This window comes from Anopheles gambiae, chromosome 2, assembly GCF_943734735.2.
Source record: "Anopheles gambiae chromosome 2, idAnoGambNW_F1_1, whole genome shotgun sequence".
Taxonomy (NCBI): domain Eukaryota; kingdom Metazoa; phylum Arthropoda; class Insecta; order Diptera; family Culicidae; genus Anopheles; species Anopheles gambiae.
Window position 1 is genome coordinate 69,368,394 of NC_064601.1, and position 72,089 is coordinate 69,440,482.

Sequence of the window (72,089 nt, forward strand, 5' to 3'; positions counted from 1 at the left end):
TACCCCCCATCTTTTTGCACTTTTGCTTTTGTATGTTGCATATGTGCTTTATCTCTTTCACACAAGTAGGCACACATAGGCCCCATCGTGACGTCATATTCACCCCATCAAGCATGACCTGTCTATATGTGCCGACTGTTAATTCTGCATTGTTCTATTCTACCGCATTTGAATTCTGTGAATAGAGGAAATTTTGTTAAGGTATTTTTTTATCAATACATCAATACAGCATACTTACGAAAACTCCACTCCGTACCGGCTTTGTGACTGTCCAGAAGCTTATACGCTCAGGTAAGTTGATGAGATGCTTTCAATCATGTTAGAATCTAATATTAATCAAACGCCAACGTAACAATTATCTTTTTAGGAAAATGGAAAACATTTATCATGATCATCGATATGCAACATTCGCATCACAGCCGATTCTCGAAATGATGGAAATTAGCACCTCCAATCCATCGGATTTATCTGCTCCACCGTCTGTTCCATCGGTCGTCCCCGCTGTTATTCTTGATTCGACATACTTGGCAGTCTCATCGTCACCACCACCCATCTGTGATGTTTCCGGTAAGTTTCTTTTCGATGGATCTATGCCCGGTTCGTCAGCCATACCAGGACAGAAATCCTCTTCCGGACCGTCATTGTTGACCATCCCATCGTCACCGCCACCCATCACTGATGTTCTCGGTACATTTCTTTTCAAAGGATCTATGCCCACTTCGTCAGCCATGCCGGGACAGCGATCCTCTTCCGGACCGTCATCCTCGCCCAGTCTGACGTCTTTAGCTGGTTCATCTTCATCATCCGGCGCGCATAATAATTCACTTGATAAAAAAGTAGACATTCTTATTAAACTATCAAAGCAGACGGCGGCTGAGGTCAAAATTATGTTTAATGCAATGAATCCGAGAGCTGGGACAACCTCACGCAATACAGCCATCACTGCCATTGAAACAAAAGAAGAGTTAGAAGCCTTTAATGCTAACTTAGAGGTTAATACGTATATGGCTGAGATGCTATGCTCGCTTTTGTATGCAATTGATCATATAAAATATGTTAAAGAAAGACTTGACAAAATAATAGATCTATTGTTTACTAGGGAATTTCTTTCAAAATGTAGTTGGTCAGGGATTGGTCGTCCCAATCAAAAAGTCGCATTTTCTGCGTTTGAAAATGTATTCGTATTAATCAAATTTGCAGGAGGAAACAAATTTCTTCAATTGAATGACGACTACGTGAAGAAGATTTTAGTGAGTAAAATGGATCATGGGAAGGGAAGAAATGAAACAAAAACGTTGCGGGAAATAGTTTCACTTTAGAAGCTTAGAATATTATAAGTAAATTTGTAAAGATTCACAGAAATATAAAAAATGTAAACAATTATTAATCAATGAAATCAAGTAATACATTTATTTATGAACCAAATTTAGTAACATATAAAAAGTTCCTCCATCCCTATCAGTTTATAATTGTGAAGCAATACATCTGCATTCTTCAATTATAATCCAGCTAGCACCACGAGGAGGTTGGGATAGGAGTTAAAGATACGCATGAAGTATCTTAGCATTTGCTAGCCAGCTGAAAAAGAAAAATAATACAAACAAAATTTTAAATATTGAAAAAAGCTCCTCTTTGCCTATTTCTATTGCACTATCTAACTAGCTCGATACTCTTGAAACGTGTGCGTTAAAGGACTAAAATGAAAAGATACTCCTCCATCTAACGATATCGCTACAAACTTACATTTAACATCCCTAACATTTATCCTAACTATTTCAGATGATAAATCATCTACGCTAGCTATGTAATTAAATATTACTTCTGAACTACATGGATACGTGAAAGCTGCCCTTTTCCTTAAAATCTGGTGCCCCTCAATAACGAACGTTCCTGATAATTCGGTTGCCCTGATGTATCGAACTATTTCATTATTTCTTGTTAAAAACCATGCGTTTCTATTTCCCTGTCTTAAAACAAAATCTGACCTCACGTGTAAAATTGCCTCTTCCTGTCTTAATTTTATATATGGATAAGTTAATTTTGTTTTCTGTGTACTTATTTCAATTCTACTAAGTTCGCCTATCCTACCTACGACTTGGCTCAAGCAATTATTCCCTGTCCTGACAAATCTTTTAATTTGCTGATATTTGTTTTCGGCTGGGAACGTTGAAATTGTTGGAAGGGGTCCGATATTTTCTACATCTTCTTGTACATGCAATAGAGTATGAACATTATAAGTCATAAACTTACGGTCGTAAATTGAACTAAATTCTGAAACAAATTGATCTAATAATGACCCTGCGTACTTCCAATAGTCTTGATAAATTTTAGAGGAAAACATTGTAATACCTACAACCAACAGTTTAAAATGGTGATATGCCCTGTCACTTATTCTGCCTTTTAGAAGAGGAACGCTGATGTGATGTAGGAACGTTCGGTATTCGGACGCCTTCCAAAATTTTAAACATTTAAGGGACCTTACTGCTCTCTGAAATTCTGCTGGTAATTTAATTTGAACTAGAAGCCCTGAAATTTCATCCTGCTCATCTAAATTCCATTTCTCGTTTATAAAACATCCTGTCGTAAAACCTATCACTAATTTCCTCAACACTCCATAATATACTAAATGTAAATCGTCCGAAGTAGGTAGTCTTAATACTATGTTTAAGTGTTTAATATCTAACAACGGCGATGGGCGTATCTGATGTCCTATGGAGTAATCTCCATTTCTAAATTCTTCGTTCGTTCGTGCTTCTGCTGTTCCCTCGAAGATCATCCTTCCCATGTATCTTCTACCCAAAATTTTGCATTTATGGCATCCTTGTATGCCATTGTGGTTTTTGACACCTAAAATCGATGGAATACAATGTTAATGTGTTAGATATCTTTCCTTTTCATGAAATCGTACAATCGTGAATACTTACATTTGATGAACGCTCTAGCAGGGGCGTCTGCAAGTATCGCTCTTAGTGAGATGGAAATACGTTTTCCATTTATAACTACTCCGTTGTCCTGGATATCATTTATTTCTGTTACCAGACGGCGCAGATAATCCTCTGCATTATCCGGTTTAGAAGTTCCACAAAATATTCCAATAGTCATTATTGGAACATCGGGAATACCATGCAGCTGCATCAAAATGGGCCAGAACTGGGTAGTTCCGCTATTATGCAGAGGAATACCATCCATAGAAATATTCAATTCAAATGAATCTACAGGAAGCGTAGTAGTGCTGAAATAAACAAAACCATTAATGGCTAGTAAAATAAGGTAACAGTTGAATTGATGTTACTACCGAAACTGTTCTTGCAGAGATTTATCTATTCCTTTGCACCACATTTGTCCACCAGCCAAATTTTCAATTTCTTTTCCCACGCCTACAGGAGTCTTCAGAAATGTCCTGGAATCTTTAGGAACATAAAAATCAGTTGTTTTTAGTATTGCTTCTAAGAAATCATTAATAGCGGCATGCGTGATTTGATGTTTCAGAGCTCACAATCGCATCGTTTCAACAAATACTTGATTCTTGTGGGCTCTATCAAATTCACTATACTCATCTTGATCTTCAATGTCGCTTTCGTCCGACATTTGGTGGCAGCTGTGACCGTCCTCTTCTTCTTCCAACCATTCAACAAATTGTTCCTCATCATGGGAGTCATTCAACACATCAGGTTGAGATATGCAAAGGCGGTAGATACGGACGTCCTCATCATCTTCCAACCATTCAATTGATGGATCTTCATCAAAGCATACGCTTGATATATCCAGTTGACCTATGTAAAGTAAACGCAATAAAATAAATATAATAAAATTTGATATATTAATTGGGTCAAGATTTTAAAAAATATCCGAAAATTCACCCTTATATTAAGAAATTCTACTTGAATGGCTCTAATCAGACCTTCTAATTATCTGGCGAATTTTAAATTTCAGTCATGTAGCAACTAAGTAGGAGAAAAGCAGGGAGGATGCTCATTTTGGTTACTTGTTTGTGCCTCTTTTATGTCAGCGGTGGGGGAAGGGTCTGAGAGGCTAAATTAATTCAAGAGGATATCATCACGCATAGGGTGCCTCTTTGATGACGGCAGCAGCTTACACTAAAATAAATTAACATACTTTCTCCGAGGTCTCCTTATTCTATTTGGCGAAACGTCCTACGCGGACCTACCGGGCTTTTCAGGTTCTCGAGACTTATTCACTACCAAGCAATCGGATTGTGAGTCCGTGGGATGGGGGGTCAAATGAGGCTTAAAATCACGACGGGCATGTTGTTAAGTTGTGCAGGCTGACGATCGTCCCCGTGACCCCTAAATTCCCCTTGGAAAGCATTGAGCATCGTTCTAAAAAAGTAGTTTTCTCTATTGGTTGGTGGATTGCACCGTCCCACACACTACACATTTGTGCAATTAACTATCGTATGATAGCTTGCACAATTCACTACTTTCACTGCACTATATTAAAAACTATAGCACCAAATGTACTCACCATGAACTTCCTGGCTTGAAGTCGATATAGAAGCTGTTGCTAAATTGGTTTCTGCTTCCCATTCCTGTTCCAAACGCGTCCATATTGCTTTGCCGGTTGTATATTTTTTCCGAATGGTATGTACTTGTTGGGCCTTATCCATGATGATAATAACCTAAAAATAAACAAATAAAACAAAATTGTGCCGCAAAATCACGAATTGTGCTTGCAACGCAAAGAAAATTGGTTTGTATTTCTTTATTGGTCAAATAAAGAGGGGTTTTCAATGCGTTTTTGGCAGTAATGCGTGCTGATGCGTTAAGAGTGATTATAAAAATCGGTTTGTTTTGGCGCTTTTCTATTTTGTTTACTTTTTCTCACGTCACATACGAATTTGGCAACCATTTTTCCACCACGCATCCAGGCGCTTCATACGTCTCGGCCTGTTGTCTGCCAAAATGACATTCGAAGCAGGCTCATGTGCTATCTCTTTCCCTCATTTCCTTCAGAAGTCGCTCAGCTCTGCGGCTCGGGATACCCGGGTATGTTGGTTGCCAACTTACGTGGTAAAGTTAAAAAAAATCAAAATAAAATACTTACCGACTTACAGGTTTAAAATTACAATTTATGCACCAAAAAATCAGAAATTAAAAGTTGGGAGGCTACTAGTGATGCGCGTTGCGTTCCGAACCTGCCAGGTGCCATCCGTTCCAGCATGCAAGCATCCGGACCGCGATCCTTATTTTTAACCCAAGCAGGTTCAAACTGAACCTGTTGCTCCCACCGTTCTTTGCGATCCGACCTGAACCGACTGTTATCAACGATCTTATCGATCCGATCTGAACCGGCTGCTCTTAGCGTTCTCGGCGATCTGTGCTGGGCCGGTTGCTCTCTGTGCTCTTTGCGATCCGGCCTAGAACGCATGACATTCTACTCTCTTTGTATTGATGAGCCGGTTTTCCGGTTCAATTTAAACCTGTTTCTCTCAGCGTTCTTTTCGATCCAGTCTGGAACGCACGATCATCTGCTCTCTTTCATACGATGGGCCGATTTGGTTGTACGTACAATAGAAGCAGGTAAAATCTGAACCTGTTTCTCTCAGCGTTCTTTTCATTCCGGTAAAGAACGGCGTTCTCTTCTCTTTTGCTTCTTTCTAGTATGGACACACACACACACACACAAATTCTGTTTATGTGAGTGATCACAGCGCAAGCCATACTCTCTCAGTCAAAGAGATAACGGTACAACACCTGAGCCGTGAAGCCAGAGAAGGATAGAGATTTGTGGGTGGGAAGCTAATCGCCAAAATTTAAAGAGACAATCCTGCACTAGCGGTAAGCGCAATGAATGAAATGTTTCTTTTCTGCCATATGGATGTTGTCAGTATAGTTGCGTTATTTGGACTGCATTGTGGTAGTCAATGAATTGCTATGTTTCTAGTGCTAAGCTGCTTCGTTGCGCATGCATCTCCAGCAAACTCGTTTGAATTTTTACCTGAAATCTTCTTTGTGCAACTCAATATTGAGGGTGCATGACACGTTTAGCCTTCCGCAATAATTTCTTTAACGCTGTTTATCGCCCCGTGAAACAGCGCTATTCTTATGGACAATTAAAGTGCACTACCGGACACTTTCATACGGGTAGTTCACCGTACAGTATAATGTCAACCCTACAGAAACAACTTAACAGTCTATGTATTTTATATAAACCAATGTTATTCGATGCTATCTGCTTCTATTAAGAAATATTAATTCAATCAGTGTAGTGTAATTTAGACCATACGAAATTTAAAAAGCCGATTAAACTTGTAAGCTTTTTGATTTTGCATCAAAATTTCATATGCGTTGCAACAAATTTCTGATTTACTTCTTTATTTTGAAGTATAAAAAAAGAATAATGATTAATTTAAGTAAAAACAAAAACAACAAAATGCCCTAACCTTTTAATGAAAAAGGAATTGCATAGCGGGCTGCTTAAGTTAAGCGTTTATATTTTAGTAGAAGAATAGTTTTACACATTCAGTAAACTATTATTTAACTTTGTTTTAATTGTAACTGAGTGATTACTGCACAAAAAATATAATACACAATATTCAATGAATACTTTCAAGTTAATGATGTATAAAGTGAGCAACTGAAAAAAGCGTAACCATGGCAGATCATCCTGCGTTCCCTTGAACCTGCGTTCCGCGTTCCGTTCTTTTTCTCCAGATTGGCAGGTTCGTTCCGTTCCTCAATTTTCGGAACTATTCTCATCACTAGAGGCTACGTATAATTTCAGGTCAAAAAAAGCAATGAATCAAAAGTTATTGCAGTTCGAAGTTGAAAAAAATACCCGGGTATCCGGTTGCCAACTTGAAGGTTAATAATATTTATTCTTGGCACATTAAATCGTCACCAGACCTCGGATGGTTCCATACACGAACCGCGATTATCTCGCCTATCTGTCAGATTTCATAACTGATTTTATATACATAACCGCAGGACTCCACACAGCATAACACGGAGCGCAACATAACAACTGATCCGCACGACAAAATCGAGCAGTTTTGTAGTTCGGATTTTCGATCGCTTTCCGCTGCGCAAAGCGATCGTAAACTTCTCAAACTCTAACTCCAAACATATTTCACAGCCCATGGCTGTGAAATATTTCGCATTCAAATTTGTTGCATATAAATGAAATATTTCGAAATTTTCAGCGCTGAAATTTTTGGATTGAAATATTTCTTCGATCGGAATCCAAGCGTTTTCTCTGACATTTCTGCTCGCTTTCTCGATCGCTTTTGGCGGAAAGCGATCGAAAATCCGAGCTACAAAACTGCTCGATTTTGTCGTGCGGGTTTCCGCCAAAAGCGATCGAAAAAGCGAGCAGAAATGTCAGGGAAAACGCTTGGATTCTGATCTAAGAAATATTTCAATCCAAAAATTTCACAGCTGAAAATGTCGAAATATTTCATTTAAAAATTTGCAACAATTTTGAATGCGAAATATTTCACAGTCATAAGCTGTGAAATATGTTTGCAGTTTGAGTTTGAGAAGTTTTCGATCGCTTTGCGCAGCGGGATGTTGCGCTCCGTGTTATGATGTGTGGAGTCCTGCGGTAACGGATGTTATAACAACATTTAAAAATTTTAAAATTTCTAAAATTTAAAAGCCCGCGATCGCCAAAACACACAATTAAAACAAAATAGAAACAAACGTGTTGCACACAGTTCGCAGTTGAAACAATAAATTTGATCATGTTGATACAACAGTGCATCGTCGTGTACCAATAGGTATGTATTTCACAACAAAGTGGATATGTGAATTACTCATGTAAACGATTTTAGGTGCGTCAACAATATTTTTCTTCCGGACGGGATTTGATAGCAATTAGTAGCAGCGGTCTGTTTTAGGTAGTTCTAGTTCAACTCTATCTTTGTCCCAATTTTAAATCAAGCAAACATATGTAATGAACGTAATTGTTTATATTATTTCAGCAAACATGGATGTATCAGTTGAAAAATAATTCAAATCACTTATAAAGACTACTTAGAATCGAAAAGAAAAGGAACATTTCAATCCTCAATTACTTCACCTCGCAAACAACGGGCCAAGTAAGCCCCCATATTCCTATTTACCCTTCACAATCTTGGGAAGTGACAAGGTTGGCATAATTTGTGATAGCTTTCATTAACTCCGGCTCATTCTGAGCGTTGGCTCTTTTCACTAAATTTTTCCTCTCACTAATAAGATTTTCTATCAGGTTCTGAAAAGGCGAGTAGAGAGACACATAAACTGCTTTATCTTCGTCTTAGCCTATTGCTTCCTTCACCTCGCTACTCTTACGGAAAGCCACGTTATCCATGACCATAAATGTTCGATGAATTTCGCGCATCCTCAATTTTTCTTTGAGCTCGTAAATAAACTGTGTAAACAGTTCGCGATGTATAGTTCTGTTGTGCGACAGGTAATGAACAATATCACTCTTATTCATTGCGCAAACAATAGAAATATTTCTTGAGCGCAATTGAGGCACGACAATCGTTGGAGTTGTTCCCTTTAGCGATCTATCCTTTGACGTGCGCATACTCACTTTAAATCCTACCCCATCCAAGAATACTATAACTGTATGGGGATTTTCCATCGATATTTCGTAAAAATTCAAAGCATACGACCTACATTCTTCGATGGTGGAATCCGTGTTACGCCGTTCAGGTAGATTATGAATTCTTTTAAACGAATAATTAAACCCTTTGATTTCGCGGCCTATTGTCGTCGTAATCACACGCACGTTAAATCTTTAGTGTACCTTTTCTACCAACGCCTTCAACGTGACAATGCAGTCTTGGTCTATCCAAGAACGAATGCTTAGAGCAGCCGCTTCCGATAATAGTTTTGCACGATTGCCACCCCGTTTAGCAGCCGCAACTTCCCAAGTGTTATGGAACTTTTTTATAATACTATAAACAGTTCCTCGATTCATGTCCAGCATTGTGGCGATATATTTTCCAGATTTTCCGTTTTCATACGCTGCTATCACTCGGTTCCTGCCTTCATAAGAAGTAGTCTTGTTTCGGCATCGAAGTGCGGCAACTGATGCATCCATGTTTGCTGAAACAATATAAACAATTACGTTCATTACATGTGTTTGCTTGATTTAACATTGGGAATAAGCATGGGCAAAACGACTCTTTTCATCGATCGCGAGCGTACTAGTTCGCTCAGTAAAAAGAACCGAACGCGAACGGCGATTCTATCGTTCATTTTTTATTCAATATGACCCAGCCATATCCTTAGCATAATTTTTTATTAACCAATTATTTATTCGTTATTTAGCCTACATTAATAATTTGGGTTAACCAATAATTGCTGCATAGTAAAGTTGCAGAAGTGTATTCAACAGCGCGGTTGAACCAAAAGCAAACAAGCAGTTTAACAAACAAACGCGTTGTCTTATTTCCAATTTTACAATATATTTACATACTAGTTGATATCATAGAGTGTGCCTGGCAAAATTTATCATTCATTTAGTTGTGTTTGAAAGTATTTCATAGTTCATTATGTTCAACAATTATTAACTCTTAACAAAAATTTTATTTAAAAGAAGCTCAACTATACCTTGACTGTTTTACAAAGAGAAGAAATAGAGAGAATATATTATGAATTGTGTTGTAACAAAACTAATTCGTGTAGTTTTTTAGGTAGTAACCTTGTTCGTTTTTTCTGAAACTGGGGGCCTTTCCGTTTCTAGCTCGTAGGCTGAAATTTCAGCCTGTCAGCTGATTGCATTGTATAGCAGTTTTCGAGCAGCTAAGTGGCATTTGTTGTTATATTAGACCAAAAATACATGTACCGGAATTTTGTGGCCGCGGAATTCCACCTGCTGTCAAATCCATATACAAATTGTCAACGGCAACTTTCCCGAACTGTCATATCCATACATTTTTCAGCAACCGGAATTCTGCGATCGCAAAATTCTGGTCCGTGTAATTTTGGCCTCAGGTGTTCATAAGGCCCGTGTCTGTGCTCCATGCGATGCGATTTTATCGGAAGGCCTGTCAAAATTTTATACGAGATTTGACAGATAACGTCGGACGTGCGATTTCGTTGTACGACGAAATCAAAAAAATTTGATTTCGTCGGACGCTGCATCCGATTTTATCTGTCAAACTAAATGTGTGGTGTTTTGTAGGAACAATCTCAACTTAATTTTTCATAATCGTTATATTATTAAAATCATCCAAATAATCGCAATATTATACGAAAAAGCGTTTGACAGCACGTGCGATAAAATCGCATGCGATGGAACACAGACACGGGCCTAACGCATTGCAGCGAAAAAATTAAGACAAGTTTGATAACACAGGATAAATACCCAAGAATTTAAGTCGTAGCCCAAGTTGACAGACATATTGAAAAACAGTTTTGACATAAGGAAATGAGGTTTTACAGTGTCCTGTGCATCATCACAACATTTAGCATCTGATGGCAGCTAGAAAAAGACCAAAGTGGGTATAAAGAAGGTGTCGTCATATAAAACAAAATTGTGATTTTCTTATGTTAAATTGAAGAAATTGTTTGATGGTTTCATCATAAATTGTTTGTTATGTTATGTGCTAGTGCAACTCGTTGTAGTATATACTTTATAAGCTGTATTTAGATCGTAAATTGAAGATAAAGTTTAATAAAATTTCAGCGTCGATCCTAACAAAGTGTGCTATGGTAGTAGTGAACGAAATTATCGGATGGTATGTTGTTTTTTGTTCAGTAGTGTGTGTAATATAGATGTACAGTGGCTCTATACCGTTGAAGCAGCGTAAACCAAATATTACTGGTGACAATGGAATGTGGAATATGTGCCAAATGCTCAAAAGACGTTTTGCCGGGTGATAGTCCCGTATTTTGCAAGGGTGAATGCAACTGTATATTTCATCGACGTTGCACTACCCTGAAAGTTTCAACTTTCAAGGTGCTGAGTGATAACCCTAATTTGTTTTTTAGATGTGATGCGTGTAACACCATCGACATGAGCAACACAGGCATAATAGTTAATAGGAACAGTATTGATGATAATATTAGTAACTTGATTAGAAAGTGTATGCAAGAATTGGAAGCTAATGTTAGTGAGAGGCTAAATAAAGGATTGGACGAAATTAGGGCACATTTACACAATGCAGACAAGTCGCTTGTATGCAATTGCCATACAAGTTCGCGTGAGATAGAACACATTGACGAGCCTTACGGGGGTCCTGAAAATGACGTGCCTGATTTAATGCATAACAACCATTCTTGCAATCTGGTTGAGGACAAGAAGAATGTAACCGAAGATGAAATGACTTGGTCTAAAGTGGTCAGAAAAAATAAGACAATGATGCCAAAACATAATGATCATGCCTTAGAAAATAAAATTGACTCAGGTGAACACCGTGAACACAATGCACTCAACAATATATGTGATATCGATACTGTAGAATTAAATAAAAGAATAAAAAACCAATTTGTAATCATTCCTCATAAAATTCAATCATGCAATGTAACCAGAGCATATTTGCGAGCCAAATTGGACCCTGTTAAGTACAACCTCTCAGATTTCCGAAATGGTACTGGGGGTCAAATTATGGTACAATGTCCACTAAATACTAACAAAGAAAAATTACGTAAAGACATTGAAGCAGATCTCGGAGCGGAATATTCAACATCAAATCATTGATTAGAATGAAAGTAATGGGCATGACTGAAAATTACTCTGATGAAGAAATTATCAACTTTTAAAAAAAGCAGAATTCTATTATACCATGGTTACAAATAAAAATTGCTGGCAGGTACGAAAATAAAAATTTGAAGAATGAAAAGTTTAATGTTTTTATTGATGTAGATGAAAAATCATTCACTATGCTAAATACCCTAAAAACTATACGTATTGGGTTTGCTGATTGTCGTCTGGTCCGTTCTATAAGAATATTACGGTGCTTCAAATGCTCACAATATACACACCAAAACATTTTGCAAAAATGAAGAAACATGTTCAAAATGTGGTGAAAACCACCTAACCGCAACGTGCAAATCATTATGCTTCAGGTGTATAAATTGTGAAAATGAAAATCTAAAAAATAATGCCATGCTAGATACAAACCATGCAGCCAACAGTAAATGGTGTCCAATATATAAAAAAGAATTAGAAAAATGTCCAAACTTGTACAATAGCAATCAAAGAATAGCAACCCAAAAAATGGGGAAATAATTTACTTAAACGTCGCAGGTCTTTCTACACATTATATTCTGCTAAGAAAAACTGTGGAAACTATTAAACCCTTATTAGTTTTCATTTCTGAAACTCACATCACAGAAAGTGAAGCATTTGAACAATATTATATTCCTGGATATAGATGTTCCTTTTGTTTATCTCATTCAAGACATACAGGAGGTGTGGCGCTGTATATCAGAGATTCTATTCTTTTTAAACAAATTCTAAGCGAATCAATTGATGGAAATTGGTTTTTGGGTGTCAGTATTTTGCGAGGCATGTCTCCAGCTTTATATGGTGTTATATATCATTCGCCAAGTTCTAATGAAAGTAAATTTATTGAGCAAATAGAAATATGGATGGATAGCTTCATTGATTGGACTAAACAACGTATAATTGTAGGAGATTTTAACATAAATTGGTTGGATCAAGAAAAATCCAGAAATTTAAAAAATTTAATTCAGTTAAATTTAGTTCAGTAAATATGCATCAAAAAGTAAAAGAGCCAACTCGAATCACCAATCGCTCGAGAACTTTAATTGATCACGTTTATAGTAACATTGATTCAATTGTCGTACAAACTGAACCATCTTTAAACATCTCCGATCATGAAACAATTAGCATAAAAATAAATGAAAAAAATAAAAATATGTACAAAAAGTCAATTATTAGCTGGAAGAACTATTCACCGCAAAGGATTTGTTATTTAGTTTCAGCAGCACTGGAACAATCGAATTTTGTAGGGATTGAAGAAAGTGCTTGTGGATTACAAAACATAATGGAATTAGCGATTGATAAACTAACCCAAGAAACAATGAATAAGTCTACGAAAACAAATAGATGGTATTCGCGTGAACTTAAATCACTAAAACAAAAACGAGATAGGTTGTACAAAAAATTCATTACTACTAATTGTGAAATGGTGGCATCGTTATGCATGTATAAGAAATGAATATGTCAAAAAACTAAATACAACTCGTCAGAATTATAATTATGCGGAAATCAACAAAAACAAGGCAAATAGTAAACAGTTGTGGAAATTCTTAAAATCTTTGATAGAGCCTGAGAAAAAATCCACATCAGTAGTAAAGTTTGACGGTATAATTGAAATAAATGAGTCTGCTATAGCAACAAAATTTAACGAATATTTCATTACCAGCATAAAAACAATTAATGAAAACATACAAATGGTTCCTAAGCCAAATCAACTAATACAGACCGAAGATCCGAGACATTTGTTCAACTTCAAAACAATATCTCTGAAAGATTTAAAAAAAATTTGTTTCAATCTAAAAAATACAGCGGCTATAGGGAAAATAAATTCAAGAGTGATTAAAGATAGTTTTGATATCATTGGAGGACAGCTTTTATGAATAATTAACGAATCTTTGGTAACTGGTATATTTCCAAAAGTGTGGAAGATGTCCAAAATAATTCCTATCCCAAAAATTCCTGGTACTATTAAGGCAGAAGAATTTCGGCCGATTAATATCTTGCATATATTTGAAAAAATATTAGAATTGGTAGTAAAAGAGCAGCTAATGAATCATCTTACCACTCATGGCTTATTGATATCAGAACAATCTGGATACAGAGAAAGACATTCCTGTGAAACTGCACTTAATCTTGTGTTGTCTAAATGGAAAGGTTTTATAGAACAAAAATATGAGGTGCTTGCAGTGTTTTTGGATCTCAAACGTGCGTTTGAAACTATAGCGAGACCTTTATTATTGGACACCCTGCAATCTTTTGGTATTCAAGGAGTTCCTCTAAAATGGTTTACAGATTATCTCGAAGGAAGAGCGCAAATTACCTCTTTTTTAAATAGTTCTTCAGATCCACTAGAAAACACCCTGGGAGTTCCGCAAGGAAGTGTTTTAGGGCCAATATTGTTTATAATGTATATTAACGACATAAAGAAAATACTGCATTTTTGTGAGGTAAACCTGTTTGCCGATGATACAGTATTATTCATCGCAAAGCCTAATTTAAAACAAGCAGAGACTCTATTAAATCTAGAACTAAATGTTTTAGATGGCTGGCTAAAATATAAAAAACTGGCTCTAAACATTAATAAAACAAAATACATGATCATATCAAACAAAAATAATCAAGAACAGCTGTGTATTTCAATAAATCAAGAACAAATAGACAATACTTCTGAACTAAAATATTAAGGGATTATAATTGACAATAAACTCACGTTTGGGCCCCACATAGATAATGTCATAGCGAAAGTAGCAAAAAAAAGTGGGGTCATTAGCAGGCTTAGTAAAGATTTAAACTTTTTTGGTAAACTGCAACTTTACAAGTCGCTTATTTCACCACATTTAGATTTTTGTGCTTCTATTCTTTTTCTTGGCAATAAAACACAGATACAAAGATTACAACGTATCCAAAACAAAATTATGAGAGTGATTTTGGGTCTTGGTTCAAGAACTTCTTCTAAAGTTATGCTATTAAAAGTTATGCTTCTAAAGTTATGCTGCAATGGATGTCAGTAAAACAAAGAATAATATATCAAACAATGATTTTCATACACAAAATATTGAATGGAATGTTACCAAGATATCTCGGGGAACAAATAGTTCTAGGGACGGATGTTCATCGTTGCCCTACTCGTAGATCAAATGAACCGAGAACACCAAGCTACCTTTCATTAAGAGCTCAGAACTCCTTATACTATAAGGGAATTCGAATGTATAATTCGATGCCAAGAGAAGTTGTTAACGCCACAAGCCTGGGTAATTTCAAAAAGGAATGTGCACTGTATGTGAAGCAGGTTATTTAGTAATGTGGTCGTGAAGTGTTTTAGTATAGTAGTATAGTGTAATGTAGAATGTATACTTCTAGAAGTGCTTGCTAGTTTGTATTATGTAAAAGTATTTAACCGCATTTATCTACTTGATGATGATGGTGTATTTTTTAATTTGGTTTTGTTTAACAGCTTTTATGAAAAAAAAATAAGATAATTTAAAATAAAATTTAAAAAATAATGAGAGTCTTCAAAGATTCGAGACACGCGCGCGTATAGTGGACTTTGGGGTTTAGACCCACTGATTGTAAGATGATAGGACTTAGCGGCACCTTATCGGATTCATTAGTGGATCGAAAACACTCAATCATCCACTCGAGTGTTATGTAGAAATTTTATTTTCATTTTTTATACCTAAATATCTTTAAGATAATTTCGTCCTTCTCGAACCTTTGAAGGGGAAAGTGGAGGGACCATCATCATCATAACATTTAGCCATCAACCCATATACAAACTGTCAACGGAATTCCACGGCCGCGAAATTCCGGTCTGTGTATTTTTGACCTTAGAAAAAGCACAAATCCATGATCGACGGCAGTTGTCAAATACGACGAGTGTTATTGGTATAGGTATTTAATAATCGAATTGTTTACATTTGATTAAAATTCGTTTAGCACTAACAATTTTGATTTTGCAACCACACTTTATAAATTGGCATTTTCCTCGAAAAAGTATGGCTGGTGCCTGTAGGCAAACATCGATAGCTATTTAAATTAAATCAAATTTAATCTCAAAATAGCAACCTGTCAAAAGCTAAGAAGACACCTCCTTTAAACACCACCTTCAACAAGAAAGCAAACATAAAAAATATGGAATTTGACAGCTTGAATTTGAGAGATATCGAGCCCGTGGCATCTTTTCTTCGCATGCGATTTTATTGGACAGGCCGTTAAATTTGTATATGGGATTTGACAGATAACGTCTGACGACGAATCCTACGTCCGACGGGATCTGTCAAATCCCAAAGAAAATTCGTTCCATAAAATCGCATTGAATCAGTGCAAGCTGTATGTATTTAGACGGTTGATATTTACCACCCTATCAAAACTTTTCGGACGATTTTATCGGACGAAATCGCACGGCCGACATTTTCTGTCAAATCCCATATAAATCTCATCCGATTAAATCGCATCCGATCAGGGTTGCCACTACCCTTAGCCGTCACCAATTTTAAGTCATGTTGTGAAGTGACAATTTGCAATGAACGATATAACCTCCTCTTTTTGTATGCCTTGAATCAATGCCTGAAAAGTATAACCTCCTCATTTTCATATGCCATGGATCAATGCCAGTATCTGTCAAAAGTGCAATATATTTACACATTCTGTTCCAAAGGCTATGTGATAGACTTCGATTGTTACGGTGCAAATAAAATCAAAGATATATTATGTAAGTATAAGCACCGACAAACCGACATGACACTTCGAACAAAATGAGCTTCAAAAGTTGTCTCCTTATTTCAAAAGAAAATACGTTAAACACTAGCGCCATCTCTAGAATGATTCGCTTACTATTCTGCATTGACACATACGAGAAACAGTCATACGTTTTGAAATCACAGTCAACTGTTTGAATCTTCTCGCTGATTGTATACAAAAATTTCGTGCATCTCTTAACAACTGTAGCACCGACAATCGTTATTGATATTATTGTTATTAATATTACTAATTGTTTTTTCGAGATTGATAACATAAAACAACCAACATAAAACAGATAAATCATTCGTAATCGGTGTTTGCGATAGAAGTCAAAAATAGTAAAAAAATCAATCGAAAATGTTCATAGATATTGTCAAACACTCAGAGGATTTTATGATGTTTTAACTTTATATTTTTTATAAATTAATTTTTGTTGGTATATGGAAATTTCCGGCATGTATTCTTAAAATAAAAAAAAACTAATAACAACATAACAAAACACATTAATAACATTTATAGCGGTAAACACATTCGCCCCGCCTTTCGATTTCTCTTGAAGGTTTTAATGCTTATTTTGGAAACTTGTTGAGCTTTAGTTTTTTTTAGAAATCCCTGTATGAACGTATTGAATATTTTATCAATCAATAACATGAAACATGACTGACATAATCCATCGTCAAAAAGATCATAATTGATGAAGCGCTTGAGCCTTGTTTTAACACCCTCTTTGTTTTTGCTCAAATATTTGGAAAAATTTTGATTGAAAGCTACAAAGCAAAGCACTCCAATATCGAACAGTTTCTTGTTGGGTAAATTCAAGAAATTTGAGGTCGCTAGTTGCTGCAGCTTGATAAATTGGTATGCATCATCCTTTCTGGTTTCGATGTTTCTTTCTTGCACTAAATTGTGGACACATTTCTTATGAGGCAACCTACGGGCTGCTGCTCCAACTACATATAACAGTCCGTTGAGTTATCTAGTCGTTATTTCCAGTGGCTTCGATGTATTCAATGGAGGAAGAATTATTTTGAGGTATGTGGAGTATTTTTTTTTTTCAGAAACGTTTGTTTGTTTGTAGTCCTGGTAAGTAACCAAATTAAATGTGTTGTCTGGTTCACAATTTACGCCGTGACATGATTTAAAGCTAGCTTCAATAGCTGCGTATTTGAAAGCGGTGCCGAATTGCAGTGCGTCAGGGGAATCATTGCTTCCACATTTTCGTCGAATATCGGAAAACAAATTTTCCAAAAAATCTTGACATAACGGGTTGGTACATAAATACTCTGCATGAAAAACATCTTGTAGATGATCCCAGAGGAGCTTGAGGCAGTTTATATCACTCAAAAATCCTCGAATATAATTTGGCTTTCGTTGTACGGCGGTTAGATGTTTTGATTCTTCTTTTGCCTGTAAAAGACTTAGTGCGTTAGAACATGGTTTTGAATAAATTTATGTACAATACCTTTGTACGATCAAAGCAGGATTTTTTTGTGTAAAACAACTTGTTCAATATTGATTTGGCATCGTTCAGAAAAGCCCAGTGTTGAGAGCCTTCTAACAAAGCTCCTTTCAATGGTTATGGAAATATTTGATAAGAGTTAATTTTTTAATTATGTAGCTGTTACATAATTACTATACCTTAGCTGAACAAATCTTGCTTTTACTATTAAATACATCAAATAGTTTGTCATGCATTTCAATAAACTTGACACTTTGCAAAGCTCGGGTTGGAAGTTCACTTGTGCGGACATAATATCGAATTCCTGTAGCTACGGATTGAGTGTTGTGTGTTCTAGTAGCTAGGGAGACATTCATGGGTGAAAATGGAGGAACTTTTATGTGTTTTTCGGTCAATTTCGGTACGAGTCTTGGATTGGAAAAGGAATCAATTTCGTAGAGTTTCTCAATATCCGAAAAACTAGCTATATTGTTGTTGAACACTGCATTGTGTTTTTTAATCATGTTTCGTGTGCTTTTAGTTAAATGGGGAGGATCCCACCAAATAAATATTGGAATGCCATCAACTAAGAAAAAAGGCTTCTCAATGGTAGCTCCTGCTTCTTTGGCCATTTTGATATTTGTTGCATATTGATCCATTGTCAAAACCAAAGGATTTAATCCAGCTTCCCTAATTGCACGAACGGTATTCTTAATTATCTTCAATTGATTGCAGCTTCCTAACGTATTATGGGTGATGAAATATCCTAAGCCCTATGAACAAAAAACAATTTAGGATATTTTAAAATCTGATGTTAGAATATGGTAAAATTTTATTATTTTCAAGACGTAACCGATGGCAATACCAGTCTGGGGTTTCTCAAAAACCCGAGAATCATTCTTTAAACTAAGAGGGATTCTTAAAAAAACAAACTCATACCTGCTTAAACGGTTTAAACATGCCACGCACCATGACGGTTATGGCTTCTGTTGCCAATATCGAAGACCTATTGTGCTCGTTTCGTTTCTTCAAGCCATCATCCGGAAAGCCATGAAATTTGTCCGCTTTTGCACAGTAGCTCAAGGCAGCTTTAATTTTCATACCGTCTATGGCAAGTACAACATTTCTTTCAATCTCACTTAAATTACAACACTTCTGTTTCATTGCCTTCAGGATTGTAGTGTTTAAACCAGGTTCGAAGCTTACTTCACTGGTCCATCGTTTGATGGTTCTTTTGGTTGGTAAGCACAACACTTTTGATCTTTGGACCATTTGATACGTACGAGGGCCACTTAAATACAGCGATACTGCAAACCTTTTCAGTTGCTTGCTAAACCGCCGCGCTCTCTTTATTTTAATTGAGTTTTGCAAGCTGTCATGCATTACTACATTTTGCTTCAGCCGCTGTAGTAGGTAATCATCAAGTCTTATTCGTTTTCGGCATCGTTTAAGGTCTTGGTTCAATATTCTAATTTTGCGTTTACTTTTCTCCATAGAACATAACCGTCTCTTGTTGCTTCTTTCTAAGGTTCGTAGCTTATTTTTCAGTGTCTTAATGGTGATCAGGAGTTGTTGAATTCTATTTTCGTCAGTTTGACTGCAATTATCCATCATATGTTTTATTTCTCCATCTTTTCTATTGTACGTTTCGATGACTACACTAAGTTCCTGTTCAACGTTTGCGATACTTGCACAGTCATAATCAGAACTCACGACGCGTTCTACGGTAGATTCAGCCCTCACCAGATGGTCTCCTCTAGCATGTCCTGTTTCAAATGCCATCATCATGTCATTTCCCTTATCGATTGTAGTGACAATTTCGGTTGTGCTCGAAGGTCTATAGATTATGCTTTCAGAGGGCATCGATTCACATTCTCCAAATATTTCCATTTCCTTGTACTGGAGATCTCTTAGCACGAATTCGACAGATGGGATTGCAACCATGTTCAGCCTATTAAAATTTAGTCTGGTTAACGTGTAGAGTTATTTATTATATTTACCCTTTATCAGTTCTTTTTGCATCTACCAGCGCATCGTACGTGAAATGATCAGAACATAATCTTTTATTTTGCAATGCTTGATATCCTCCTTTTATATATATCTCCTCCAATTCTCCAGACTGGCAATATTTTATCCATTTCTCACATCTTTCCTTTTGGTTTGGAAACGCATAGAAAGATTTACCCGTTTTTTTGCATAATTATTCGAACAAAAACTTGCTTCACACTTCCTTCCCATTTTGTACGTTAAAAAGCTGTTTACATCTAAGCAGTGGTTGCTAAGATCGCGGGGAATCCCAAATGACAATCCAGCCTGCTCTCACTATGGCGAGCTCAATGACAGCAGCTTCATTCCATACTGAGAGGCTATCATCGTTTCTTCCTGCGTACTGAGCATGCTTGTTTTTTTCCCCTCGCTGAGGCGAGATGATTTTGTTTGAATGGTGAGCAGATCTATCGCCGATGATTGCTCTAATGAGATGATCAAGCAACAGCCGCTCACATGATGAAATCATGATGAGGTCGGATTTTGGAGTGAGTAAAAATATCTTCTCCACATCGAGCCGCCATTGTGTTGTGGTTTGAGGAGAACATTGGATCATTAACGAATTGTTTACATTTGTAAAACATGCAATAATTGACCGCGGGCTACATTTCTCGATTCTTTTGTTGAAAGAGCATATCAAATATCCCAAATCAGTTAAAATATAGTGAAATAATTCACATGACACACGGTTCATTGAAGGAAACGTAAAATCATGTGTGGGAAGATGATGAACAACTTCCCGGGACAATCATTCAAGGACTGCCGCTAGGTAAGTGTAAAATACCCAACAAAGTGCTGTTGTCAATATAAAAAAGTTTTTAAATTGCAGAGGGTGATTCTTTCTCCATCACTGGCATCAATAAAAAATGAAGCAGCGTTTGACGATGAAGAAGATACCCTGTTGTGTGATGGCCATTAACCGTTAACGTTGAAAATCAAGAGCAATATTACATGGATTGAAAATACCTAGAGATGATACGCATCGAGTCGAATTTAAAACGGAAAATAATGGTCCACAAAAGCCATCTAATATTACATGAAAGGCCATCTTTTGGATATTTTTGATTGTTAGCAATGGCGGATTAAGACGAGTGGAGGCCCTAAGCGGTCACACAAAAGTAGAGGCTTGATTGAAGCGTCTAGCAGGGGATTGTATTAAATGTCCTAACCAGAGAAGGATTGAGTAGCAATTTTACTTGTGAGCGGGTCGTAGGTGCCTTTTTTGGGGCCCCTGGCCGACACAGATGTTCGACACTTAAACAACTGAATTCGATGAAACACATTAAAACTGAGGGAAATACACATCTAATCAATTACTTACAAAATAGTATAATTATATTGATTCGTGATGTATTTTGTAGTTCTGACCTGCATGCACAATTCTAAAACATTCCTATGAATCACAGAAAGGCCTAAAACCTAAAAGCCTGCCTAATAAACTTGACAAAAAACACCCGGCAAATAACCCTATAAAAACTAAATAAAATCACGTGCTTTTAATGGTTTGTAGTGTAAATTGAGTGACAGAGCCGGCTGGCCACATGTACATAACATGTGCTGTTTTGCAGTGAACTTACATCCTCCGTCATTTGCAAATTCATCCCTGTTTAGAGAGCGTACACTCCTTTTCCACTGGTAGTCACATTGGAATTGCTTCAGTCATTATTTGCACTTGGAGGATTTATACATTCTGTTTACAATTCTTTTCTTCAAATCCTTTTTCTTTGTCTAGCCTGGATCCTAAATCAGCAGCTACCATTAAAAAAGAATCAAATTTAGTTTTCACAATTAACGAAAACAAAATTCATTACTTGCACTCTCCATCGTTTACTCTTCATCATCCCTTGTTGTTTCTTGAACACCTAGAAATCATTAAAGGCAACACGATATCATCGTCAATATTTTCACTTGTGCGTGGATCTATTTCTGCTTCAAGATTCGATTTGTCTACTGGTGCCCTTTAAACGTCCAAAATTTCGAAGCCTTCAATGGTTTACAAGTTTAATTGAGCTGTTCTGACTTGATGTACTGCGGATCAAATCCAACCACGGCAGTACAACAAGTCAACAGATGAACTGAATAGAAAGGAAGAGTCAGAGTGTACTAGGGATGTAACGGTGGAAAAAAGTGAAAGAGGGGGGAATACCTTTTTTTCGCCATGACTACCATGACGATGATTGCACTGATTTTCCCCTTCCTTTTTTCTCACAGCACGCTGCTCATAGTGAGATCGCTTTCGTCTGAAAAGCGGAACGGAAAGCGACTCCTAGGTGTATTTATTGAGGAGGTGAATTATTAGCGCGTTTGCCGGGCGCCATCATTGAGTATTGTTATGTCAAATCGCATACAATTTTCTATACCCTCCTCCAGCCCTTCCCGATTTTAATACCGGAGCCCCCAGTATTGTTATGTCAAGTCGTGAAATGTCAATTTGCTCTGAAGCACTTCACCTCCTAATATCCATACACCTTGAGCGACTCGCATCATATGTCAACCCGATTTTCCGTGCTGAAATTGTCATCCGGGATAGAGCTCATTTTGACAGAAGTGTTCGCCCTATGGGAAAATGACAGTTACTGCGAGTGGGACACTTTTGTAACACCAGTGTCACGTCGGTTTGTCGGTGGTATAAGTGCAATTGCTACATTTAAACAAGTTTTACTAATTTCTACCGCTTTATAAACCTACTTAAAGGAATCCTGGTGCAAACACCAACAAAATGCAATTCGAAATACTCATTACACGGCTTGAGCAAAGGCCTGATACAGCAAAAGATTCGTGAAAGGAAAACAAACGGAATTTTGGAAACAATTTTCAAACGATTTGAAAGCAGCAGGGCCACCAGAAAAATGTGTTAAAGAATGGATAATGGTTAGATTGTATATGTTGTGAATTTTTTTATTTTTTTTTCAAAAGGAACTAACAAATATTTAAAATTTTCTGGTGTGGAAAACTGTAAATATGTCAAGCTCCAAAGTCCCACTTTCACCGCTTGAAGAAAGAATTGCAACAATGTTATGCTACCAACAACAGGATGAGAGGCATTTGAGGGATCATTATGGCGTAGAAAATATCGACCCAAATGCCCGAAATGTTCGCAACTTCAACGACGGAATCGAGAGCGACATTTATGAACAGCAGCCATATTACAAGCCAAAGCAAACAACAGAAAAACTACCTGTGAACCCAGCACCACACTGCTCAATAGAGGAGAGCGATGAAGAAATTCCGCAACAACCACCCCAGAAAAAGCTAAAGCAACGCTCTGATAAATTAACCAATATGGCAGAAAGGCAAACAGATATATTATAAGAAACACAAAAACTCACCGAGAAAATCGTTAAATCTAATCAGGAAATATTACAAGCAATAACCAGTTTGGGTGATATCATAAAACAAAGCCAGTGCAATTGTGCATGTAGATGCGAACAACGTGAGAGCTTTTAAAACTCAATCATTTTAGTTACTCTTTACATAAGTTAGTTTTCGTAATGGTATCGCAAGCTATAGTTAATTAGTTAATTAGCTATACAAAACGGATGATATTTTTTATGCTTAAATGTTTTTAAAACAAAATAATTTATTTTTTGAATTTCTTACAAGTTTTTAAGTAACATTAGATTTTAAGTAATACGACGATATGAATTAAAATCAAGAGAATTAAAAGGTGAATTTTATGCCCTAGTTTGAATGCAATGAAGAGTATTTGTTTAAAAGTTTACCCGATAATTTATACACATATTGTGTAGCGCACAACACACATTAATAATTTTAAGGCATTTTACTGCTGTATGCAAAAGCTCTCTCTGCCCGGAAAGACATCGGAATCGACTTTTCAACACTCCGATCGTTCTTTCTATTATAATTCTAGCAGCAGTGTGGAGCGTATTAAACTCAGCTTCAGCTGAATTTGCAGTCGCATTTCTACATGGCACAATCAACCAATCTGCCCTAGGGTAAGCGGAATCTCCTGTAAATCATCAAAAATGTATTTAGTTAAGTTCGTATTTTATGCTGAACATTTGCTCTTTTTACCTGATATTTTGAAGCCTGTTTCGAGATTACGATGTTTTATTGAGCAGAATCTTCCAACTGGACTTCTATTCCAAACGTGAGAATCGTGGCTTGCTCCGCCATATTTTGCGTTAACGAATCCAATTATCTGTGTATCATCACATACCTGCAATACAGCAATGATTTCATAAATACATTTTGAAAATGTCGTGTTTGCCACCGGCACGTAGAAATCTTTCCCAACACTTTGCTGAAAACTGCCCTCAGCAAAAAATCGTAAAACGGCTGCTAGCTTTTGTTCTGGAGTGATACCATGAGACCGCAATGGAGATATTTCATCCTTAATCTCCCAGATAATCTCCTCAAATATCGCAGGTGATACACGATAATCTCTGATGAACCTAGAATATACATAGGTTATTTTTCAGTTTGTTTACCTTATAAGATATTTATTACTTATTATAAGGCAGGTTCAACACATTTCTCTGAATTCTAAGATGTCTGCGGTATCTTTGCTCATTCCTTTTATCTTCTTGACGCTCCTCATCAATTAACATAATTAAAGGTATCATGGCAGCGTTAACGAAACTTTGTTTTTTTTAAGATTAAAGTGAAATTAAAGTGAAAATGAAAGTGTTTGAAACACGTTACAAACTGGTTGAAGCTACTATGACGTGATGTTTTTACGAATAACAAAGCACATTGACATTTACAGACACAATGTTAAAAGCTTACGTCAAGCGACAAAGTACGTAATATTGATACAGGCTGGATGATGTTAAAAAATGACAGTTGTGTTCAAGAAAAATTAAATTTTAATTTGACATTCAGGAAACATTCATAAACTTCATAAACTTCAAAACGAGTTCAAATATAACTCAAAATCCTTTTGGCCATCTTGGATGATATTTAATAGTAAAAGGCCCTTGAAAATCATCCTACAATTATTATTACAAGAAACATAAAAACATTTCATCTAACTTTCAAGAATCAAACAACTATTATCTTATAATGAGCAGACCGATTCATCATTTTAAACACATTCTAATCTAAAGGCCTCGGGCCAAAAACTCGAGACGAAATCTAAAAACTCTTCTTCTTCTAAAAAATCCTAAATGCTGAAAAATGTATGGATATGACAGATCGGGAAAGTTGCCGTTGACACTTTGTATATGGATTTGACAGTACACAGAATTCCACGGCCGCGAAATTCCAGTCAGTGTATTTTTGACCTTACGTCAACAAGATTGTAAATCACCACCGAACACACAAAATCACTGTTTTTTAAAAAAAGCGAAATCTTGTGAATACTTTTCTCCAAACGAAAATGGATACTCTTTTATTCAGGTAAAAGGATTGATTTCCGCGGAGGCGGTAACGCGTATAAGGCCCAACACATATGTACTGGAATTTTGCGTTAGCGTTATTCCGTCTGCTGTCAAACCTATGCACAAACTGTCATCGGCAATTTTTTCAATCTGCCATATCCATATATTTATCAGCAGTCGTAATTTCCCGGCAGTGAAATTCTGGCCCATGTATTTTTGGCAAAACAGTTCCGTAAAGATATCCAGCATGAGTATCTCTGAGTTTCTCAAAGACTCTATAAAAATAAACAAAAAATAATCTCTGTGTTTCTGCGATAGCGCGTTCGAATGACATTACATTTTTATGATTAGATTGTTATCCACCCGTGGAAACGCGCGTCGTGTATTTTAGGCCTAACATAAAATTCATACAGAGTAATACCTTGTTTACAAAACATGAGACATTTATAAAAGAATAAAAGAGTTTATTGAGCCTTTAAATCCGTGTTTTTCAAGTATTCGGCCTTGTTATCTGATGAAATTTTATAAAACGCCAAAAATAAACAATTTTTCAAACTACATTACAAAAAGTGATAGATGGCCCAATCTCTTTAAATGAATTAAAGACAAGACCTTGTTTTGCCATGTTTTCGAGCAGGTACTCGAATCTAATTCTAGCTTTTAGGCTAACCGTAACAATAGACGATGCGCAATCTCAGATTGCGCATATATTTATCTGTCAAACGGGTCGGTTTGATATATTTATCTGTCAAAAAAAAATATATATCTCGGACATATAATCTTGAAAATTTATGCGCAATCTTGGCGCAATCTGAAAATGTATGGAAATGACGTTAATAGCTCAGGGTTGGCTACGCGAAATGACTTATGTTTTGATAAAACGAATATATGCGCAATCTGAGATTGCGCCACCGACAAACCGACGTGACACTGGTGTTACAAAAGTGTCCCACTCGCAGTAACTGTCATTTTCCCATAGGGCGAACACTTCTGTCAAAATGAGCTCTATCCCGGATGACAATTTTAGCACGGAAAATCGGGTTGACATTTGATGCAAGTCGCTTTCCGTTCCGCTTTTCAGACGAAAGCGATCTCACTATGAGCAGCGTGCTGTGAGAGAAAAGGAAGGGGAAAATCAGTGCAATCATCGTCATGGTAGTCATTGTGAAAAAAAGGTATTCCCCTCTTTTACTTTTTTCCACCGTTACATCCCTAGTACACTCTGACTCTTCCTTTCTATTCAAGTTCATCTGTTGACTTGTTGTACTGCCGTGGTTGGATTTGATCCGCAGTACATCAAGTCAGAACAGCTCTATTAAACATGTAAACCATTGAAGGCTCGAAATTTGGGTTGAACGTTGAACCATCGAAATTTGGGTCGTTGAAAAGGCACTAGTAGACGCATCGAACCTTGGAGCAGAAATAGATCCACGCACAAGTGAAAATATTGACGATGATATCGTGTTGCCTTTGATGATTGCATGGTGTTCAAGAAACAACAAGGAATGATGAAGAGCAAACGATGGAGAGTGCAAGTAATGAATTTTGTTTTCGTGAATTGTGGAAACTAAATTTGATTCTTTTTGAATGGAAGCTGCTGATTTAGGATCCAAGCTAGACAAAGAAAAAGGATTTGAAGAAAAGAATTGAAAACAGAACGTATAAATCCTCCAAGTGCAAATTATGACTAAAGCAATTTCAATATGGAAAACTACCAGTGGAAAAGCAGTGTACGCTCTCTAAGCATGGATGAATTTGAAAATAACGGAGGATGTAAGAACACTGCAAAACAGCACATGTTATGTACATGTGGCCAGCCGGCTCTGTCACTCAATTTACACTACAAACCATTAAAAGCACGTGATTTTATTTAGCTTTTTTAGGGTTCATTGCCACGTGTAATTTTCAAGCTTATAAGGCAGGCTTTTAGGCTTTAGGCCTTTCTGTGATTCATAGGAATGTTTTAGAATTGTGCATGCAGGTCAAAACTACAAAATACATCACGAATCAATACAATTATATTAATTTTTAATGTAATTGATTAGATGTGTATTTCCTTCAGTTTTAATGTGTATTTAGTTGTTGAAGCGTCGAACATCTGGGTCGGCCAGGGGCCCCAAAAATGGCACCTACCATCCGCTCACAAGTAAAATTGCTACTCAATCCTTCTCTGGTTAGGATATTTTATACAATCCCCTGCTAGACGCTTCAACCAAGCCTCTACATTTGTGTGACCGCTTAGGGCCTCCATTCGTCTTAATCCGCCACTGCTAACAATCACCCACAATCCAAAAGATGGCCTTTCATGAAATATTGGAAGGTATTGCGGCCCAGCCGCACTCGTTTTCTTTGCCATTATTTTCGCTTTTTGTACCATTATTTTCCGTTTTAAATTTGACTCGATGCGTATTCTCTTTAAGTATTTTCAATCCATGTATTCCTCTTGATTTTCAACGTTAATGGTTATCGCACAACTGGGTATCTTCTTCATCGTTAAACGCTGCTTCATGTTTTGTTGATGCCTGTGACGGAGAAAGAATCACCCTCTGCAATTTAAAAACGTTTTCTAACATGGACAACAGCACTCTGTTGGGTGTTTTACACTTACCTAGAGGCTGTAAATCAACTATTAGTTAGGTAAGATGTTCATCATCAAATGTAGACCGCGGTCAATTATTGCACGGTTTAAAAAAGTAAACAATTCGTTAATGATCCAATGTTCTCCTCAAACCACAACACAATGGCGGCTCGATGTGGAGAAGATATTTTTACTCACTCCAAAATCCGACCTCATCATGATTTCATCATGTGAGCGGCTGTTGCTTGATCATCTCATTAGAGCAATCATCGGCGATAGATCTGCTCACCATTCAAACAAAATCATCTCGCCTCAGCGAGGGGAAAAAACAAGCATGCTCAGTACGCAGGAAGAAACGATGATAGCCTCTCAGTATGGAATGAAGCTGCTGTCATTGAGCTCGCCATAGTGAGAGCAGGCTGGATTGTCATTTGGGATTCCCCGCGATCTTAGCAACCACTGCTTAGATGTAAACAGCTTTTTAACGTACAAAATGGGAAGGAAGTGTGAAGCAAGTTTTTGTTCGAATAATTATGCAAAAAAACGGGTAAATCTTTCTATGCGTTTCCAAACCAAAAGGAAAGATGTGAGAAATGGATAAAATATTGCCAGTCTGGAGAATTGGAGGAGATATATATAAAAGGAGGATATCAAGCATTGCAAAATAAAAGATTATGTTCTGATCATTTCACGTACGATGCGCTGGTAGATGCAAAAAGAACTGATAAAGGGTAAATATAATAAATAACTCTACACGTTAACCAGACTAAAATCAATTTTAATAGGCTGAACATGGTTGCAATCCCATCTGTCGAATTCGTGCTAAGAGATCTCCAGTACAAGGAAATGGAAATATTTGGAGAATGTGAATCGATGCCCTCTGAAAGCATAATCTATAGACCTTCGAGCACAACCGAAATTGTCACTACAATCGATAAGGGAAATGACATGATGATGGCATTTGAAACAGGACATGCTAGAGGAGACCATCTGGTGAGGGCTGAATCTACCGTAGAACGCGTCGTGAGTTCTGATTATGACTGTGCAAGTATCGCAAACGTTGAACAGGAACTTAGTGTAGTCATCGAAACGTACAATAGAAAAGATGGAGAAATAAAACATATGATGGATAATTGCAGTCAAACTGACGAAAATAGAATTCAACAACTCCTGATCACCATTAAGACACTGAAAAATAAGCTACGAACCTTAGAAAGAAGCAACAAGAGACGGTTATGTTCTATGGAGAAAAGTAAACGCAAAATTAGAATATTGAACCAAGACCTTAAACGATGCCGAAAACGAATAAGACTTGATGATTACCTACTACAGCGGCTGAAGCAAAATGTAGTAATGCATGACAGCTTGCAAAACTCAATTAAAATAAAGAGAGCGCGGCGGTTTAGCAAGCAACTGAAAAGGTTTGCAGTATCGCTGTATTTAAGTGGCCCTCGTACGTATCAAATGGTCCAAAGATCAAAAGTGTTGTGCTTACCAACCAAAAGAACCATCAAACGATGGACCAGTGAAGTAAGCTTCGAACCTGGTTTAAACACTACAATCCTGAAGGCAATGAAACAGAAGTGTTGTAATTTAAGTGAGATTGAAAGAAATGTTGTACTTGCCATAGACGGTATGAAAATTAAAGCTGCCTTGAGCTACTGTGCAAAAGCGGACAAATTTCATGGCTTTCCGGATGATGGCTTGAAGAAACGAAACGAGCACAATAGGTCTTCGATATTGGCAACAGAAGCCATAACCGTCATGGTGCGTGGCATGTTTAAACCGTTTAAGCAGGTATGAGTTTGTTTTTTTAAGAATCCCTCTTAGTTTAAAGAATGATTCTCGGGTTTTTGAGAAACCCCAGACTGGTATTGCCATCGGTTACGTCTTGAAAATAATAAAATTTTACCATATTCTAACATCAGATTTTAAAATATCCTAAATTGTTTTTTGTTCATAGGGCTTAGGATATTTCATCACCCATAATACGTTAGGAAGCTGCAATCAATTGAAGATAATTAAGAATACCGTTCGTGCAATTAGGGAAGCTGGATTAAATCCTTTGGTTTTGACAATGGATCAATATGCAACAAATATCAAAATGGCCAAAGAAGCAGGAGCTACCATTGAGAAGCCTTTTTTCTTAGTTGATGGCATTCCAATATTTATTTGGTGGGATCCTCCCCATTTAACTAAAAGCACACGAAACATGATTAAAAAACACAATGCAGTGTTCAACAACAATATAGCTAGTTTTTCGGATATTGAGAAACTCTACGAAATTGATTCCTTTTCCAATCCAAGACTCGTACCGAAATTGACCGAAAAACACATAAAAGTTCCTCCATTTTCACCCATGAATGTCTCCCTAGCTACTAGAACACACAACACTCAATCCGTAGCTACAGGAATTCGATATTATGTCCGCACAAGTGAACTTCCAACCCGAGCTTTGCAAAGTGTCAAGTTTATTGAAATGCATGACAAACTATTTGATGTATTTAATAGTAAAAGCAAGATTTGTTCAGCTAAGGTATAGTAATTATGTAACAGCTACATAATTAAAAAAATTAACTCTTATCAAATATTTCCATAACCATTGAAAGGAGCTTTGTTAGAAGGCTCTCAACACTGGGCTTTTCTGAACGATGCCAAATCAATATTGAACAAGTTGTTTTACACAAAAAAAATCCTGCTTTGATCGTACAAAGGTATTGTACATAAATTTATTCAAAACCATGTTCTAACGCACTAAGTCTTTTACAGGCAAAAGAAGAATCAAAACATCTAACCGCCGTACAACGAAAGCCAAATTATATTCGAGGATTTTTGAGTGATATAAACTGCCTCAAGCTCCTCTGGGATCATCTACAAGATGTTTTTCATGCAGAGTATTTATGTACCAACCCGTTATGTCAAGATTTTTTGGAAAATTTGTTTTCCGATATTCGACGAAAATGTGGAAGCAATGATTCCCCTGACGCACTGCAATTCGGCACCGCTTTCAAATACGCAGCTATTGAAGCTAGCTTTAAATCATGTCACGGCGTAAATTGTGAACCAGACAACACATCTAATTTGGTTACTTACCAGGACTACAAACAAACAAACGTTTCTGAAAAAAAAAATACTCCACATACCTCAAAATAATTCTTCCTCCATTGGATACATCGAAGCCACTGGAAATAACGACTAGAGAACTCAACGGACTGTTATATGTAGTTGGAGCATCAGCCCGTAGGTTGCCTCATAAGAAATGTGTCCACAATTTAGTGCAAGAAAGAAACATCGAAACCAGAAAGGATGATGCATACCAATTTATCAAGCTGCAGCAACTAGCGACCTCAAATTTCTTGAATTTACCCAACAAGAAACTGTTCGATATTGGAGTGCTTTGCTTTGTAGCTTTCAATCAAAATTTTTCCAAATATTTGAGCAAAAACAAAGAGGGTGTTAAAACAAGGCTCAAGCGCTACATCAATTATGATCTTTTTGACGATGGTTTATGTCAGTCATGTTTCATGTTATTGATTGATAAAATATTCAATACGTTCATACAGGGATTTCTAAAAAAAACTAAAGCTCAACAAGTTTCCAAAATAAGCATTAAAACCTTCAAGAGAAATCGAAAGGCGGGGCGAATGTGTTTACCGCTATAAATGTTATTAATGTGTTTTGTTATGTTGTTATTAGTTTTTTTTATTTTAAGAATACATGCCGGAAATTTCCATATACCAACAAAAATTAATTTATAAAAAATATAAAGTTAAAACATCATAAAATCCTCTGAGTGTTTGACAATATCTATGAACATTTTCGATTGATTTTTTTACTATTTTTGACTTCTATCGCAAACACCGATTACGAATGATTTATCTGTTTTATGTTGGTTGTTTTATGTTATCAATCTCGAAAAAAGCAATTAGTAATATTAATAACAATAATATCAATAACGATTGTCGGTGCTACAGTTGTTAAGAGATGCACGAAATTTGTGTATACAATCAGCGAGAAGATTCAAACAGTTAACTGTGATTTCAAAACGTATGGCTGTTTCTCGTATGTGTCAATGCAGAATAGTAAGCGAATCATTCTAGAGATGGCGCTAGTGTTTAACGCCAGGACTCCACAGCCCGCTGCGCAAAGCGATCGAAAACTTCTCTAACTCAAAATGCAAACATATTTCACAACTCATGGCTGTGCAATATTTCGCATTCAGAATTGTTGCAAATTTATAAATGAAATATTTCAAAATTTCCAATGCTGAAATTTTAGTATTGAAATATTTCTTCGATCGGAATCCAAGCGTTTTCCCTGACATTTCTGCTCGCTTTTTCAATCGCTTTTGGCGGAAAGCGATCGAAAATCCGAGCTACAAAACTGCTCGATTTTGTCGTGCGGGAGAGCATAACACGGAGCGCAACATCCCGCACGACAAAATCGAGCAGTTTTGTAGCTCGGATTTTCGATCGCTTTCCGCCAAAAGCGATTGAAAAAGCGAGCAGAAATGTCAGGGAAAACGCTTGGATTCCGATCGAAGAAATATTTCAATCCTAAAATTGCAGCGCTGAAACATTCGAAATATTTCATGTATAAATTTGCAACAATTTTGAATGCGAAATATTTCACAGCCATGGGCTGTGAAATATGTTTGCAGTTTGAGTTTGAGAAGTTTTCGATCGCTTTGCGCAGCGGGATAACAACTGACAGCTGCCAAACGCTTCAGAAAACGCTTTATTGCTGGTATCATATTTTGAACATCCTTAGTAGGCCACTCATTGCTCGTAGAAAAATTACCAGCCTACTGCGATGACCGAAAGTTAATGAAACGCTTTACCTCCTTTCCCAAGCGTTTTGGGAAGCGTTTGGCAGCTGTCAGTTGTTATGTTGCGCTCCCCCGCACGACAAAATCGAGCAGTTTTGTAGCTCGGATTTTCGATCGCTTTGCGCCAAAAGCGATCGAAAAAGCGAGCAGAAATGTCAGGGAAAACGCTTGGATTCCGATCGAAGAAATATTTCAATACTAAAATTTCAGCATTGGAAATTTTGAAATATTTCATTTATAAATTTGCAACAATTCTGAATGCGAAATATTGCACAGCCATGAGTTGTGAAATATGTTTGCATTTTGAGTTAGAGAAGTTTTCGATCGCTTTGCGCAGCGGGGAAGTTTTCGATCGCTTTGCGCAGCGGGCCGTGTTATGCTCTGTGGAGTCCTGGCGTAACGTATTTTCATTTGAAATAAGGAGACCAAGGTGTTATAAATGACAAGGTGAAGTTGTTCAGAGCAAAATGACATTTCTCGACTTGACATTTCTCTTCCGGGGGCTCGGGTGTAAAAATCGGGGAGGGCTTGTGCGGGGTAATGAAATTTGTATGCAGAGAGTGACAGATGTCCCCCACAATGTCGCCCAGCAAAAGCGATAAAAATCAACCTTCTAAATACATTATCCTTGTAAGGAGACAACTTTTGAAGCTCATTTTGTTCGAAGTGTCATGTCGGTTTGTCGGTGATTGCGCATCGTGTATTAATACGGTAATATTTTCTAGGCTGAAAATCGCAGGCTACTTGATTGTGTGGTTTTGTATGGATTGTTTACATGATTTCAGCTTCCAACTGTCAAATTCCATACAAAAAACTGACTAGAATTGTGAAGGCCCCCAATATCTGGCCTGCTTTGGAGAAAACTCTCTCACAAGGCACCGAAGTACCTGGTATGCAAAGGTTTTCCGTTGCTAAAATGTACAATGTTGGATATTTCATACGATTTTCTTGTCACCATGATAGAGGATCTTGTTCCATTGCAATTGGATTTACCTTTAAGTTACAAATTAATTTTGTCTTCCGCAAGTTCCCTAAGAGTATAAGATGTTTCCAATTCAGAATGACAGACTATGTCACCATATACAGTGAACCCTCTCTTATTTGAGAGGCGATGGGACTGTCGAATAAGAGGGGTTTTCAAATTACAGAGGTGGAAGGTGAATGAAAGGTCCATCCAAACAAGAAAGAGACAGAACATTTAGTATGCAGCCTTAACTGTTGCTATAGGAACAGGATTGCCAATTTGAGCATACATCATTCAATAACCATGGCAACACAATACACAAATAAGAGGGGCAAAGATTTCAGAGGTTTTCCAAATTAGAGGAACAAAAATGTACTGGAAATCAAGGGACTGTGCAAAATGTTCAAATAAGAGAGGTTTTTCAAATTGGAGAGGTGTCAAATAAGAGAGGGATCACTGTAATATGTTTGCATTATTATTAGATTTAAAAGCATCCTCTCTTACCGATATTTGTTTGCTCTCCTGAAGGGGAAGCATATCCGTTAGTATCAAATCATGTGTTTTTTTAGTTTATCGGGTTCATTCTGAAATGCTTCATCTTCATCGCACGTAGATCTAGGAACAATGCTGTCCAAATATGATGGTTATCTCTATACACTTTAAGTTTTTCTTCTGTGTTTTCAACTAGTAAAGATATCAAAGTCTTTGCTATTGAACAACGAATTAGTCCCAGAAGTAAAGTTGAAGTTTTACGCAATAATACATTAGCTAATAAGCCAACTTGTGAAAGGGTCGTATGTTTCTCCGCCGAAACTAATTTAGTAGCATGCAAAATATTTAAGTGCCTAGAATGATTGCTCGATAATTACCCAATCAGTGGGTGACAAGTGGGTTTTCATTTTTAAGCTATCTACGCACGAAAGAATGGGTATTTTATTTTTAATGAATCTATCCATCATGTCAAATGACGAGTTCCATCTAGTTGGGACATTTTTTTTTAGTTTAAGTATTTCATGATTATTTTTTTTTTTTTTTTTTGAGTTGTAGCAAGCATTTCTGATGCTATATTACTTTTTTTAAAATACATGACTACTCGTGTAACTTCATCAACTGTTGTAAGGATAGACTTTTCTATTGAGTTTCGTACTATCAGATTTAGATTATGCGCAATACAAGGTATACGTGGGAAATTTAAATTATTGGTAGCTGCTATCATATTTTTAGCGCTGTCGGTCACTATGACAACTACTCCTTTTTCCTATTTCAATTTTTTTTAAACTTCGGTGATCCACGAGGCGATCTGAGAACCTGTATGCGACCCTTTAAATTCAGAGCATTTAAGAAGTTTTGAATGCAATTTAAGACTCTCATCTATGTAATGGGCAGTAAGTGCATGAAAGCTAATGTTATTCATGTTTGACAAACCATCAGACGTCAATGCAATAGTTTTGCTGATCCTACATTTTTTTTTAACTTTTTCCATCTCTTCATTATACACACTTGGCAATAATGCATTGGATATCGTCTTCCTGCTAGGAAGTGTGTAATTAGGATTAAGTGTATGCAAGAATTTTTGGAATTCTTTACTCTCGACAATTGTAAACGGAAGACATTCCTTAGTTATAAAATCTAAAAGCATCCTATCAAGCTGCCTTTTTGTATCCTGACTCACTGGTTTATGCAAATAATTATAAAAAGAGTTCGTTGAAGATGGAATACTTACTTCGCCTTTATTATCCAAGCATGAACCGGATGCTGGGGTTTCATTCGATGCAGAAGCATTAGCTATATCATTTGGGGAGTTTCGCTGTGGCTGGTTTAGATAAGGCACTGTTGGATGTTTGGTGAATAAGTGACGCTTCAAATTTGAAGTAGTAATTTTCGAAAAGCTTAATACTGTCAGGCAATACTTGCATTTTGGCGCCTTTTTCCACCATTTTAAAATGATACACAACTCTAAGAGCTTCAAGAACATTTCCACGTTTTTAACAGCGATTATGCACTTGGCCTATCTGCTCTCTGGTCGACAGAAGTTTGTCAAATCTGAGCAAAGACGCAAAATAGACGCAAAAATGTCACCAATATTCTTAACACTTACCTATACCATGTCATACACAATATCATACACGCTCAATATAATAAGCTGTGTACCTCTGGGTCAAAATGATGAAATCAGTTAAGTTGTGTACGTACGATTTCCACACCAAAAGAACACTATCGATCCCGTTCGAACGCGTTCGATTCAATTGTATAGGTGCAACTTCCACACCAACAGAACTCGTATCGAACATTGACGAATCCGTTCGAACGCGTTCGATGAATTCAATCGTATAGATACGATTTCTACACCAAGAGAACACTGATCGAAAACTGATGGATCAATAAATTTTTAGCTGTCAGTAAATTGTCTTTTGAAATCAATTGCAACTTTTCAAAAGTCTATAGCGCTCACCCTAAATTATATGCTGCTGGTAAGAAATCAATGACGACGATTTAATGTAAAACCCTTTAATAGTTCTCGCAAAGTTCGTTAGTGCTTGTTCCTGACTGTTCCTGCTTGGTACTTTCGGTGCTGTTGGTGCGTACCAGCACATTCCTGTAGTTGCTGTATTCTTGCTCGTTTCCGGGAAACGGACCATCAAAGTCCCCAAGCCAGCATCCCCTCGGTTGGTGAGTATAACAAGTCACAGGTAAGGAAGGTTGTAGGGACAAGTGAAGCAATTTTTACCAGCCACCACAGTGCCGGTCACTCCTTACCGCAAACAAGTAAGAATGGGGAACATGAGGACGATGTGGATAAGTTTGCCGGCTTCGTTGATGTTGTTTTTTTTCGAAAACCACCTTAATTCAGTTCGACACTGCACTGGAAAATGCAAATGATTACCGAACAGCTCGAAGACGAACTCAACGAATTTGTCACAAAACCGTCTGCATCAATTGTTCCTGCCGTGAAGCTTCGAGTAGACACAATGGCAGAGAAATACAATGGTCTCCAAGAACAGTTATATGATAGCAAAAATTATAGTAATGAAGATAAGCAACGCGATCGAAAGTATAACTATATAGAAAATTAACAAATGCGTTGGAAGAGGCTATTTGCGAAGTCAATAATAAACCATCTGTATCTACATCTTTAACAGAAGTTTAACCTACTTCAGTTATAGTGCAGCAATATCCGCTTCCTGCATCGCTTCCCTCTTTTAACGGGAGTTATGAAGCCTGGCCAAAATTCAAGGCAATGTTTCTTGACATCATAAAAAGAAGCAGTGACAGTGATGCAGTTAAAATTCATCATTTACATTTAGATAAAGCGCTAGTGGGCCAAGCATCAGGCACATTAAATGCACATTTGACAACAACCATTACCTTCGATCATGCTTGGAAATTTGTGTAAGCCCGATTTGACAACCCAAGAGTAATAGTGGATGAACTCATTAACCGTCAACTCTACAACCGGATACCCGGGTATGATTTCGATTTTTAATCTTTAATAACTTTTTACAGAGAAGTCGCAGCGACAAAAATTGTTCATGTATCTTTAGACTTTTTTATTCTCTTTATTTTCGTGCAAAAAACATAATTTTTAAAAAAAACCCTTATCCCTTACCTCTACAACCGGCATACCCGGGTATCCCATACATTTTGTATGGGGAATGAAAGATTTTTTTGTTAAAACTTTAATAACTCCTGTTCTAGCCGTAGGAGTTACATTAAATTTGAAGAGAAAGTGTATAAATTATTATTCTTTGCCTTTGTTTAGTTGATATAATTTTAAAAATTCTTTTGATTTTTTTATCCTTCAACTGATGATCACTCAGGCGGTAGAGAACCTCGGATTGCAGATAAACGAGGCAAAGACCAAACTGATGATGGGAACATCAGCGGGCCTACCAATAAATAATCAGAATCCACGTAGGCGTGATGTACAGATAGGTGAACGCACTTATGAAGTCTTCCCACAATTCACCTATCTGGGGTCTAAGGTTAGCAACGACAACAGCATGGAAGCTGAGTTGCACGCAAGGATCCTGGCTGCCAACCGGTCTTTCTACAGCCTGAAAAATCAGTTCACCTCAAAGAACTTGTCGGGACGGACGAAGCTGGAACTATATAGTACCTGTATAGTTCCGGTACTCACATACGCCTCTGAGACATGGACACTGTCCAAATCTGACGAAACCCTCTTAGCCGCGTTCGAGAGGAAGATGCTCAGAAGGATACTAGGCCCCGTATGTGTCGAAGGACAATGGAGGAGCAGCGATAATGACGAGCTTTACGAGATGTACGGCGACTTCACTGTCGTACAGCGTATCAAGCTCGCCAGGCTCCGGTGGGCTGGCCATGTTGTACGCATGGAAACGAACGACCCAGCCCGAAAAGTTTTTTTAGGCCGTCCACAAGCGTGGAGGCGTCCGCCATTAAGGCAGGGATAACGGACTGGCAGACGAAGGCGCGAGATCGTGAGCGGTTTCGGACACTCCTGAGGCAGGCTAAGACCTTCTCCCTATGTCTACTTCTCCCTATGACATGGAAATAACAGGACCTAAGAATAAGCCAAAAATGATCGACGACTACAACAAATTGAAAGGCGGTGTCGACAATATAGACAAGAATTTCTCAGAAAATATTACAAAAAGAAAAACCAATAGGTGGCCACTGGCTTTTTTTACAATATGTTAGATGTAGAAGCTTTTGCTGCATTCGTATTGTACAAAGAAAATAATCCTCAGTATAACACGTCCACAAACAAGAGACGTATGTTCCTTCAACAACTGTGTGAACAATTGGCAATGCCAGAAATAGAAATTCAATCAGATAATATACAAATTTTGCGTCACTTCGGGCCACGTAGTGGTTATGAAAGGAGAGCCTATAAAATCACCAGTTACTAATGAAACAATGACTCCAACTAAACGGTACGCTAGTGGTAGGGTTAAGCACACCGGGACTTGTTTCCTTTGTGTTAAAAAAAGGGTCTACTAAAAAAGTTTGTGATGAATGTAAGAAACCAGTTTGTGGAAATCACTCCAAAATTATAACAAAGTGTGATTATTGTGGAGACTGAAATCAAATCAAAATTAATTTTCTTACTCTTTTTTCTTTTGTTGAATGTAAATTAAGCTGATATATTCATAATTAATTTAATTTAATTTAAGTATATTTCCTGCGTTTGAACTACACGTTAAAAAAGTTGAAAATAAAACATGATTAATGCCATAATAATAATGTCATAATATATGCAGTATTATTGACTTGTTATTGGTACCAAAACCAGTAATCATTAGTTTAAGGTTATATAAAAATTATTAAATGAATTTTTAAAATTCTACCAATAACACGATGTCAAATTTCATTCAAAAACTACGATTAGAACAGAAGCTATTAAAATTTTAGCACAATAAAGTTGAATCCCCCATACATAATGTATGGGATACCCGGGTATGCCGGTCGTAGAGATGAAGGTGTAAATTTGGTCATTGACACAACGGTTAAGGGACTGCTCAACATGCTACTCGATCGCAGTGAATCTCCTTAAAATGTGCACACACTACATTAATGGGATGAAAAACATAAACAAGGAACCTGGCAAGCTGATAACTAACTACCTGTTGACATCACGATTTGATCCTTATACGCGTAAATTATGGGAAAGAACATTTTCTCATCATGACTTTCCCGATCTTGAAAAACATTAAGGCCGAGGGACACTGTCGGTACACTGGTGCGTACTCGCTAGAGTATTTAAATTTTCACTAGCGCATCTGGCGACGACCAGCGCAAGCTAGATGTCGATGTAATTTATGTGTCAAAATTGTTCACACTTGGTGTTAACGCCAGGGTTAACACAAAGCAGACTCGACATGCTGTGTGTGATGACAACACATCAGTCAAAGCGCGGTATGATCATAAGATTTATATAGATTTGATGTGTGCGCTGCAAGCCAACGAAAATGAGCGTGGGCTCAACACTGGACAGATGCCGCGTGTTTTTTTGACAGATGAACAGAAGACAACAGCGAAAGGGTGAAAACCAAGTGAATAAATCGACTTTAAGAAAACGGAGAAAGGCACACATTTAGTAGCAGTTATTTATACTAAATACCAGAAATTCCGAATCCGTATCCTACGCAATTGGGTAAAATTATAGCCTCCTAGACCCAAAACGTTTTTTGACAGGTAAATTATATCAACCTCTAGCTTCCACCAGCCGCCGCTAGATAGCGTACGCGCTCAAAAAAATTAAGGCCGGGGGACATTGCCCGTACTCGCTAGTGTAATTTTTATTTTCACTAGCGCATCTGGCGACGACCAGCGCAAGCTAGATGTCGGTATAATTTATGTGTCAAAATTATTCATACTTACAGTCAGTCCAAAAAGTATTCGTCTAGTTGAATATTTTTCAGAAAAAGGCGAATTATGACCCCAAAATGCATGGGGTGGTAAAAGTAATCACGGGGTTTGATAAATGGACTATTAATACACACGTACTGCTAAAAATAAGCTTTAAAATAGTGCAATAACAACTAAATTATTTAAAAAACTTAAAAAAGTCATTTGATTGGTGCGCAAAAAGTATTCGTCTATCAGACTTTTGGCGTAATAAGCGTAGGAAAACAAAGGTTATGGAATCAAAAAATGTCCTGATCTTGTTTCTTATTCCATTTACGACTATTGATGACTACTTGCACACCGCAAGAACTCATTTGAACCTTTAAAAAGGCGTATTTTTGATCCACTCATCCTACAAGACTTGTTCCAATTATTCTCTGGTAGAAAAATGGCATTTCCGCACTACGTGGCCAAGTTCCATTGAAAAAATGGCAACTGATATGTTATTGAGAGTCTACTAATTCATTTTCATCAGTTTGGTGTCAGCTGGTTTGGTGTTTCGGGCAAATGACAATGCTCTGTATGTTCTCCAGCTCGACTGTTCTTGAAACATTTGATACATTTTAAGTAAAATTTCTGAGAACTTGGACTCAAAGTACTTAAAAACGTCATGAATATGTTTCTCCATCTTGTCTCCTATCAATTTGAATCATTTTTTTAGCTCAACTTTCCTCACGGAGTCCTAGTATCATGACATCATAGTGCTACCGTTACACGAGATTTTGCTGCTGCTTTCGCTATCTTAGTAGACTGTTTTCGCTATGGTAGACGTCGGCTGTATGACCTTGGCGATTTAAACATGTTTTAAAATGTTAGTAGAGCCCAATTTGAAATAAATTCCTGAATTATTTGATGCACCTTAACAGATTTGGCCACTTTCTGTGTACGGTATTATTCAAACAAAACATGTTTGTAACAACTCACTCATTCAAGCTATTACATGACCAGCTACGATGAAATGCAGCATGACCCATCAACCAAATGTGACCCATCTCTTTTCCTGATCTTATTTATTGGCCATCACAAAATGCACTGATTCCTTGGTAAAATTTAATTTTTTTGGACATTAAACCGCTTCTTTCGTTAGATTAACCGTGAAGGATGGCTGCTTACATGGCAGTTTGGCACACAATTAGTGTCAGAAAAATGGCCAAACTCTGATCAAATGAAGGAACGAGGCCTCCCACACATTTTGTAACCTTCAAAAATAGGTAGGATAGGTTATGCATAAGTTAAAGATACGATTTTCGCCATCATGCTCCAATCATTTAACTCCCCCGCCTTTAGTGCCTCTCTGACCGCTTGAAGTGCAATTGAAACAACAGAAATGCATTATTTTAGAAGGAAGTCACCAGCAGATTGATAAGAATAAATTTAATTCACGTCTACGTAGTGTTTGTCCAGCGTAAATAATTAAAAAGCTAGATGGACGAATACTTTTTGCGCGCCCATAAAACAACTTTTTTTAGTTTTTATGTATTTTGGTTGCTATTGCACTCTTTAAATGCTTATTTTTTGGCAAAACATGTGTATTGATGGCCCCTTTATCAAACCTCATCATTACTTTTATCGCTCCATACGTATTCCGGCCATAATTCGCCTTTTTCTGTAAAATATTCAGCTAGACGAATACTTTTTGGACTGACTGTATATTCGACCTCAGGACCCGCCGATTAAATCAGTCGGTAGATATACCGAATGCACCATACGTCCCAGGTAGTTTCTTAGAGACAATTTCCGGGATCAATGGTGTATGTTGCACGACGGAACTGTTCTGAGGTACGAATCAGCCTCCATAGAAGGGTGTGAATTGATGATTCACGGGCATCGGTTTACACAGCAGCGTCCAAAGAAGAAGAAGAAGAAGAAGAAGCAGAAGTGTTTCAAATTAGAAAAAGTGTAGTAAAATGACAAATGCTTCAAATAAATAGCAAACATTAAAATACAATGTATTTGCAGTAGAGCAAACAACCAGCGTATGCATTGTTGAAATATTAGAGAGGCCCGTTCAGATAAAAACTTATAACCACAGTGCATCTCTCTCTCTTTTGTTGGCCTGCTCATGATAGAGCACGTCGATGTGACATGGCCCGGTCAACTAAAATTCTCCAGGATACTCGGTCCCTAGCTGCAGCGAGTTGATTCTCCGAAGGTGAAATGAGCTCATAGCGTCGTACAGTTTTACCCTGGCTATGCTATCGTATGCGGCTTTGAAGTCAATGAAGAGATGGTATTTGTCGTTTCTGTATTCAGCCATCTTCTCCAAGATCTTCCGTATGGTGGTTGATTTTCCGTTTCGGAATCCTCTTTGATAGTTTCCGACTAACTCTTCGACGTGCGGGGCAAGACGATCCTATAGGATCAGGGAGAATATTTTAAAGGCGGTATTCAACACCGTAATACCCCTGTAGTTGTTGCAGTCCAACCTGTCTCCCTTCTTGTATATGGGGTAAATGATGCCGAGATTCCAATCACAAGGCATCGATTCGCTATCCCACAGCTCAGTAAAAATTTGATGAATCTCGTTTTCTGGTTGTACACCTCCATTCTTGACCAGTTCAGATGCAATTCCGTCGGAGCTGGGTGCCGTGTTATTTTTCAGTTGACGAATAGCCTTTTGTGTTTCTTCTATCCTAGGTGGCAGTAGTGTTAATTATTATTAACGACCGATTCGATCGCAAGGTGTTGTTCCCAGTAATTATCGATAGAAGGCGACACGGCCCGCGTTTAGTGTGGTCAACGTTCAACGCTGATCGGGCCGAGTATTCCCGAACGCTTACGATCGGAGCTGCAGGAGAGAACAAAGTTCATTCTTTCTCCTAACCCCGAGACAAGCGACGGATTTTTAGCTTCGCAAATAAAAATATCGATGCTTAAAAAACGCTTGATTTTATAAAAACAATTTACTTGGGCTGAAAGAAAGAATCCTGTTGCAGTGTATAACATTCTAAAAATCCTAGCTCGTCTATAATCATTAAACTCTTTCTTACTTTCACATGTTGCCAGTCTAGAAAGTTTCCTGAGGTAATTCGGATTCGCTGTGTAGCAGAGCAGGGTAAGAAACAAGGCAAAAATGGTTCCTGAGGCAATTCGGAATCACTATGCTGGAGTTAAAGATGAAAAAAGAGACAAAGTGAGGAAATGTGCAGTGAAAATAGTTTGTGTGTGTGCTTACATTAGAGCTACGGATTAAGGACATCGTGTCGTTTTCTTGTACATCTCACCCGTTGCCGGCGATGTAATAGTTCTTGAGGAAATTCGGAATAAGGCCGTGCTGAAGTGAAGTAAAGTAGAAGAAGTGACACTAAAAGGAACCACATTCGTAGTGTTGTAGAAGCATACTTAAAATATTTACACTTTGTTCTATTAGTGAAGTATATTTAATATTTGTGTTAATGTTAGTGAGAATATTAATGCTAGTCATGGCAATTTGCTCAGCGAGAAGTGAACCGCCATTCTTGTCCACAAAGAAAAGCAATAAGACAGGGGTGGGCAACCTAACAGGGCAGAGCAACCAGCTAGCGGAGAACAATCTAGATGTGCTAAATTGTGCTAACACAATGGCGAAACTTTCGGCTTTAGGTGGTCACCTAAATAGGCTAAAATTGTGTTGGGACAAGAAAGTAAGCAACGAGAGACAACACCCAATCGGAACAATCAGAGTGTTTTTATAGCTTGCAAACACTGGGGGAGAGTGTTAATTATTATTAACGACCGATTCGATCGCAAGGTGTTGTTCCCAGTAATTATCGATAGAAGGCGACACGGCCCGCGTTTAGTGTGGTCAACGTTCAACGCTGATCGGGCCGAGTATTCCCGAACGCTTACGATCGGAGCTGCAGGAGAGAACAAAGTTCATTCCCAAGTAGCAACCGAAGCTTTTTTCTCCCAGTTTCAACCCCCTCATGTCCACAAACTGCCTTCGCTTACTATTCGTATCCCGTTTCTACATTCCACAACGTTTGTTGCGTTCTCGCTCATCAGGGTGTTAGTCAATTCTCTCTTGCCACACGAGGAGAATTCTCCTGCACACTTCGTGTGTTGGATTCTACCCATCCCTGTTGAACATACGTCATTTTCTTCCATCGCACTCATCAGGGTGTTTGCTCTTTTCCATCCAAGCCAAAGAGCGACTTCAGTGTGCTCTGAACCGTGGATGTGAGAGTGTGTGTTTGTGTGCTGCGTGAACTATTTTTCCTGCGTGAAACACTTTCCATACTGCGCCATCCGCGGTGTTCTTTCTGCTACATCGGAGGACGAATTTTTAACATCTAATTGTTTGGGTAAGTGTCCTTTTCTAAGTGTCTAGTGCTATGTGACATTTATTCTAATTCTAATATTATTCTAATATGCAATGTTTTGCACATTACAAGTTTCAGATGTGTGCTGCTACCGCTAGCTGTTCCTCAAACTACTTAAAAAGTGTGACACTGTGTGCACAGGCGTTCAAGGTTCAATTGATCCTCAAGCACAAAGGTAAGTTTGTCACATCTTTAAATGAAGTTTAATCTTTTTAACAAAGTGTGTCTATTAATTGGGTACTTTCATCAACAGCCTTCATACAACACCGCGGTTGAGGCGCGCCAAATCTGATGACATCTTTGCTGAACCAAGCAGGTTGAACACGCGCACCACCACGGGCTCCAGCGCGGTGTGAAGAGGGAAGAAGAAAAGACAGAATTGGAAACAGCCGCACCAGGCTTCCAACCACCGTGTGTGTGTGTATGTAAGTATGTGAGAACACATGTGTGAATCCTCTTGTGGGAACTGCAAAAAGAAGAGAATAAAGAGCGTGAAGCAGCTAGACTGCCGCAACCAAATCAAGAGAGTGAATTCTCATTTCAATCCGAAAAACTGAAAGAGAGTGATGACATGCGAGAGAGAATAAAACTAGAAACACGAGAGAGGGCCACACGAAGCGCTTTCGGGTTTTTTCGCCTTCGCGCACATTTTGCTTTATGCGCGCGAAAAAGTGAGCCTTGATCAGCGCGATGGCTCCCATACAAAGGCCTTCGGCTTTGCTATCTGGGTTCTTTCTCCTAACCCCGAGACAAGCGACGGATTTTTAGCTTCGCAAATAAAAATATCGATGCTTAAAAAACGCTTGATTTATAAAAACAATTTACTTGGGCTAAAAGAAAGAATCCTGTTGCAGTGTGCAACAAGTAGCATGACACTGTCTGATATTGGCGCCTCTAGCTCTTAACCTAGTGTTCGCAAAATGGAAAGAAGCTTTTGACTGTAAAAATACTACAATTGCTGTATTCCTCGATCTTAAAAGGGCTTTTGAAACAATTTCGAGGCAACTATTATTAAAAGTGTTAATGCATTTTGGCATTCAAGGCGAAGAATTACGATGGTTCGAGAGTTTTCTCCAAGACAGAACACAGCGAACTGTATTTAATAACAAAACATCAAGTTCTGTCGAGAACACCCTAAGAGTACCTCCGGGAAGTGAGCGAAGACCAATTATTTTCTTGATGTACATTAACGATATGAAAAGGATTTTACAGAATTGTGATATCAATTTAATTGTGGGTGGCACTGTCATCTTCATTAGTGATAGTGATTATTGTAATATTGTACAGAGTTTCACACTTCATCTCAAGACCGTATGATGCTTGAAAACGTTTTGAATGCGATTTTATTACGCAGCAAGTCCGAGAGAACGAAAGCGCACAGCGCGCAAAGAAAGAAATGCGCGGGAGGGGTGTCCAGCGCAACGTGCAAAGTATTGGAAAAGCGCAGTGCAAACCGAAAGAAACGCGGTATCAGCTGAGCAGCGGTGTGTATCGCGAGAGCGCCCCGTATAATTTAAAGGCAAGCGGGAGAGCTCTGCGCGCTAACGCCTTCTCCTTGTTTCTACATGCCCCTCGCCAGTAAATTTCGCTATCTTTGCCTATCAGGTGTGCTTTAAATTTTGCTAACCGTCCAAACGCACGCCAGTAACGCCAGTAGAAGTTTAAAAGCAGTGATAAAAATATATTCCGTGCAGAACGACTGGCAGAATACGGCCACAGCGATGAGGACAACTCATCCTATGGTAGTATGATGTAGGAGGAAAAACAACTGTTTGATGATTCGTTAGCGGATGTTTCGTGGGAGGATGGTCTGCGACTGTGGGCCCTCAAAACAGGGCAAACCCACAAGGCGATTAATCGGCTGTTGCGCCACCTTAAAAAAAAGCCGGAGTTTGAGTCGTTGCCGAACGATACGCGCACTGTCCGTAAGCCACCGGGAGATGCAATGATAAAAACAACGATAACGCAGATTGATGGAGGAGAGTTCTGGTACCAGGGTGTAGGAATTTGTTTGATCAATTATGTGCTATCCAGTAAATTCTTTGTGGCTACAGAACTAAGTATTCTGTGAACTTGTGCTTGCACAAGTTGGATTTGCAATCGATTTTTTCTTCGCTGGCTTACCGCTATACCTGAACGACAGTAAACAGTTCTGGCCGATATTTATGAAAGTATTTAACATACCGAACATACCCGTGATGCATTATTTTTCAGCTTATCAAAACCTGTATCAGTTGACCAGCATCTCGAAGACTTCGTTGAAGAAATGAACGAACTACAAAAGAACGGTTTGATGATACACGGTCAATTCTACCGGGGGAAAATGGCCGATACGTCGACTCGTGCTTATAACGAGGGTGAGTTATTAATCTATAACATTCAAAGTTCAACATTGATTTTATTTTGAGTTTATTCTTTCAAAATTGTAGGTGTTAAATCCCACAACTCTGTTAGCGGGTACTTAAAGTGCACAATTACAACCAAAAAAGGTTAATCATTCTTCACACAGGTTCTATCCGTGTGGGGCGTTTTCCCAGCCAAGAGACTTAGCATAATTCTTTTTGCAGCGAACAATATATCCGCTGCATCAAAAGTTTTAACGGCACTATCCCGTCTGGATGGATCAAACATTATTTTAGATATTGTAGTGTCGAATCGTCTGCACCTCATAGATGGAGGCGTTTTGAATAGGTCAATACAACTTTAGACCAGCGCATTTCCCGGGCAGAAGTTGAGGTTGTCCAACTTGTAGCTTAAAATTATGTCGGAACATCTGCTCTAAATCCATCTGCATTCTGATTTCAGACGGCAGATGCGGAGCCTGGATCTGAGTCAAGATAGGAACGAAATTAAACTTAAATCATCTCTGCAGTTTGTGGGTTTGTGCGTTCGTCGAAAAGACATTTTGAGCGACGCTGTATACCAGCACTACATGTTGCTGTTCGTTGCGACACCATTTTTATCGACTGCACATCATAAAGACCGTTGGATGGATACGGATAAATTGTTCCACCAGTTTGTGACACAATCGTACTAGTCTTTATGGCCCGAATTCATAAACAGCAACGTACACAATCTGTTGCATGTTTACGAGGAGGTATTTAGATTCGGTGAACTTGACACTATGTGTTCGGAAGAGTACGAAGGATATCTCCGCAATTTTAGGCAAATGGTGCTGCATAGCAAACGACACAGTTTGGCGCAGGCGGTTCAGCGTTTTGCCGAGCATATATCTTCGACCTCAGGACCGGCCGATTAAATCAGTCGGTAGATATACCGAATGCACCATACGTCCCAGGTAGTTTCTTAGAGACAATTTCCGAGATCAATGGTGTATGTTGCACGACGGAACTGTTCTGAGGTACGAATCAGTCTCCATAGAAGGGCGTGAACTGATGATGACCACAGTACAACTGATAGAGCATGATAGAGCACGTCGATGTGGAATGGCCCGGTCAACAATAATTCTCCAGGATGCTGGGTCCCTGGCTGCAGCGAGTTGTTGCTCCGAAGGTGTCGCGAACCCGAATCCTAATTACGCAACCAACAAAACCGAAGCCAATGGAAAACATTCCTCTGTGCCAAAGCGAGAGAGCATGTCTTCTCTCTCTAGATTTTGGACGGCACAACGCCGCTCGTGTAGCCTGGCAAGGAATGATGGACGAAAAACGGGAGAAAGGGAAACCGACATCCTTCGAACGACACGCACATCCGTGAGGGATGTTATGCAAAGCACACTTCACTTATTGAATTAATATTTCACTTATTGAAATAATATTTTCAATAGAAGCAACAAGCATCGAATCATCGGTCTATAACAAATGCATAGAGTGTTACGTTGTTTCCGGAGGGTTGGCGTGATACTGTACGGTGCACTAACAGATAGTCCAATTGTCCGGTAATGCACTTTAATTGTCTATGATAATATCGCTATTCCACGGGCCAATAAACGATGTTCAATAAATTATTGCGAAAGGCTAAACGTGTCGTGTACCCTATGTTTTTAGTTTTTAGCACAAAGAAGATCTCAGGTAAACATTCAATTGATTGAATGCGCAGTGAAACAACTTAGCACCAAACACATAGCAATTCATTGATTACAACAATCCAGTCAAAATTACGCACCAATACTAATAACATCCATATGGCAAAAGAGAAACAATTCATTGATTGCATTTACCGCTAGCGATGGATTGTCTCTTTAAATTTTGGCGATTAGCGTCTCACTTCATCACAAATCTCTATCCTTTTCTAGCTTGATGGTGCAGGTGTTGTAACGTTATTTCTGTGATTGAGAGAATATGGCTTGCGCTGTTATCAATCACATAGACAGAATGTGTATGTGTATCCATACAGAAACCAGCAAAAGAAAAGAGAACGACGTTCTATACCGGATCGAAAAGAACGCTGAGAGACACAGGTTCAGATTTCTCCTGCTTCCTTCCCGCAGCACAAAGCGATCGAAAAATTACTAATTTCTCAGGCTTTCTCCACACGTGCAACTCACGGGCGCTCATGAACTAATCCTTTCTCGCTTTCGCTTTTATATCGTTACCTTTTACGCGCGTGTAGCTCGCTGCCAATCGTGATTTGAGTGGAGCGAACTCTCTCGGTTAGGGCCGGTACCGAACACACTTGCGTGTATATTCGGTCCTATGAGCGCCTATCAAGCTGTGTTCCCTTTCATGTGCATGTCGTGTTGTCCTTTTCTATCATGTGGATGTTGTCTGATTCGATCGCGTTTGCGGCGTATTGTTCGAAGTGTAATCGAAGCTTCTAACGCGATTTGATCGTCATAGGCCGCGGGGCCATGGGGATTCTCAGCGCTCATTTTCTCAAGCACTCATGAGTGCTTTTGAGAAATCCTCGTTCTCAGCGTTTGTCGAATCGGAACAAAATCGGTTTTGAGAATCTTTGAGAATCTTTGAGAAAGTTGACGATGCAGCGATCGGCTAACTGAAATATGAGAAATTGTGCTATTTGTTTTTCGGTAATCACTTTGCAAAACGTATTCAATGTTTATAATTGAAAAATTAAAAAAAAAATTGTGATCAAAAACTAAGTTTCTATTTAAAGCTTCAAATAAAGCTTGAGTGGCTTTATCAGTTTCTCAGAGTGAGAAAAATTGAAGACGGCCACGAGCTCGCGTCTGAGAACAAGTTTTGAGTGCTTGAGAAACTTAAATGAGTGCTTGAGAATGTTTACTCAGCTTGAGAATGCTCCGTGGCCCCGCGGCCATAGAATGCACAATCCGTTCCTACCGAACCCGTCAAATTTTCAATCAATTTGTGCAAAAATTAAGCAAGTGCTGTGATAATGGCAACACGTCGTGATAAGCGAAGTGGTATGGTGTACCATGCACGTGATCGTTTGCAGAAGCGGTGCTTGCAGGAATAGGAGGAGGATGTGCACGTGCTAGCTTTCCGCAATCCACAACAATGGGTAAGTGTAATGTTAAAAGAGAAAAATAGGATTGATCGAAAGTGTTGTTAATGAATTTTTTTGGCTATTTTAGAAAGTCATGTGTCTGTTAATGTTTTGCCATTGGTAAGCGACGAAGGCTTCGAACATATGGAAGTGTTCAGTAAGTGGAGATGATTTTAATTCATTCTTTATCAATGACTTGACGTTCATTGTGTCTATTTTTTTGCTGTACAGAAAAACTTCCATCATCGATGATCGATAGTGAGGAGGAAGGAGGGATGGGATACAGCAGCGGTGCTGCTGGTGCCGCACGAGGTACCGAGCTGCAAGATCGTCCGTTCGGCGAAGCGTCGTTTGCGGATGGCTAGAGACTGTGGGCATTACATACCAGCCAAACTCATAGAGCTTTGGCCCTTTTACTTGCCCACATTAGGCAGCACCAACCGCACTGCAAATTGCCACGCGATCCCCGGACGTTGATGCACACACCGGTGTCGAAATCGACGGAAGCAGCGGTAACGTCCATCGGCGGAGGAAGTCTGTGGTACAGAGGTATGGCCACATGTTTGCAGGGATATTAGCCGGCATCGCGAATAAATTAACACATTTTAACAGTCGTTTAAAGTTCATTTTGGTTAAACTGAGTTCATTTGTTGTTCATTCCTGCTAAAATAAACGACCGTCAAAACAGTGAACGAACAGTGAGCGAGAACAAATCGAGGTTGCTAAAGAATGCAATCCAGCAACTGCAGCAGGACGTTCCACCCAAAAGGTTAAAGACAAGGAGATTGCTGCGAACCAATTTTTGCGATCAGTGGTACAGGACAAATGATGGCACCATCGTTATGTACCACACCGCAACACAAAAGGGCTCGCAGCTAATCGTTGAAGGGCATGCCCTGAAACAAAAATATTCTGCTTTTAGCCAGCCTTGCCCTTCCGAGCATGTTTTAATATTTCGGGAAGTCTTAAAGACGTTGATTCTGGTCAAATACACGCTGAACAGCTCAATCTTGTGCAGGCTTGCTGCTGTAGAAACCGCCAAAGGGGGCGATTTTATGTTTGTGCCATTAACACATACCTTTCTAACGGCAAATAAACAAACTAAAAACAACTAAGCCGAAAGTCGTTTTTTCGTCTGATTTGAGGAAAGAAACGCGCTAATTTTATCGACTAGCTTTTCGTTAAGTATCATTTTTAATTAGAAGCAAAGCGGCATATTACACTTTGCATCAAATTTCATCAACAGAGATAATTATTTGCAACAAAGGAACTACACCGCAAAATTAATTAAAATGCTCTGACAATTAATAGTACATCTTTTTTTTTTGTTGACTAGCAAATGAGAAAAGCGTAGCCTATCATAACGTGCCACTCGCATTTCATTTGATTGCGTGTAAAGTATTTAGTTTATGAAAGATAATAACGAAAAAAGTGTTCCTATTTTTATGAATGTTGTTTCCGTGTTATGCTATCATATTGATAAATATAAAAAATAAACGAATAAATAAATCCATGTTTATAATCCATATTGATTCGTTATGAAATCAAACAAGTTTTTTACGTGTTTTAATTGTTCAATTCAGCTTTAATAACAAATTATGCTAAACGATGCTTACCTATGCTATGCAAACCTCAACTTACTAAGCTTAATTGGTCACCTATAGCTATCTAATCAATACTTAACTAGACTAAATTAATATAAGCTAAATTATATTTAAATTGTGCCCACCGTCACCATCCTCTACAGGGTTCGGTTTTTTTTGGCACGAGTTGATACGCGTACCGCAATTTTTTCCCGAAATAATCTCGAGCAAATCCGAGAGCTATTATAACTTTATTGGTGCTCCCAATCTTCTTAAAAAGCTGCAAAATGTTGCTATATATTTTTTAGCAACTTTTGCATTGCTCCCGCTCCAGCTGTAGCGAGGCAAAAATTCCTTGCTTCGTCTAGGGTTTTTTGTGTCTCGGAGTCGAACACCTTAGCCTGCAGCCAAGCTAAGCTATCCCGCATACACTCAGCATCGCCCAGCTTCTGCTCTAAAGCATTTAGCTCATCCTCCGTTGTGACGGGCGTAAGTGTAAAGCCCTCGGAGAGGAGGAGCATAGCCATCTTGGCCAACACAGAACGATTTTTTGATCTGCCCCACCTGCACTTCGGACCAGGTGCACCGACTTGGCGATGGCCGAAATTTTGCTTGATATTTCAGCATGATGCTTCTTTTGCTCCCCCCGTATCCCCTCGACGGATTCGTCCAATCGATCCAGCTTAGACCGGACGATCGCGAATTCCGTGAACAATTTCTCCACTACGGAGAATGGGACGGATTCTTCAGCTGAAACGACAACCGGGTCCACAACGGGAACGACAGCCTGGTTAGCAGCGGTAGTTGCAGGAACGGCATCGAGCGGTCCCAAAGCTTTGCGCTTCAGGCTGTTACCGCGCCTACGACAGCTCATCAAAGTACCAGCAGCTGGAGCGGGAGGGAAGACGGTAAGACGGCAAGACGGAAGGCTGATTTGACACATCCATTGTCAAATGCTAATTAATTTCCCTTTTGATCGAATCTTAAAAATCATTTGAAATGGTGTTAAATTTGTTAAATTCAGTCTAAATCACATCAAATAATTAATTTTAAAATCGCCCCCTACTTGCAAAATTACACGAAGATGATTGATATTTTAACTGGGAATTACGATATTCGACTTACGCGGAAATTCCTGATACGCGGTATTTTGCGGCCGTTTTCGGTCCCCATTAACCGTGTATCTCGATGACCGCCTGCACTTTTGTCCCAGTCTCATAGGGACTGCGCTGGATTGGTTCCCCCTCCCTTTTGATTCTTACGAGTTGCGCTGCGCTGCACTGACATCCCCTCCCGCAAGTTTCTTTCGTAGCGCACTGTTTGCTTCGCTTTACTCAGCCTTGGAACGCACGAATCAAAACAAAAAAAAATGAAATAAAGCAGCGGAAATCAAAATAATAGAAAGCGTTTAATAATAGAAAATAAAAGATAAGCGTTTCAATATGCACAACACTTCAACATTTATCAAAACTTCAATCGTCCGGCTTAGGCTAACAAGCGCACGGCCTTTCACGGCGAACGCTTAAGCTGAACTGGCGATTTTGTGTGGCCTCGGGGCCACGGGGCTTTCTCAAGCTGAGAAAACATTCTCAAGCACTCATTTAAGTTTCTCAAGCACTCAAAACTTGTTCTCAGACGCGAGCTCGTGGCCGTCGTCAATTTTTCTCACTCTGAGAAACTGATAAAGCCACTCAAGTTTTATTTGGAGCTTTTAATAGAAAATATGTTTTTGATCGCATTTTTTTTTTAACTTTTTCAATTATAAATGTTGAATACATTTTCCAAAGTGATTATCGAAAAACAAATAGCACAATTGATTATATTTCAGTTAGCCGATCGCTGCATCGTCAACTTTCTCAAAGATTCTCAAACCCCCAGGACAATCGCATGGCAATCGGATTGAACGCGCAACATTTTCCATACAATCCGTAGTGTTGCGTTTTCTTCGCGCCAACTTTGCCTGTATTTTCAATGAGCCAAGCGATTTTACCCCCTCCTACACGCATTGTATCCTACAGCACGCTTGACGCGGCAACGTTCACCACATACACACACACATCTCCACACTCAGGGTACGACATCTTCCCTGTTGCTGTTCTGGACTCAGACAAAATTTGTGTTTCTACACTTATTGTTCAAAAAAGTAGTAGCTCTTAGGATCTGAATTTACAAACAAATATCAAAATGTTATGTTCTGCTAATGATATTGCACTAAATTTAATTGCACTACATTAAGTTTTTACATATCTTTCGTAAAAGTTCGTCAGAGTATGAAAATGTCGATTCAATTTGTCATGAATAACTTGAATTTTAAGATTTTCGCGCATAAAATTATGACGCGCGCTGTCTGTGCAGCGGCGTAAGTCGCTACTCGTATAGCCGTCTCGCTTCTTCTTGTGTGTGCTTTACCGTTGCTCACCGCTTCAAGAACATTGCTGCTCACACACACGTCAGTCTATGGCAAACAATTGGAGGGGGAGGATGTGTCGGTTTGCTCCAGAAATCGTGTGTGATTTTGGTGTTCTGGATTTGGTTCCATCGCTGTTTGTTTTGGTGAATTTGAAAAGGTAAGAATCATCAACCGATGTAAAAGTGTGAGAGTAAGATGATGCTGATGGTGACTGATGCTTTTCTTTGTTTTTTTTTCGGCTTTTATCCACTGATGGCGTCGAGCATCGCCGAGGATGTGATCGAATGCGGAATATTCTAAACGAGGAGCTTCATTCCGGATTTTGTTTGCAATAAGGTAAGTTATGATAACACACAAAGCATACCAAAAAAGAGTGAGTAATCTTATTCTTAACTTTCATTTCTTCAACAGCGCTGAACTCATCCTCCAGCTTACAACGAACGGTCAACGGATGAGGAAGGAGAGGAGGGACGGCAAAGGTACACGCACAAACGTGCACACATCAGCCTTCTCGGAGAACGAGAACACGGGAGGGGGAGACCGGCAACGTAGGTTCTATACGTTCTTCATTTACGCTCCCTCGTGCGTTCGTGCGTGCGTGCACGCGCGCGTCTGTGTGTGTGTATGTGTGTGCATGCCTGCGTGCGTGGCTGTGTGTGTTTTTGCCGCTTCGCTTAACGAGATCCTACGGGATCACCTTGTGAAAAACACCAAGAGAGGGGGAGGGGTAGGTGTATGTGTATGTGTGTGTATGTGTGCTTGCATGCGTACGTGGTTGTGAGTGTGTTTTTTGCTGTTTCGCGATCTCCTACGGAATCAAAAGGGGGTGGGGGGAACACGAGGGGGGGGGGGGGGGAGGAGTGAGGTGTTTGTTTGTGTGCTAGCCTGCATGCGTGCGTGGCTTTGTCTGTGTGTGTTTTTGCGTTCGCGTTCTCCTACGGGATCACCTTGCGAAAAACACCATGGGGAGGAGAAGGTGTGTGTGTGTGTTTTCTCTTCTTTGTCGTTTCGCACTCTCCCGTGGGTCTCCTTGTGTGCGTTAGTTTTTTTGTTTTTCAAGAAGAAAAAAAATACTTCGAAAAATACCAGTGGGGAGGGTGTGTGTATGAATGAAAGAATGTGCTTAGAAAAAGAAAGTAGAAAATAAAAAAAATATTGAACAACGGATTCGTAAGTGTGTTTGAACTCATTGCTATCCGAAAAAAAGCGAGGGGGGGCTCTTGAAATGTAGTACACATGTATGCAACATGTATCGTGTCGCCGCGACGGTGTATCTCGCTCAATCCGTTAAGCCTGAAAAGTGCTTCTATCGGATCGTCTAATCGGGCGCCATTTAATCAATCCGTTAGCGAAAAGTCGCATGGATTTTGGTACCGGGGAAGATTCTCAAAACCGATTTTGTTCCGATTCGACAAACGCTGAGAACGAGGATTTCTCAAAAGCACTCATGAGTGCTTGAGAAAATGAGCGCTGAGAATCCCCATGGCCCCGCGGCCTGTGGTGGCAAGAAAGGGAGCGCACATAGGAACACTCGCTACATTAGTGCGAGCGAGACACCGATACCAACATGATGCTACGAGAAAACCAAACTGAGCGCAATGGCTGAATGTGAACACATAGGGGAAGTCGGGGTTGGTTCGACACTGCGGGTAAGTTCGACACCTTGCCGTTTTTGTATTTATAGAACTTTTTGAAGACAAAAAACTTATACATATTATTTATGTCAACTGTTTCGAATATTTGAGTCACATTTCACTGATCACAAACCTGTCAATTGTCAAAAAACAACAAAATAAACACATGGTGGTTCTGATTGACAGCCGATGTAAGTTTTTACTTCTGGGACTTAAGGAATTGTGGCGTTATTTCAACAAAATTATAGTTTCCATGTTAATAGTATTGTTTTATAAATACTATTGATTAGTTCTGTATCACAAGGCGTAATTTTTACATTAATCTATATAATATAAAATGTCACTAAAACTTGTGCGACCAATGGGGGTAAATTCGACACCCAACTTGGTAGTAGTGTAATGCTTATTTGTAGCATGTTGTAAAACCTTGAATTTTACCAATTTGAATTAAACGTTCAAGTTATAACAAAAGCACAAAATCGCAAAGTAGAAGAATAAACAGAAGGCTGTAGGTGTTGTCAGTACAACGATCCGTAAACGAATGATCTTTATTTTGACATTCCTCTTATCGCACAGTTGTCACGGTGATGGTCATATTCTGATCCGGCATATTGAGCACTATGGTCTTATCAGGGGTCAAATCTCCAGGATATTACAGCTCGGCTATCCTGACAAACAAATTGACCTCAATTTGAGCGGCTTTACTGTAGAAATCTTCAATACTTATTGAACAGAGCTGGCATGAGAATAACTCACATACATTCAATCACAACTGCTTTTCTGACCAACATCTCCTCCGGAAGTCTTGCTGAAGTTTACGGAAGTTACAGCCAAGCATAAGGACGATGATGATATTGAAAGGTGTTGATCCTGAATGATGTCGTCATATGATGCGTAAAGTTGGGTCAATTTCAATCACAGCTGCTTTTCTGACCAACATCTCCTCCGGAAGTCTTGCTGAAGTTTACGGAAGTTACAGCCAAGCATGAGGACGATGCTGATATCGAAAAGAACTGATCCTGAATGATGTCGTCATGTGATGCGTGCGGTTGAATCAATCTCATAGTGGGTGTAAGTACTGCTGCCGCTGATCGGCATCTCCTCCAGAAGTCTTGCTGACGTTTACAGAAGTTACAGCCAACCATAAGGACAATGTCGATCAGGATGAACCTGAATACTGAACGACACCACGATGATTGTTGTTCAACAGCTCAGCATGCTACAACTGATGCCACAGCACTCGAACATGACGCGGCGGTAGAGGGTGGTAGCGGGGTCAATCCATTAAGTGGCGGAAGGCAATACACACGATGAATCAGAGGCGATGACAACACGGCGTGCGGTGCACATGCAATAACAGAAGTGATGCGCGAAGCTTTTCCAGTATTCCAAGTATGAGCGATGATAAAAGAATAGCCAGCGGCCGTATTCATACTAAATGGCGGTGTCGTCAATGTCGTGCAAGATGAACAAGATGGCGGCCACACTAAATGCAAGGCTGGTGTCTTTGGGGTTGCAGGGATCGATATCGTTGTGGCTGGTGAATCTGGCGTAATCTGGTCTAGCCATGAGGCAAATCGTTGCCTAAACATCGAATTGGCTGCCTATACCGGCAAGCACACACAGAAGCTTCTCGTTTTTGCGCATTGCAATGGCAGATGGTAGCGTCATCTCACACACAAACAAACAAACTCTTCGATACACAATCTTGTGCCGTGCTGGATTGGACAGCAAAGCAGGTGCAGGCGATAAGACGTATCCCACTTCTGAGATGTAAAACCTCGAATTTTACCAATTTGAATTAAACGTTCAAGTTATAACAAAGGCACAAAATCGCAAAGTAGAAGAATAAACAGAAGGCTGTAGGTGTTGTCAGTACAACGATCCGTAAACGAATGATCTTTATTTTGACATTCCTCTTATCGCACAGTTGTCACGGTGATGGTTATATTCTGATCCGGCATATTGAGCATTATGGTCTTATCAGGGGTCAAATCTCCAGGATATTACAATGTTAACTTTGTTTATATCGTAATTTGAAAGTGCCTGTATTTTATAAAGATGTCCCTTAACGATGTACGACAAACGTAATAATCAAGCTGAACAAACACGCAATTAAAAATTCCGTAGAAGCTTTAAAATTCAAGATGTCAACAAACCTAGGAAGTTATAATTATGGAATTTAGCTATTATTCTCTCACAGAACGTTTGCCAAACTCGGACTCAAAACATGTACTTTGTATATAGTTTAGGCTTATGAAAATTAATATTGTTATGGCTTTGACCGTATTTTAGGCTTACTTTAGGACGGGTAGGCTTAACTGAAGAAAAAAATAGACGCTGGTTTGGAATCACATTGACCGATGTTCACCTTTTGGTTTTCGAGTTGGCAGAGAAAAATAAAATTGAACACCCTTCGATTTTATGAAAAAAAGAAAAAGATTACTGGAAGATGGCCAGGTTATTTTTTTAAAGGAATCTTAACCAATTATTCCGTAAACCAGATGCTATCGCCGCAGCTTCTACTATATGGAGACTGGTCCGATGCAATTTGAAATGAAATTTTTGTTCTTGCTTGTATTTTCATTTTTTTCGTATATTTCAATACTGTTTTGTGTTAATTTTTCGTAAAATTGGTACGAAATACTTTGTTGAACTTCAATGAAAACTACAGGCCATCAGAGTTTGCTATTTTGAACGCTAAAACCAATGTGTCGAAATCACCCCCAAGGTGTCGATTTTACCCCATCATGGTGTCGAACTTACCCGCACTGCAGTCGTGACACAACAAAAAACACACTTTTTATTTTTATCAAAATGTTATCAAAATCAATCCAGGAACCGTAGTTTCTCGTAAGATGGTACATAATACACCAAAAAAGCTTTTTCGATGTCTACTAGTAAGTTTACATTGGCAAAAGTATTGCAATCAGAGGAAAACCTTAAGGTGTCGGAGCTACCCCCAGTTCCCCTATGCTCAGAACGCCATTGGTTAGATAAACGCCCAGTGTTTAATGGGATATAGTTCGCTAAAACATAAATTGTGTTCAGCAACTAGCACGGTGTGAAAATTGCCAGACAAAAATCGCGCAGCATACAGATGCAAATACAATCAAAGGCATCACACTCTGCTGCATAAAGATCCTACTTTACCTAATCCAACTACGTCCACGTCGATCAGCATGCAAAATACCACAACACAGCCATCTGTTTTGCTCGCCATTTATTAAACATATTAAACATAACAAAATCATCAGTTGAAATACTAGTGATTGGTATAGGAGGCAGTATCAATTGCTTTGTGCGAAGCAAAGTCCGCAGTACTTTACACTACACAAAACTACCACAGAACTTTTAGTGCTGAAAAACCCATTACTAATTTGCCCCATAACAATGTTAATTCTAATGAAAATCTATTACCATCAGCCATTATGCTTGCAGATCCTTATTGACATCATGCTGGGTGCCGAGCATTTCGCAGAAATGATTAAAGGTGGTCGTTTGAAAATAAACAACATACTTCCTTAACTTCAAGAGTCCGTACTTGGATGGTTGGTTAGTAGAAATGTGACATCAACAAATGTATCCGCAGCTGTTGTTAATACAGTATGCATAACACCCATGGGAGAGCTTATATCACGATTCTTTGAAGAAGAAGAACACTGCGCAACCACCTCCGGCTGGAGTGAAGAACAAAAATATTGCGAGACTTCGTTTCTGGAAGGTACCACGCGTGATGTATAAGGTCTCTATGTTGTTCGACTACCAATAAAATCGGATATAGCACATGCATTTTGTGATTCTAAATCGATCGTCCTTCGTAGGTTCCTTTCCCTTGAAAGTCGAACATGAAGCTAAATCACACCAGTTTGAATATTATATTCCACATCATCCAGTATTTAAGGCGGAAAGCACGACAACTAAATGCAGATTGTAGTGTTCGATGCGTCTGCCAAAACCACTTCTGGATATTCGCTCAATGATGCGTTAATGGTTGGACAAACCATTCAGCAGGAATCATTTACAATCCTACTACGTTTTCGTTCCCATATAATTGCAGCCATCGCTGGCGTAGAAAAAATGTACAGGCAAGTGCACATCACAGTGTCCCCGAAGATCGCCCACTGCAACGTATTTTATAGAGAGATTCTCCAAATCAGCCAGTTCAAACCATTCACCTCAACACCGTCACCTCAGCATCAGCATCAGTTCCATCCCATGCTGTAAGAGCAGAAGAGGCAAAGAATTTCCAAGAGTAGCAGAAAGAGTAGACGTCTTTTATGTGGACGGTTTTATTTTGGGAGCTGACTCAATTACTTATGTACAACAATTGTACACTGAAGCAACAACACTTTTGGCAAAAGGGTGGTTCACCCTCAGAAAGTGGTGTTCAAATAATCCTGAAGCGCTGTTTAAAATCAGCAAAATCGGATATTTCACGATGCATGCAGACGACATGAATGGTCATATAACTACCCTTGGACTCATTTAGCGACCACATGCAGACTAGTGATAGTAAAAATAAATCTCGCCTATCTCGGGGACAGCCTCTAATTTCAATCACATACACAATCCCTACAGAATCCTAAACGAATCCCTAGCCCAATCGAATCACAATCCCAATCAGAATCCTAATGGAATACCAATCCCAATCGAATCGCAATTAGTGTTGGTAGAATCGAAGATTCAATCCATAGAAAGATTCGATCGGATCGGATCCCGTTTGTAAGAATTGAATCTCTAAAAGATTCCATTGTGATTCGATTGGGATTGGGATTCGTTTGGGATTCTGATTGGGATTGGGATTGCGATTTGTGATGGGAAAAATGAATTTCAGAAGGGATTCAAATCTTCGAAATCGAACTTAAAAGATCGATGTCTAAATCGTAAGGAATCATATGATGAAACTATAACATTGCAGGCATATAAACAAACAAAACCAGAGATGGGAGAAACATTTTATGCATATTGCCGATATATGAAATGCCAGGCTGTCAAGGGTGTACAGGGTGTAACAACTGTTTCTTTTTTAATCGGGGTTTGTGCTTTAATTTAGCTTTAGTTTTTTTTTTTTCATAAATAGGTTTGTTTTCTGCTATTTGTATCAGCTTTCGTGATTTATTGTGATACTTTAAATCCTGTGATTGTTTTTGAATAAGATTTTGTTAAACTGTCTCTATTATTTTAGATGATTCTATGGAAGGTAAGATAATCTCTTGAGGTGTGTATTTTGTGGAGGAGTGAATGGTATTGTTGTACTATTGAACCGATATCTGTATGAAATCAGGTGGTGATAACGTCAGATTTTCCATCTCTGAGATGCGATAAATCTCTAAAAAAAGTTGAATGGAATCGTTCTATAACACCGTTGATTTCACTGTGACCAATAGGTGTGACGTAGACCGAAATTTCAAAAGATTGGAAAAAAGTTTTCAATTCACGACTACTGAAGGTCTGTTCACCATCTGCTGAGTGTTGCGTACCTGTCATCGAAAATGCAATTGTACTTAGAGCGTCCGCAACTACATTATTTTTACCGGGCCTGTATTTTGGCGTGGAGGCGTCCGCCATTAAGGCCGGGATAACGGACTGGCAGACGAAGGCGCGAGACCGTGAGCGGTTTCGGACACTCCTGAGGCAGGCCAAGACCGCAAAGCGGTTGTAGCGCCGGATAAGTAAGTAAGTAAGTAAGTAATATAGTTCATAGTCGTGCTCTTCTAAATAACTTTTCCACCGTTTCAACTTTGCATTAGAATTTTTCGATGACAGTGCAAAAGTTAAAGGTTGGTGATAGGTAACGATTTTAAATATGGCTCCATACAAATAGTTTCTGAAGGTTTTGAGTCCCCAGAAAATCGCTAACATTCATTTTTCTGGTACAGAGTATTTTTCTTCTGCCTTTGATAAGGTTCGTGAGGCAAAATGAATTGGTAAATCTTTTCCATCCTCATCCTTTGATAACACAGCGCCAATGGCAAAGTCCTGTCTGTGGCCAAAACAAAAGGTTTTTTTATAATCAGGATAAATAAGTATATCCTCTGATGAAAGTATTTTTTTCATCTTGTGGAAACATTCTGTTTCATTTTTTTTCCAATTCTATTTTTTTTGTTGGATGATGAACTCTAGTCTTCCCTTAAGAGGTTTGTAAGAGGTTTTGCAATTTTTGCAAAATCTTTTACGAATCACCTGTAATAAACCCTTAATCCCCAAAAATCCTCTTAGCTCTTTTAAGGATTTTGGAATAGGATAATTGCTTATTACTTCTATTTATTATGCTTGGTTTTATACCATTGCATCCAATTACGTAGTCTAAAAATTCAATTTCAGGATGCAAAAACTCTGATTTGTCGAGTTGAACATTTAAGTTTGCTTCATTTAATAGTTTCAAAATTTTATCTTAATTAATTAAATGATCAGTTAAGTTTTTTTTCCAAAAATAATAACGTCATCCATATAAACGTAACAAGTTTTACCTATTTCTGCTCGAAGGACGTCATCAATTACCCTTTGAAATATGGAAGGACCGTTTTTAAGCCGAAATAGCATTCTAACAAATTAATATTTGCCATTGTTGATAGCAAATGCCGTTTTTCTATGTCACTCGGTCTCATTTTTTTAAAAAAAGCCAGGGGCTAAATCTAGCGTCGTAAAAACAGTGTGTCCTTTCAGTTGATCAATTACATAATTGATTTCAGGTATGGGATATCGATCAGCTATTGTTTTTTTAATTAAGCTTGTGATAGTCGATCACCATGCGAATTTTTTTTCTCCAGAGGCGTCTGATTTTTTTGGAACGACCCATACAAGTGCCGTCCAGGTAGAGTGCGAAGGTCTGATAATACCATTACCCAGCAATTCTGTTCTGACCTCTTCGGCATACGCTGCTGGATAAGGATATACCTTTTGGTGTATTGGTATATCGACAGTGGTGTTTATACAACACTCAACTCTAGTAGTGCATGTAAGTTTTAAATTAGGCTAGTAGAAAACAGATATATTTGAATCTAACACTTTTTTAAGTTTAGTTTGTTCAAAATTGGGCTCTGCAATGGGATGGGATCCAAAGTCCTCCGAGGGATAATATAGCTCTCCCATCCAACTCCGATTCCGACACGTCCTCGTCGTGCAGAGTGGTAACATGTGCCTCCATATATCCTAGCTTGTGTACACGGGCTAAATCCAACCCCTTGGGCGGATGGTGGCATATGGCGAACCAGGAGGGGGGTTAGTATCCCGGAAAACTGGGTGCCTTAACACTAGAACCGCCGGAATTTTCAACCTTACTAAAACCGCCATATGGGACAATTTTGTCCCATTCGTTATGTGTACATATTTAGACATGTTTATTATTTCCTAAGGGTTTCATGTGGTAAAATAATTAATAAACTCCATAATTAGGTATAATAAATCTTTATAAGACGACGAACCAGTGCTACTAATAAAATTGCGCTAGAGTGTACGGTAGAATGCTTTCATGGACTAGCCGACGTAGTAAGCAAGAGTAAAAGCACGTATGTAGTTAAAAACTTTCGCGCACTTTTATAGTTATATTCGTATTGACATGCCTTGTCACAAAATGCGTACACGCCAGTGCTGCCAGACTTGCAGAAGCACACCCCTCACTCGTTGACAGCAGGGATGCCAGCCATCACAATTAAATTTGCTTATGGGACCAAAATGTCCCATATGGCGGTTCTAGGATAAAAATGATTTTTTTAAAGAACCATATGGAATACAATTATTTTTATTAGCGCATTCGAAAGATCGTTCAAAATAAATAAAAGTCAGAAAATTTAAATGGTTTGTCACGACGGCTAGCGGAATATCACACCTTTTTCGAGTGCGATGGGACAAAAAAGTCCCATCGGCGGTTCTAGTGTTAACGTCGGGGGGGCAACCCGACGTTAAATAAAACGGCCTCGTGAGCGCAGGGCCAATCACCCAGTCTCACGGAACAATTGACTACGGAAAGCAACAGGAAGTTACGAAGCGGACCAAACGATACCGACCCAACGCAATGCCCCCGGACAACGATCAAAACGGGCTCATGGAACGTACTCACTCTTAGCAAAGCCGAAGCCTTGAAACAACTTGATGACGCCCTAGCCACACTGAGCATGGACCTCGTAGCTCTACAAGAGTTTCGGTGGTTAGGGAACGGTGTGCACAACAGGCGTGGTAAGCAATGCTACGACATTTATTACAGCTGCCACGACCGCCACCGCGTGATCGGAACGGGTTTCGCCGTAGGTCCTCGGCTGAAATCCGTAATCATGGATTTCAAGGCTATAGCCGATAGGCTATGCACCCTGCGCATGCGAGGCAAATTTTTTAATATAAGCCTCATAAACGTTCACGCCCCTACCAAAGATAAAGAGGAAGAGGAGAAGGACCTGTTTTACGGCCGCCTCGCAAGAACCATAGATGCGTGCCCCAGGCATGACCTCAAAATCATCCTGGGGGACTTCAACGCAAAAGTCGGTAGGGAGCCAATGTACCGCCAATACACTGGCTGTCACAGTCTGCATGAGCACAGTAATGATAATGGTAGTAGATTGGTCCAGTTCGCCGCAGCGAACGATCTGGTTGTAGGAAGTACCAAATTTTGCGCGCAAGAAAATCCACAAGATTACATGGGCGCACCCGCGTGGAGAATCCTTCAACCAGATCAACCACGTGTTAATAAGCCGCCGACGACAGTCGAGTCTGTTAAATGTCAGAACATATCGAGGAGCCAATATCGATTCCGATCACTACTTGGTTTGCTTAGTGATACGTTATAGAATCGCCCACCCCCGCGCCAATGGGGGCGGAGAAAACACGCAGCCTCGGCTCAACACGGACTCTCTAAGGGACATTACTGTCCAACAGGAATTCAAAGCCGCTTTAGACGAGTCTCTACTTTAGAGTTTAGAATAGAGGAATATTCACGGATCAGACGCGAAGAGAAAAGAGTTCACCGCTCCAAGAAGCATGCTTAGGAAGAGCAAAACATGCGGGAGCTCGAACAAACCAGAGAAGCGTACGGACCGACACGAAAGTATTACCAAGCGATAGCAGGTCACCGAAACAACGTTGTACCTAAGGTTACCTGCTGTCGCAACAAGGATGGAGATCTGGTCAGTAACCAGCCAGAGGTCCTCTCGCGGTGGGCTCAGTACTTTGATGAATTACTCAACGACCAGTTTAGCGAACAGCTAGAAGCGCCACTAGCGGATAGGGTCATGCTACTGCCACCTAGCATAGAAGAAACACGAAAGGCTATCCGTCGGCTGAAAAATAACAAGGCACCCGGAACCGACGGAATTGCAGCCGAACTGGTCAAGAATGGAGGTGCACGACTAGAAAACGAGATTCATCAAATTGTTACTGAGGTGTGGGATAGCTAATCGATGCCTTGTGATTGGAATCTCGGCATCATCTACCCCGTATACAAGAAGGGAGATAGGTTGGACTGCAACAACTACAGCGGTATTACGGTGTTGAATATCCCGCATCGCCTTGTCCCGCACGTCGAAGAGATAGTCGAAAACTATCAAAGAGGATTCCGAAACGGAAAATCAACCACTGATCAGATCTTCACCTTGCGGCAGATCTTGGAGAAGATGGCTGAATACAGAAACGACACGTACCATCTCTTCATAGACTTCAAAGCCGCATAAGATGGCATAGCCAGGGTAAAACTGTATGACGCTATGAGCTCTTTTGGAATCCCGGCCAAACTGATAAGGCTAGTTAGAATGACGATGTCCAACGTCACATGCCAGGTGAGGGGGGATGGAAAACTCTCAGGACCTTTTGCTACCACCAAGGGTCTGCGCCAAGGGGACGGGCTTGCCTGTCTCCTATTGAACCTGGCGCTAGAGAGGGCCATCCGCAGCTCGAGGGTGGAGACTACGGGAACCATCTTCTATAAGTCAACCCAGATCCTGGCATACGCTGATGATATAGACATCATTTGGCTGCGGTTCTCCTATGTAGCAGAAGCCTACCAAGGGATCGAGCAGGCGGCGGAGAACCTCGGATTGCAGATAAACGAGGCAAAGACCAAACTGATGGTGGCAATATCAGCGGGCCTACCAATAAATAATCCGAATCTACGTAAGCGTGATGTACAGAAAGGTAAACGCACGTTTGAAGTCGTCCCACAATTCACCTATCTGGGGTCAAAGGTCAGCAACGACAACAGCATGGAAGCTGAGTTGCGCGCAAGGATGCTGGCTGCCAACCGGTCATTCTACAGCCTGAAAAAGCAATTCACCTCAAAGAACCTGTCGCAACGGACGAAGCTGGGACTATATAGTACCTATATAGTACCAGTTCTCACATACGCCTCTGAGACATGGACACTGTCCAAATCTGACGAAACCCTCTTAGCCGCGTTCGAGAAGAAGATGCTCAGAAGGATAATTGACAATGGAGGAGCCGCTATAATGACGAGCTATACGAGATGTACGGCAACCTCACTGTCGTACAGCGTATCAAGCTCGCCAAGCTCCGGTGGGCTGACCATGTAGTACGCATGGAAACGGACGATCCAGCCCGTAAAGTCTTTTTAGGCCGTCCACAAGGACACAGGAGGCGTAGTAGGCCCAAATTGAGGTGGCAAGATGGCGTGGAGGTGTCCGCTATTAAGGCCGGAATAACGGACTGGCAGACGAAGGCGCGAGACCGTGAGCGGTTTCGGACACTCCTGAGGCAGGCCAAGACCGCAAAGCGGTTGTAGCGCCGGAAAAGTAAGTAAGTAAGTTGTTTAAAATTATTTAAGTGATTTAACCTGAATGAAGAATTGAATGACTGTGATCAAGAGGTATAAAAATTTTAGGGTATTTGTACTGTTTGCGAAAAAATATGTAATTTAGAACCCGTTTTTATAAATCGATACTTGCATTTAAAATATGGGTTCTAATTATTTCTACCAAAAAAAAAATGATGAAAAGAATTTAACATAAATCTTCAAATGCAATTAATTTTAGGATAGAAAAAAATTAAATCAATAGCTGATTTCAATTGAAATTTACCACTAGCACTGGCTATATTTTTTAAAGGTATTTCAGATGGTTTAGCTGTTTCGTAAAATTTTGCAATTTTAGGATTAATAAAACTAACGTTTCCACCTGTATCGATAAGGAATGGAAATTCTCCTTTACTATTCGTAATAACAATGCAAGGGAGAATAGGTTATACCATACGTTGTTCAATCCTAAAAAAATGGTTCGCTGGCAATCTCTTTACCAGGTGCTTGGTAATAAGGCAATATGTCATCTCGTTGGTATAAGTGATGAGAGTTTCTCTTTCTAACGAATGAATTTGCTGATTAAAATTTGATTGCGATGGTGATAAAGAGCAATTAGTGTATTGATTATATAAGGTATTCGGATATGTCTTATTAAACTGGTTATAATGAGCATTAGTGTGCTGTGTAGGATTAGGGACGTACTGGTATGGGATCGTGTTAGTTGGTTGGTTAGAATTCGAATCGCTGTATTGGACAAAATTATTGCTTGAATTTGGGTTATGTATGTAGGAAATAGGAGACAGTTGTAAGTTGTCAGTCAAGGGATATGAGACGAAAGTCAAAGAATGAATTTAGGATCATCCTGTGCTGATGTCAATCGAACTAACGACGCAGTAGGTTTAGCTAGAGCGAAACATTCACGCGGGAGAAGCCAAGCGAAGTGGACGACAGTGAATAAAGTGAACTGTAAAACCATCTCTTTCCGCGTATCCTCTTTTCTTCTACGTTCTACATGTATTGCATTTGAATAAGTATGTGCGGAATGATTATTGTATGGAATAGGGTTAGCTGAAGTATATCGGCTTTTAATACTTTCATCTACCTCCATGGGCACGGGAAGATCTCATCGCATTTGATGGCTTCTGTTAGTATTTGTGTTACCGATTTTGTTTGGATTATAGTGATTGTTAAATGGTTGTCGGCGAGGTAACGGTACCAGGGGTTTTCGAACATGACAATTACCACGTGGAGTGGTAATCGGCAAAAATGGTACAGATAATTCTTTTGGTTTGGGAATCGGAATGGAAGTATTGTTCATTGTATTTCCACTAATTTATGATCTACAATCCATATTTTCATACAAAAAACTAAAAACTGCAAAACTGATAAGCTTTTGCTAATGACGTTGGGCTAGCAGTTTTAAGCAAAATTGACAAAGGCTTGTCTAAGCCTCGAATGAAAGCATCCAATGCTTTTTCTCTAAAAAAATCAATATGAACACTTGCGTTATTTTTATAACTATCCTGTGTCTGCACTTGTCTTACCAAAGATGCTAATAGTTCGTTAACCCTGCCATAGTATGAATTTAATGGTTCACTTATTCCGCTTTTAACAGTAGTCAGCTCGAAATCTAATGTTTTGAAGTCTCGTTTATCGCAATAATATAATAATAACTTTTCTTTAATATCTGACCATTTTGAGGTAATATTGTTAGAATTGAAGACGTCGGCAGCCTGGCCGCAAATTTTACGGCGGATTGTTTTTTGGATCAACTTATGGGAGCTTCATACAGTCAACCGTACTACTCGGTGGTTTGTCGATCAAAGAGACAGTTTATTCTTTCTTACTTCCTAACTTAACTCTAATTACATCTATCCTCGCTCTAGATAAGTTTAGCTCTAGATAAGCTGAAATTTAGATCGATTTCGATTAGCTTGATTCTGATCCCACCTGAATCCCTACAAACTCATACACCAAAGAAATTTATCCTACATGACACCGTTCGCAAAAATTCATGACGCTTTCTACATCATCTATCAAGTTATTCAATTCGTTTGGTTCGAAATTCGAAATTGCGAAGATCTCTCACAAAATCGGGCACCTTACCGAGCTCCAGAATATTTAGAGACGATTGAACAAAACTCTGGCAGCCATTGAACATTTTTTTCACTTTCTACCACTAACTTTGAATACTCACAAAAAATACTCACACAGACACTATTGTTGCTTGCCAACGCTGATTGTCGTCGTGCTCCGTCGATGATGCTCCGTTGTAACTCGTTGAGCAGCTGGTGGAGGAGAATCCTTTTTGCCGGTCCGGTAATTCGGGCGCCAGTTAAGTTTATAGGTTTCGAATACTCTAATAAGAACGTCTGTTCAGCTTGGATGCTACTTACAGATTAATTTTTATTAGAAACGTTCTCTTAGATTTATCCTATCAATCCTATGTACTTTGCCTATATATAAGCAAATACTATTGTTGTTAATTCGCAATCGCAAAAAGAATCCCAAAACCAATTGAATATGCTATAACAATCAGAATCCCAATCAGATCAGATTCCAACAGAATCCCAATCGCAATCGTATTCCCAATCAAATCGCAATCCCAATCCCAATCGAATAGCAATCACAATCCCAATCAGAATCAAAAGTGCATCCCAAACAAATCCCAACCCAAATTAAATCGCAATCCCAATCCCAATCAAAATCTCAATCGAATCCCAAACGAATCCCAATTCCAATCGAATTGCAAATGAATCCCAATCCCACTCGAACCTCCCACATATTGAACCTAGATGATTTATTTACAGCAAACCGACTCATCAAATAAAAATGAATGGAATGTCGAGCGTCGAGCGTCAGAGCAACCGGTCCAGCACAGATCGCAGAGAACGCTGAGAGTAGCCGCTTCACATCGGATAGATAAGATCGTTGATAGCAGCCGATTCAGTTCGGCTTAAATCCTTTTCGAGAATCGCCAAACGAAATAAGCATAACGCAATCTGCATAAGCACAACTCGGTGCAATAAAACAATGAGCTAGGCACGAAAGCGATCTATGCACCCATTCATCAGATAGCATGAACAACCCATGCCCGCACATGACGAACGTTAGAACACGGTAAATCAATAAAACAAGACAAGCAGGCAAAAAGGATCAGGGTAAAAAATTTCATGCGAAACAAAGGATAAGGCGGGCGAACATTTACACCCTCGGTCCTCGCGGAAAAGAAAAGAGACAAGCGATCCAGGCAATGATAGCAAAACGCGTACTCTGGAAAATCGGGTTAACCTAGAAAGTAAAATAGAACATAAGACTTTTTTTTATTGTTTATAAACACTTGCAATCTTAAACTCAAACGAAAAGGTCGTGTGTGTGCTGTTCATATTATAATTTCCCATCGTTTTCAGTGGAAAAACCTGCGCGTAGTCATCGGCATTTTTCTAATTCTTGATCAGGTCAAAAGGTATTCGGCCCTTGCACAATTTTTCGATCGAAAAAAATCTGAGCTGTCATGTTGTTGTCATTTGCACTCATTTCGCCGTCAAGGTGTTCATTTTGCTGGTCTTTTTGAAAACTTGTATACCATGACACTCACGAGCAAAATTAACTATGCTACAAAAATTCGATCGATCGCTTTGTATGGCGAAAAGTCCGCAACGCATTAAGCTGCGGATATGTTCGAATATCAGAATAATTCCGTAAATCGAGGTTGATATTTTTGAAAAAAAGTTTTGTAAAAGCATATATTATTAAAAAAAAAATTGTCTACACTAAATACTGAACTCGTTGAGAATCGACTTAATGTAGGAGTATGAAAGATATATTTATAATGTCAGTTATACGTAAGCCTATCGATCTTTTTCGATCGAAAAATTGTGCTGAGGCCGATTGTAAAACGCCTTTAACCTGTGTTTCTATGACCAAAAATACAACCCTTACCTTTATGACCACCTACCACCTATCTTTATGACCACCGGGTAGGTCATACATTTTGTATGGGAGTTTGCATATCTGGATGGTAAATTGATCACATCTTCTGTTTTAGTTATTGAAATGACTTCAAATTTTCAGGAAAGCTACATAAAACTTTGTTCTTGCCAGTATAAAAAATGGAAATTTTCAAAAAATTCATATTTTTTTTGTTTTTTTTTAACCCCTTACTTCTATGACCACCTACCCGTGTAGGTCATACATTTTGTAAGAAAAATTAATTTTGCGTGGTAAATTGTTCATAACTTCTGTTTTAGTTATTGAAATGACTTCAAATTTTCAGGGAAGCTGCATAAAACTTCGTTCTTGTCAGTATAAAAAAAGTGAAGTTGCAACACATTTTTTCCAAGGTTTCTGCTATTGGGAGTACAGTCAGAATTAAATAGTTGAATGCTTTTTAGTTGGCATGCTTTTTAGTTGAACGCTCGATAGTTGGCTGACAGTTCAATTAAAAATCATGCGTTTGTATGGGAAAACCAGTATTTGAAAATTTCACAAAAATCTCATGGCCTGCCGAATTTTTTTTTTCATTTTTTTTTCTATGGAAAAACGTGCCAACTAAAAATCACATATTCAATAGTTGGTAGGGAATCGAAGATCAATCAGTGAGCTCGGACTGTAGTACTACTAGGGTTATTATTATTATTATTACTTGCTAGACAATTTATTTTTATGAGCTCTTTTCAACATCAAAATCTAATAACAACTGGGTTATGTTTAATCAAAACAGATATATTTAAAAAAAAAACAAGAATTTGAGATTAAATATATCTTTTGAATCCGTGTTATTCCGATTAGACCGAATAAACGGCGCTCCACTGTAATTTTCAAACAAAGTTTCCAAATTTCAGCTGTCCGAATTCGCATAATTCATGTTTCCCTCAGCGCAACCTACCAGGAAAATAAACCCAGATACTTCTGCTCTAAAGTCCCTATTTATTCTGCTCAAAGACAACGAATGCAGCACATTTTTCTACAACGATATTATACTACTTTACTATTTGACTACTTGACACTGTCTGCGCGACGTCCGGGCGTACTCTATCTGTACGTGTGTGTTCGCCAGGCTTGGATATGGTAGACAGTAGAAAAAAAGGTGGAGGGGGGAAGGTGCAGTGAAGTCATAAAAACTTCTCCTCATAAAGTACAAATTTCAACACAATTTCTTGGAATTGAAGTGGTGTCGATCTGATCGGCGAGCACAATTCTAGCTGAAGTCACCAACGGTGCCAGTTTGTGGGCTACGGGGACAAGAAACTAGCAGAAATCAGGGGCTACCGGTGTGTTGTTGCCTGGGTTGCTGCTTTTTATTGCTGGACGAAAATAAGAAGACAAAGCAACCGCATTTTCAGGAGTGTTCGGAATGCTTCTAAAAAACGTACAATCGTGTTACATTGCAGGAATGAATGTTACGGTTGAAGAGCAATTATTTCCATATCGTGGTGGTACTGGATTTACCCAATCCTACCAAACCAGCAAAGTACGGGTGAACATGTGATGCAGAATCTTCGTATCCTGTAAATGGGCAAATTTACACAGGCTTATCTCCTTCAGGAATAAGAGAAAGGTAAGCGTGTTGTTAAAGATTTGTGTCGCGTATTTCGAGGTAGTGGTCGCAATATTGTGTCAATTTTTTTATTAGTTATAATCTCGCTATCTCATTAATGAAAGATTATAAATTGGCCTTGCTTGGCACAGTGAATAAACGACTAACGTTTGTTCCCAGCAGTTTTTCAAATCCCAAGGTAAGAGAGGTTTTATCAACTTTGTTTGGCTTCAATGAAAATGTTGCAATTTATTCATATGTTCCTAAAAAGAATAGGGCAGTAGTACTGTTGTCAACTTTCCACTATGATACAGCAATTCAAGGCCCCAAAAATAAACCTCATATGATCGCCGACTACAATCGTTCAAAAGGAGGAGTGGATAACATGGACAAATGTCTTTTCGAATACAGTTGCAAAAGGAAGACAAATCGGTGGCCATTAGCGTTTT

General features: G+C 38.9%; 3 protein-coding genes and 3 long non-coding RNA genes across 6 annotated transcripts; 2 read left to right on the forward strand and 4 right to left on the reverse strand.

The window, feature by feature from the left end:
- Window positions 1–1,639: 1,639 nt before the first annotated feature.
- LOC133391723 (uncharacterized) lies at window positions 1,640–3,226 on the reverse strand. The gene is made up of 2 exons (XM_061647688.1): window positions 2,925–3,226; window positions 1,640–2,847 (listed from the first exon to the last, which is right to left on the reverse strand). The coding sequence occupies exons 1-2, from the start codon at window positions 3,187–3,189 to the stop codon at window positions 1,655–1,657; spliced, it is 1,458 nt and encodes a 485-aa protein (XP_061503672.1). The 5' UTR covers window positions 3,190–3,226; the 3' UTR covers window positions 1,640–1,654.
- Window positions 3,227–18,041: 14,815 nt separating this feature from the next.
- Window positions 18,042–19,815, reverse strand: LOC133391920 (uncharacterized). Its single transcript, XM_061648695.1, has one exon. The coding sequence runs from the start codon at window positions 19,802–19,804 to the stop codon at window positions 18,794–18,796; it is 1,011 nt and encodes a 336-aa protein (XP_061504679.1). The 5' UTR covers window positions 19,805–19,815; the 3' UTR covers window positions 18,042–18,793.
- A 2,992-nt stretch (window positions 19,816–22,807) lies between these two features.
- On the reverse strand, window positions 22,808–26,577 carry LOC133391733 (uncharacterized). The gene is made up of 3 exons (XM_061647768.1): window positions 24,377–26,577; window positions 23,942–24,321; window positions 22,808–23,876 (listed from the first exon to the last, which is right to left on the reverse strand). The coding sequence occupies exons 1-3, from the start codon at window positions 24,490–24,492 to the stop codon at window positions 23,617–23,619; spliced, it is 756 nt and encodes a 251-aa protein (XP_061503752.1). The 5' UTR covers window positions 24,493–26,577; the 3' UTR covers window positions 22,808–23,616.
- Window positions 26,578–44,152: 17,575 nt separating this feature from the next.
- Window positions 44,153–44,828, forward strand: LOC133391308 (uncharacterized). The gene is made up of 2 exons (XR_009764808.1): window positions 44,153–44,291; window positions 44,382–44,828. It is a non-coding gene; the product is annotated as an uncharacterized LOC133391308 (long non-coding RNA).
- A 6,440-nt stretch (window positions 44,829–51,268) lies between these two features.
- LOC133391508 (uncharacterized) lies at window positions 51,269–52,839 on the reverse strand. Its single transcript, XR_009765011.1, has 2 exons — window positions 52,445–52,839; window positions 51,269–52,301 (listed from the first exon to the last, which is right to left on the reverse strand). It is a non-coding gene; the product is annotated as an uncharacterized LOC133391508 (long non-coding RNA).
- Window positions 52,840–53,785: 946 nt separating this feature from the next.
- Window positions 53,786–54,896, forward strand: LOC133391499 (uncharacterized). Its single transcript, XR_009765004.1, has 2 exons — window positions 53,786–54,065; window positions 54,141–54,896. It is a non-coding gene; the product is annotated as an uncharacterized LOC133391499 (long non-coding RNA).
- The last annotated feature ends 17,193 nt before the right edge of the window (window positions 54,897–72,089 follow it).

Bases quoted from the DNA above. Each gene is read 5' to 3' on its own strand.
- LOC133391723 (XM_061647688.1), bottom strand. From the start codon at position 3,189: ATGGATGGTATTCCTCTGCATAATAGCGGAACTACCCAGTTCTGGCCC. The intron at 2,848-2,924 runs GTAAGTATTCAC...CATCGATTTTAG, and splicing joins TGCTAGAGCGTTCATCAAAT to GTGTCAAAAACCACAATGGC.
- LOC133391920 (XM_061648695.1), bottom strand. From the start codon at position 19,804: ATGGTTGCAATCCCATCTGTCGAATTCGTGCTAAGAGATCTCCAGTAC.
- LOC133391733 (XM_061647768.1), bottom strand. From the start codon at position 24,492: ATGATACCTTTAATTATGTTAATTGATGAGGAGCGTCAAGAAGATAAA. The intron at 24,322-24,376 runs GTAATAAATATC...TGTATATTCTAG, and splicing joins TTGAACCTGCCTTATAATAA to GTTCATCAGAGATTATCGTG. The intron at 23,877-23,941 runs GTAAAAAGAGCA...GATGATTTACAG, and splicing joins AACAGGCTTCAAAATATCAG to GAGATTCCGCTTACCCTAGG.